A 71,097-nucleotide genomic window follows, 5' to 3' on the forward strand; every position below is an offset into this window, starting at 1 on the left:
GAAGAAGGCAGCCTACCGTCAACCAAATCTTCGATCTGGCCATAGCCGTTGATCAGCGATTGCCTTGCCTCAGCCCAGCCCGCCGCCTCGGTCTCGTATTCGGCTTGGAGGGCGGCCTCGCTGTCCTGCGCCGCCTTCAGGGCCGCCTTATGGCTCTCCTCCTGGTCGTCCAGCCTCTTGGCCAAGCGGTCACGCTCCTGGGCCAAGGTGTTTCACTCGGCTTCCTTGGCGCGAAGGGCGGTCTGGGCCCCACCCAACTGCTCCCTCAGGTCGGCATTGGCCTCTGCGGATATGGCAAAGAAGAAAAAAGCAATAAGAAAGAAGTCGCCAGGAAAGATCCGGCCCGACTACTCAGCAGTCGGCCCGAATCTCGGGGACTACACCCAGTGGATGCGCTGACGCGCCCCCATGTGAGATAAAAGATGAAGCACTTACTCTGGCTCTCAGTTAGATCAGCGGTCTTCTGGGTCAGCTCCCGAGCCTGGGAGTTGAAGGCAGCCGCGCGAAGGTTGTGATAGTCCTGCAAATAGGACAGAGGAGCGAATAAGAACAAGATAGCAACCGAAGTCTACTAAGAAGTTCCAAGCCGCCTGCTCAGCAGCCGACTCGGAACTCGGGGACTACACCCAGTGGGTGCGCTGACGCGCCCCCACGGAAGAAATCAAGATCAAGAAACAGAAAAGCGGGAAGACTCACCCGAATGGCCGTCCGTGTCGCGAGGAACTCTTGATTGTACTGCCTTAGCACGGCGGCCTGGGACTGAAGCCGGTTCCGGACTTCTTGCGCCGCCACGTTCACCACGGCCATCCCACCACCTGGCGCTGGCCGTCTCCAAATCCTGGGCCGACGAGCTAGAGCCCGCGGCCTTCTGCGGGTCCGGCGCCGAAGTCGCCTTCCCCGCGCGCTGGCGCGATGGCGACCGGACCACCAGGTCCGTCCTCGCAGCCGGCTCGCCTCCAGCCGGTTGCACGGGCGGCGCGTTAGGCCGGCTGCCTTGGTCCGCCCCAGTCGGCGATGGCGGTGCCGCTTCCCTCTCCCGGACGACGACGTCATCCTCCTCCCTCTCCATCCCCGGCAGGTCGCCACCCGCTTCCTCCGGCGGGGGCTCCGGGATCTCGGGCGCCACGGCGCGCAGGGGGACGACAAGCAGGGCCTCCGCCGCCCTCTCTATGGCTGCGGCCTCCGCCTGGGTCTTGGCCGCCGCGTCGGCTTGTGCCGCCGCCGACTCCTCCGCCAGATCCTGCGCCGCCTTGGCAGCGGCCACCCTCAGTTCCTCCGTCTCCCGCTCCTCCCGCGCCTCCCGCGCATTCCGCTCCGTCGCCGCTTGAAGCTCGGCACGGGGGTCCACGCGGCGGGTGCTTGCGGATCCTCCTGCCGATCCAACCACGGGGGCGGCAGCGGTCCGCTCAAGAGAGAGCGGAGCCCTGTTTGATAAGTCAAGACAAGGATTCAGAAGATATCAATGAAAAAGAAGAAGGAATATGTGAGAGAGTCGACACTTACGCCGAAACCATTTGTGGCTGCTTCACCACCTTGCGGAAGCGGGCAGCCTTCGCGGCTGCCTTGTCCCGCTTGGTCGCCGCTGCCGTGCTCTTGGGCTTCTTCGGCCGACTGCCGAATAGGCCCGACGCGGCCCGGCGCTTCTGCGGGCCGCCTCGGGCAGCCGGCGCGGTAGACGAGCCCGCGCCATGATCGGCCGCCGGCTGGCGGCGCGGGCGACTTCCGCCTCGTTATCATCCGGCCAGTCGTCGAAGCTAGCTCCAAGCCCGGAGCTGCCTGCCTTGCCGCCTCCCCCCTCGGTGTTGTCGTCCATAGCGGCCGCCCCCAAGTCGGGGTCGTCCAAGTCATGCGTCGCCCGGTCGGGGAGAAATTGGCGCTCCGCCCCCGCTGCTCCGGCTGCCGGTCGAAGGAGGGGGCTCTGTCAAGACAAACCGACTGATCAGAGTCGGCCAAGAGAAACTTGGTGACAAAAGCAAAGAAGAGAAGATAAAGAAAGCTTACCATAGGCGGGGGATGGGCACGGGAGTACGGCTCCTTGCCAAACTGCCACTCGTCGGTGAGCTTGCAGTTCGCGAGGTAGTTCACCATGAGAGCTACCTCGGCGTGAGGCATCTCCTTGGTGCACATCCGACTCGGATCGAGTTGGCCGCTCCTCTGACAGATCATATGAGGGCGGCCTTGGAGCAGGAGCACCCGGCGCACCACGAAGGCGGCCAGCAGGTCAGACCCGGTCAGGCCCTCTGACTGGACCATTACCCGGAGTCGCGCGACGGCGGCGGCTCCAGCCGGCGACAGCGTTCTGGCCCGATAGGACCACTGGGGCCGCCTCCCAGCCGGCGGGTCGGCTACATAAGCTGGCAAGTTGACGAAGTCGCCTTGTGGGGCGACGTTCTTCACGTAGAAGTAGGATTTCTGCCAGCGCTTCACCGACTGGATCAGCGTGATGGGAGGAAAAGGTTTGTCGGCTACCGGCCTCCGCACCGCGATGAAGGCGCCGCTCTGAGCCGGCACGTCCTGTGTGGCGGTGCCGAGCTTGGACTGGAAGAATTCCCCCCAGAGCTCGAGGGTGGGAAGGACGCCAAGGAAGCCCTCGCACAAAGTGACGAAGGCAGACAGCAGCACCACCGTGTTTGGAGTGAGGTGGTGCGGCTGGAGCTGGTAGAATTCAAGGAAGGAACGGAAGAAGGCGCTCGCAGGCAGGCCAAGGCCACGCAGGAAGTGCGAGCGGAAGATTACCCACTCGCCTTCCTCTGGCACCGGCGAGATCTCCCTCTTCGGCGCAAGACGGACCCGCACGAGGTCCTCGCCGGGCAACCGCCGCGTCTTGCGGAGGAAGTCGATGTGGTCCGCGTGGACGTTGGAGCCGTCCCAATCTCCGCCACGCAACATGACGGCAAGAAGCTGATGAGAAAGGGCATGGCGACGGCGAAACCATGGCCCCGCGGCGGCGAAGCTGCGGGGTGGTGCGAAGACTAGAGGGACAGCGCGGCGGCGAGGGGCTGCGGCGACGGAGAGGAAGAAGAAGATGGCGGAGCGAGGGTGAGCGTGCGAGCGTCTACCGCTCCCCCTCCTCCACCTTTTTATAGCCTCGTGCGGCGAAGCCGAGGAGGCGAGGCGTGGGGGGGACGTGGGATTAACTGCGCCCACTCCCCCACCTCCCGCGATTATTGCGCCCTAACGGCGTGCGGAAACTGCCGTTGGAAGGCGAGCGGCCCGGTTTGGGCCACAGAAGATCCACACCTAGGCCTAGGCGTGGAAGTGGCGGACCCGGGCCTGCAGCGGCGTCCCGTCACACGCGTGGGCTGGCAGGCCTTTCCAGCCGGAGGGTGCCACGTGGCGCGCGGGCAGCAAGCGGCCGGCCCGCGACCCGGCGTGCGCGCCGGCTGGCTCCCGCCTTCAGACTTCAAAACCTCACCAAGACGGCGCACCTGACCAAAGCCGGCTCCTAGCTGCTGGCTCTTCAAGATAGGAAGCTGATTGAGCTTCTCGTCCTCCTTTCAGCCTCGAAGCCCGACCAGCTTCGGGGACTACTGTCGGAGTAAATGGCCACGGGTAGCCTAACAGACTCCCCCTGGTTCTTCAAAAATTATCGGGCCGATCGAGCCTTCAAGCACCCAAAGCACAGGGCCGCCTGCCCCTGGCCGGCCATCTCACAGGCCGACTACTGGAAGGCGACCCGGCCCTAAAAACCCTCCCGAAGATAGCCACAAGATGGCCGGCTCCTAGAAGCCGGCCACAAGAGGACCGACTCCCAGAAGCCGGCCACTAGAGGATCGGATCCCGGCAAGCGGCCAAGATAGCACCCTCAAGGGCTGCACCCACATAACGGTGACAAGACGGGGTGTGGCTACAGTACAGCCTGCCACCCCCGAATCCCGGAGCACGCGTGGCCACAGTGCGCCGTACAGGCCGACCATCCCTCGTCCGGCGCGGCACTGTTGCCATGTTGACCATGACGCCACCCACGACAGGCTGTCAGTACGGCCCGCAGGCGGCGGGCCCCTTTAGCCGGAGAGACGCTCAAAGGCGGCCAAGCCTCCCCCAGTCGGTCTGGGGCATAGCCGGCTCCCAATAGCCCGCTACCCCACTCCCTCGAAGTATGTGCATCATTAAGGAGACAAGACGAGGTAAGGCTACAGTGAGAGCCCGCCAGGCGGCGGCACTGTAGCCATGCTTACCTCGACAAAGCCCTCGTCATCAGGGGCGAGGCTATAGTAACCAGCCACCGACAAGACCCCCAGGCGGTAGGGCCGGCCTGCCGGCCAAGAGGCCGGCAGCCGTTGGGACCCACCGGTCGGCGGGCCCCAGCAGTCGGCGGAGAAGCTGGCGAATACAGACATTAACGGCTAGGACCCGCGTCCAGCCGGATTACCATTATACCCCTGGGGGGGTAGGCCTATATAAACCCCCCTGGGCATCCACACAAAGGGTTGAGCTCTGAGAGTTTTAGACACCAAATAGAGAGAAAAGGAGAGCTAGCCCTGCCCTTCTTCCTCCTCTAGCCGAACAGCTCAAGGAGCCTCTTGTAGCCACTTGTGTTGATCTAGTGATCATGCGGAGACCCCGCAGAGCAGGACTAGGGGTGTTATCTCCACGGAGAGCCCCGAACCTGGGTAAGATTCGCCGGCGTGCATGTCTTCGCCTTATCCCGTTTCCAGGCACCAATGATGTCTTACTGGCTCCCACAATGATAAGCCACCCGTTGGCATATGTCGCACCTACCACCCGACAGCCATCTGGCTGTTTCATATAGATTTCCTCATTTAGCTCTCCATTCCGAAAAGTCGTCTTAACATCCATCTGGTGGCCGAGAAGACCATGCGAGGCCGCCAACGAGAGTAATACTATAATGGTGGTCAGTCTAGCCACAGGTGAATAAGTATCGAAGAAATCTTCCTCTTCTTTCTCGCCATAACCCTTGGCCACAAGCCTAGCCTTGTACTTTTCAATCGTACCATCGGGCCTAAGCTTCTTTTTAAATACCCACTTACATCCCAATGGTTTGCAACCATAGGGACGCTCAGTGATCTCCCATGTCCCGTTAGCCATGATGGAATCCATCTCTCTACGGACCGCATCCTTCCAGTAGTCAGCTTATGGAGAGGCATACGCTTCTGAAATAGAAGTAGGAGTATCATCCACGAGGTACACGAAGAAATCATCACCAAAGGTCTTTGCAGTCCTTTGTCTCTTGCCCCTACCAAGGGTTTCCTCATCATCCTCCTCAGGATTTTCATCATGTGTTTGTTCATAATATTCCATAGAGATGGCAGGTCCAGGAGTCTCCTCAGATTCCTGTCTAGAAGTGCTTTGCATATCTCTCATAGGAAAAATATCCTCCAAGAATGTAGCATCTTTAGACTCCATAATTGTACCGACCTTCTGGTCAGGTACCTCAGATTTCACTACTAGAAATCTATAGCCAACGCTGTTCTTAGCGTAGCCCAAATTAACGCAGTCCACAGTCTTTGGTCCAAGCTTACGCTTTTTGGGGATCGGCACATTGACTTTCGCCAAACAGCCCCAAGTATGCAAGTACGAGAGTGTTGTCCTTCTCTTTGCCCATTTCTCATAGGGAGTGATCTCATTATCCTTTGTCGGAACTTTATTCAGGACATTACATGCCGTCAATATAGCCTCCCCCCACCATGCCTTGGATAAACCCGATGTATCTAACATGGCGTTAACCAAATCAGTTAGAGTATGATTTTTCCGCTCGGCAACCGCGTTTGACTAGGGTGAATAGGGAGGCGTCCTCTCATGAATAATGCCGTGTTCCGCACAGAAGGAATCAAACTCACTCGAGAAGTACTCTCCACCACGATCTGACCGGACTCGTTTAATTTTCTTTTCAAGTTGATTCTCAACTTCTGCCTTATAGATTCTAAAGTAGTGTAGAGCCTCATCTTTAGTATTTAACAGATACACATAGCAATATCTAGTGGAATCATCTATCAATGTCATGAAGTATTTCTTTCCACCTTTAGTCAACACACCATTCATCTCACAAAGATCAGAATGTATGAGTTCTAATGGTGCCAAGTGTCTCTCCTCCGCGGCCTTGTGAGGCTTGCGAGGTTGCTTAGCTTGCACACATGAAAGGCACTTAGAACCTTTGGCTAAAGTAAAACTCAGGATTAAATCCAACTTGGTTAGCCGCGTCATAACACCAAAACTAATGTGACAAAGACGTGAATGCCAAACTTCAGATTCATTAACATTCGAATGAACATGGTTCACGACTTTATTACAAAAGTCTGCGAGGGAAAGGTGGAACATCCCTCCGCTCTCATATCCTTTTCCAACAAAGAGTCGATATTTCATAACAACTAATGAATTAGACTCGAAAACCAACTTAAACCCTTCTCTACATAGAAGGGAGCCACTAACGAGGTTCTTCTTGATGGCGGGGACATGTTGCACGTTCTTCAGCTGCACGATCCTTCCCGAAGTAAACTTCAGATCGACCATGCCAACACCATGAACAGAAGCACTTGCGCCATTCCCCATCAATACAGACCCGTGGCCTGTGACCTGGTAAGAAGTGAACAATGAAATGTCAGCACACACATGTACACCTGCACTTGTGTCCACCCACCAATCGGTGGGCTGAAACACTGAAAAAACAGTAAATAAATTACCGTACCCAGGTGCACCATTCTCATTGTTGTCCACAATCATGTTGACGGACTTGGAGTCTTGTCCTGACTTCTTGTACTTGTTTGGGCACTTGTTGGCCCAATGTTCAGCTGAACCACAAGTAAAGCAGCCCTCATCCTTCTTGTTCTTCTTGAAGGTCTTCTTACCCTTCTTCTTAAAGTCGGTATTGTGTTGGACACCATTCTTTCCCTTGGGCTTGTGGGAGTTGAAGTTCTTCTGGTTCACCATGTTGGCGACAGAAGTCCCTTCGGCCCCTTTTCCGTGCGAGTCCTTTGCCCTTGAATTCTACTCAACACTCAGATGGCCAATGACATCCTCCACAGAGAATTCACGCCTCTACTGTTTCAGAGTGGTGGCAAAGTTCCTCTAGGAATTAGGGAGCTTAGCGATTATGCAGCCCGCGACAAACTTGCCCGGTAACTCGCACTTAAGAAGTTCAAGCTCCTTAACAATGCATATTATCTCATGAGCCTGCTCCAATACAGGACGGTTTTCAACCATCTTGTAATCGTGGAACTGCTCTATAATATACATCTCGCTCCCGGCATCGGCTGCCCCGAACTTAGATTCGAGCGCCTCCCACAAGTCCTTGGCGACATGCACATGTAAATATGCGTCGACTAGTTTATCTCCGATCACGCTAAGAACTGCTTCGAGAAACACAACGGTAGCCTCCTTGAACGCCTTCTCCTGTTCAGGAGCAATCGTTCCCGTGGAGACACCGGTGACCGAGAACACGTTCATAGCCGTGAGCCATAAAGTGGTCTTAGTCTGCCAACGCTTAAAATACGAACCGATAAACTTATCCGGTTTCAGTGCAGCGGCAAAGCCACTTGCCGAGAAATTCCTACACATAATAGGTTTTTGGATTGTTGAGTAAATAGGCAATTTCTCAATTAAATTAATCCACGAGTAAAACACTAGCATGGCATTGACACAAATAAACGCATACTGATATTCAGTCAAGCTAGCACATACTACGCTAATTCCAGAAAGATCTATGTATAACGCTAGCATGGCTAAAACAGAAAACAGTAGGAGCGGGATAAACGAGTTTTACCCTCCAGTAGGACATGCAGAGGCCGTGGCTTTGGTGGCAGCAGCGGCGTCCTCGGCGGCCTTCTTGTCGGCTTCAGCTTTCTCGGCGGCGGCACGTTCGGCGTCGGTGGACATGGTGATGATGAAGGCGACGCGGATGTAGAGGAAGTAGACGATCGGAAGCGAGCAGCTGCGTAATCGCTGCCCAAAAACCTATTCGCCCCTCACCCCATACAGGAACCAGAAGGGCGTGGTTTTGGAGACCTGCTCTCCCGTCGACCGTGTACGCGGCAGACGGGATGGAGTCACCGGCAGCAGCAGCAGCAAGGGAACGCGTGAAGCAGATGTGATCTGTTCGTGGCGGCTAGGGTTAGGAGACACCGCACACTTATATAGGCGCAGCCGCGTGGAGAGACGTGGGCTCGACCCACGTCCGAGTCCGTGACAGCCCACGATCCGACGTCTCAGATCGTGGCCCAGCTGTCAGAGAACTCTCTGTTGGTGACTGGCAAAAATAAGCGCGTAGGTGTGAGCTCGGCTCGGCTCAATCCCGCAACCCGCGGCGCGTCGTGACGAGGCGTGGCGTGGCGAGGCGGGCGGCGGAGGAGGAGTGCATAAGGGCCTCTTCTCTTCTCAAGCTCCAATAGCATGAGAAGAGAAACCCTTATAAGGAGGTCCAACTCCTCTTCCACTCCGGGGTGGGACTAAACTTCCCACTGCACCTAGTACCATATAACCCACATGGGCCCTTAGAGATTTTTCAGAAATTGCTATATGGGCCTAGAGCCCATCTCAAATTTCAGCAATCCCCCACCAGATCTCGAGGGCCCATTGTGTCCTCTGTTCCAATTACTGTTTCGAGATACCAGTGTTTCAGTGAAGACCTGTTAAGGTTGAGCTTCACCTAGAGCAAGTAGCTACACTCCTTCACAACTGAACAATGGACTATGCCTTGAATTGTCAGTTTGGCGTAAAGAAGTTTCACCACATGTCTTACTAGTACTAGGCTGCCAAAGGCTGACCCCTCGGGTGGAGCATATAAGTCACACTCCTGGCCTATTCATGAGCTGACTAGAGATCACCCCAATCTCATAGACTGTGACCAGCAGTCGGGCTCATATAGGTGTGTTCCTCCAAAGATCGCTCTGTAGGATAGCATCTTGCTTATATAAGCTTCGGAACACATTAAGACAGTAGTCATCCTACCATACAATATTGAGAGTATTGCATCTCCAACGGAGTGGGTTAGTATAGTTACTCTCCTCAGTTCACCACTGGCTTGTTTTCCCAGGTTCTAATTCACGGGATCTCTGATCACATAGGTTGGGTTACTACCATGGCAACTCATGTGGGTCTCATACCCATCTCCCTCGATGCATTATCTCTCACAACACGTGATAGCCCTTCCGTAAAGGGATCTGCCAGATTCTTAGCCGTATGGACATACTCCAACGCTATCACTCCAGAGTTTCTTAATTTTCTGACAGCCTTTAATCTCATTCTTATGTGTTTGTTGGACTTCATGTTGTCCTCTGAAATTTTCACATTGGTGATGACAGTCTGATTATCGCAGTTCATAAGGATAGCCGGAACCGGTTTATCAACCAATGGCAAGTCCATCAAAAGATCTCGAAGCCATCCTGCTTCGACACCAGATGTGTCTAATGCTGTTAATTCTGCTTCCATTGTCGATCTCGTTAAGATTGTTTGCTTGCAAGACTTCCAGGAAACAGCGCCACCTCCAAGAGTAAACATATACCTAGTTGTGGCCTTCATCTCATCAGCATCAGAGATCCAATTTGCATCACTATACCCTTCAAGTACCGACGGGTATCCGGTATAGTGAAGTCCATAGTTCATAGTACCTTTCAGTTAGCGCATAACTCTTTCAACAGCATGCCAATGTACATCACCCGGTTTGGAAACAAACCGGCTTAGTTTGCTCACAGCAAGCGCGATGTCAGGCCTCGTTGCGCTCGCTAGGTACATCAGTGAACCAATGATTTGAGAGTATCTCAATTGATCTATAGCCGTGCCTTTGGACTTTCGAATCAACACGCTAGGATCATATGGTGTTTGAGATGGTGTGCAGTCCGAATATCCAAAATGACTCAACACCTTGTCAACATAGTGGGATTGCAGAAGTGTAATCCCACCCTCATTATCTCTCAGTAGCTTGATGTTCAAGATAACATCAGCCACACCAAGGTCTTTCATCTCAAAGTTCTGAGACAGAAACGACTTGACCTCCTCAATGACTTTGAGGTTCGTTCCGAATATCAGTATGTCATCAACATACAAGCACGGTATAACTCCTTCGCCCCCACCATGGCGATAGTATACACATTTGTCAGCCTCATTAACAACGAAACCAACAGATGTCAGAGTTGTATTGAACTTATCATGCCATTGCTTAGGTGCTTGCTTCAGGCCATATAAAGATTTCAGCAACCTACACACCTTTCTTTCCTGACCATCTATCACAAAGCCATCTGGCTGTTTCATATAGATTTCCTCATTTAGCTCTCCATTCAGAAAAGCCGTCTTAACATCCATCTGGTGGACGAGAAGACCATGCAAGGCCGCCAACGAGAGTAATACTCTAATGGTGGTCAGTCTAGCCATAGGTGAATAAGTATCGAAGAAATCTTCCTCTTCTTTCTCGCCATAACCCTTGGCCACAAGCCTAGCCTTGTACTTTTCAATCGTACCATCGGGCCTAAGCTTCTTTTTAAACACCCACTTACATCCCAATGGTTTGCAACCATAGGGACGCTCAGTGATCTCCCATGTCCCGTTAGCCATGATGGAATCCATCTCGCTACGGACCGCATCCTTCCAGTAGTCAGCTTCTGGAGAGGCATACGCTTCTGAAATAGAAGTAGGAGTATCATCCACGAGGTACACGAAGAAATCATCACCAAAGGTCTTTGCAGTCCTTTGTCTCTTGCCCCTACCAAGGGTTTCCTCGTCATCCTCCTCAGGATTTTCATCATGTGTTTGTTCATAATATTCCATAGGGATGGCAGGTCCAGGAGTCTCCTCAGATTCCTGTCTAGAAGTGCTTTGCATATCTCTCATAGGAAAAATATCCTCAAAGAATGTAGCATCCTTAGACTCCATAATTGTACCGACCTTCTGGTCAGGTACCTCAGATTTCACTACTAGAAATCTATAGCCAACGCTGTTCTTAGCGTAGCCCAAATTAACGCAGTCCACAGTCTTTGGTCCAAGCTTACGCTTTTTGGGGATCGGCACATTAACTTTCGCCAAACAGCCCCAAGTATGCAAGTACGAGAGTGTTGTCCTTCTCTTTGCCCATTTCTCATAGGGAGTGATCTCATTATCCTTTGTCGGAACTTTATTCAGGACATGACGCCGTCAATATAGCCTCCCCCCACCATGCCTTGGATAAACCCGATGTATCTAACATGGCGTTAACCAAATCAGTTAGAGTACGGTTTTTCCGCTCGGCAACCCCGTTTGACTAGGGTGAATAGGGAGGCGTCCTCTCATGAATAATGCCATGTTCCGCAAAGAAGGAATCAAACTCACTCGAGAAGTACTCTCCACCACGATCTGACCGGACTCGTTTAATTTTCTTTTCAAGTTGATTCTCAACTTCTGCCTTATAGATTTTAAAGTAGTGTAGAGCCTCATCTTTAGTATTTAACAGATACACATAGCAATATCTAGTGGAATCATCTATCAATGTCATGAAGTATTTCTTTCCACCTTTAGTCAACACACCATTCATCTCACAAAGATCAGAATGTATGAGTTCTAATGGTGCCAAGTGTCTCTCCTCCGCGGCCTTGTGAGGCTTGCGAGGTTGCTTAGCTTGCACACATGAAAGGCACATAGAACCTTTGGCTAAAGTAAAACTCATTATTAAATCCAACTTGGCTAGCCGCGTCATAACACCGAAACTAATGTGACAAAGACGTGAATGCCAAACTTCAGATTCATTAACATTTGAATGAACATGGTTCACGACTTTATTACAAAAGTCTGCGAGGGAAAGGCGGAACATCCCTCCGCTCTCATAACCTTTTCCAACAAAGAGTCCATATTTCGTAACAACTAATTAATTAGACTCGAAAACCAACATAAACCCTTCTCTACATAGAAGGGAGCCACTAACGAGGTTCTTCTTGATGGCGGGGACATGTTGCACGTTCTTCAGCTGCATGATCCTTCCCAAAGTAAACTTCAGATCGACCGTGCCAACACCATGAACAGAAGCACTCGCGCCATTCCCCATCAATACAGACCCGTGGCCTGTGACCTGGTAAGAAGTGAACAATGAAATGTCAGCACACACATGTACACCTGCACCTGTGTCCACCCACCAATCGTAGGGCTGAAACACTGAAAAAACAGTAAATAAATTACCGTACCCAGGTGCACCATTCTCATTGTTGTCCACAATCATGTTGACGGACTTGGAGTCTTGTCCTGACTTCTTGTACTTGTTTGGGCACTTGTTGGCCCAATGTTCAGCCGAACCACAAGTAAAGCAGCCCTCATCCTTCTTGTTCTTCTTGAAGGTCTTCTTACCCTTCTTCTTAAAGTCGGTATTGTGTTGGACACCGTTCTTTCCCTTGGGCTTGTGGGAGTTGAAGTTCTTCTGGTTCACCATGTTGGTGACAGAAGTCCCTTCGGCCCCTTTTCCGTGCGAGTCCTTTGCCCTTGAATTCTGCTCAACACTTAGATGGCCAATGACATCCTCCACAGAGAATTCATGCCTCTGATGTTTCAGAGTGGTGGCAAAGTTCCTCTAGGAATTAGGGAGCTTAGCGATTATGCAGCCCGCGACAAACTTGCCCAGTAACTCGCACTTAAGAAGTTCAAGCTCCTTAACAATGCATATTATCTCATGAGCCTGCTCCAATATAGGACGGTTTTCAACCATCTTGTAATCGTGGAACTGCTCTATAATATACATCTCGCTCCCGGCATCGGCTGCCCCGAACTTAGATTCGAGCGCCTCCCACAAGTCCTTGGCGACATGCACATGTAAATATGCGTCGACCAGTTTATCTCCGATCACGCTAAGAACTGCTTCGAGAAACACAACGGTAGCCTCCTTGAACGCCTTCTCCTGTTTAGGAGCAATCGTTCCCGTGGAGACACCGGTGACCGAGAACACGTTCATAGCCGTGAGCCATAAAGTGGTCTTAGTCTGCCAACGCTTAAAATACGAACCGATAAACTTATCCGGTTTCAGTGCAGCGGCAAAGCCACTTGCCGAGAAATTCCTACACATAATAGGTTTTTGGATTGTTGAGTAAATAGGCAATTTCTCAATTAAATTAATCCACGAGTAAAACACTAGCATGGCATTGACACAAATAAACGCATACTGATATTCAGTCAAACTAGCACATACTACGCTAATTGCCGAAAGATCTACGTATAACGCTAGCATGGCTAAAACAGAAAACAGTAGGAGCGGGATAAACGAGTTATACCCTCCAGTAGGCCATGCAGAGGCCGCGGCTTTGGTGGCAGCAGCGGCGTCCTCGGCGGCCTTCTTGTCGGCTTCAGCTTTCTCGGCGGCGGTACGTTCGGCGTCGGTGGACATGGTGATGATGAAGGCGACACGGATGTAGAGGAAGTAGACGATCGGAAGCGAGCAGTCACGTAATCGCTGCCCAAAATCCTATTCGCCCCTCACCCCGTACAGGAACCAGAAGGGCGTGGTTTCGGAGACCTGCTCTCCCGTCGACCGTGTACGCGGCGGACGGGATGGAGTCACCGGCGGCAGTAGCAGCAAGGGAACGCGTGGAGCAGATGTGATCTGCTCGTGGCGGCTAGGGTGAGGAGACACCGCACACTTATATAGGCACAGCCGCGTGGAGAGACGTGGGCTCGACCCACGTCCGAGTCCGTGACAGCCCACGATCCGACGTCTCAGATCGTGGCCCAGCTGTCAGAGAACTCTCCGTTAGTGACTGGCAAAAATAAGCGCGTAGATGTGAGCTTGGCTCGGCTCAATCCCGCAACCCCCGTCGCGTCGCGTCGTGACGAGGCGTGGCGTGGCGAGGCGGGCGGCGGAGGAGGAGTGCGTAAGGGCCTCTTCTCTTCTCAAGCTCCAATAGCATGTAGAAGAGAAACCCTTATAAGGAGGTCCAACTCCTCTTCCACTTCCGGGGTGGGACTAAACTTCCCACTGCACCTAGTGCCATATAACCCACATGGGCCCTTAGAGATTTTTCAGAAATTGCTATATGGGCCTAGAGCCCATCTCAAATTTCAGCAACCTACACGTATAAAGGGCAGTTCCGCGAGACATACCCACACACCCTCGACACTACGACAGCCGACGCACGAACACGGCGACTCGCCGATCTTCGCCGAAAGAGCCATAGCAGTACCACACCATACCAAACTCGTTGAGCTTGCGCCAGATCGTGGGGATCACCTAGCAAACTGAGAGATTAAGATCGGAAGACATCTCTTCCATCCCATGGAGACCGTCCAGCAAACGGAGAGATTAAGCGAGGTAGAAGGAGGCCAAGTACTCCCCCATGCTCGCCAGGGCCGTCAAGGCGAAGGCGGCACGCCTCTCCGCCTCGGATGTTGGCACGACCATCAACCGCGCTATCCAGGAAGCCCGTCTCCATCAGTCCGACGCCCCTCCCGCATCCGCCGAAGACCTTGCTGCCATTGCGCTGCTCTGCGGCGCCGACGACGACCAGGTGGACGCCATCCTTGGATCCGAGGCCTCTACCTCTGGTGACGATGAGGCTCCATGATCTGCACCTTCTGCGACCTTGGCCCAGTGGCGCGTTCTTGCCCGTCTCCGCCACCGTTAGCTTCCCCGATCGTTGCTGCCGTTTACATGTACTTTTGGTTGTTGAAAACGCTGTTGCCTGTACCACTGCCACTCCGGACCCCACGCGTCACTTTTGTAACTGTACGCCTGTTGTACCCCGCCTTTGCTATCTGGTGCATTAACAAACCTTATGAGTAATGACACCTTTTTAATTTGCTCCTGGAATGTACGTGGCCTTGGCGATGATGATAAATGCGCTGACGTTCTCTCCGAACTAATGACGACTAAACCACACGTAACCCTCTTGCAAGAATCAAAACTCGAAAACCTCCCTGCACCTAAACTAAAATCTTTCTGCCACGCACGTTGGATCAAGCTTTCTCGCTGCCAGCCGTCGGATCCGCTGGTGGCACTATCTCTGCCCTCAACTCCACCCTCTTCCAAGTCGTCTCTTACTCACACCTAACCTTCTCTTCTACCCTACTCCTACGCACAGCTGTCTGCGCCCAACCCATTGCTATCACAAACATCTACGCTCCATCATCATGATCACTCAAGCAAGCTTTCTTAAGCGAGCTCTCGTCCATCTCGCAATCCAACGACACCCCCGAATTATTGCTGGGGACTTTAACCTCATCCGCTTCCCGTCTGAGAAAAACAACCCTGCGTTCCACCACGCTGAAGCCACTGCCTTTAACCAAACCTTGGATGATCTAGCCCTCATCGAACTGCCCCTACTCGATCGCAGGTTCACCTGGTCGAACAATCGTGCTACTCCCACATTAGAACGACTAGATCGGGTTTTCTTTAACCTAGCGTGGGCAGATGCCTTCCCTAACACCTCCCTGTCCTCTCGCACACGCTTCATGTCCGATCACGTCCCACTCCTCATCCATGTCACCACCACCATCCCACGTTCCAATTTTTTCAAATTTGAACCGGGCTGGGCCACTTCACGGCCTTGCGGTGACATCATCAACCAAATTTGGGCCTCTCTGCCCTCACCACCTTCCAACGCTGCCGCTTCCCTCGTCGTCGCGCTTAAAAAATCACGTACCCGCCTCAAAAAATGGGCGCGCTCGCGCATTCCCACCCCCCTCTGCGAAGCCCGCTACCACGCTGCCATCTCTGCCCTAGATCTCATGGAGGAAAACAGACCTCTATCTTCCTCAGAGTCTCTCACGCGCAAAATCATCGTCTCCATACTCAAATGCACCATCCAGGAAAAAATGTCATATTGGCATTGGCGTGCAAAGGTTTCACGTGCCATAAACGGTAGTGAGAACACTAAGTTCTTCCACATGTCTGCCTCTCAACGCCTATGCAAAAACAAAATCTTCACCCTCTCTCGAGATGGCTCTGATTACTCTGCTCACCAGCAAAAAGCTGAAATCTTACGTGACTTCTTCGTGTCACTAATTGACACCGCCTTTCAGACATCCTGGGCCTTTGATCTAAATTCTATTTACCCACAGCCGGTGGCCGGGTTACACACCTTGATGAGCCCTTCTCCGAAGAGGAAATCAAGCTCGCCTTCTTCACAATGAATCCCCAAGCTAGCCCTGGACCGGACGGGTTCGGACCCTCTTTCTACAGATCCTTCTGGCCTTTAGTCAAAAATCCAATCCTGTCCTTCTTCTCCTTATTCCATCAAGGCTTAGCAGACACTGAACGCCTAAATCGTGCCCACATCGTCCTCCTCCCCAAAAAAGAGGCGCCAACCACGCCGGACGGCTTTAGGCCCATCTCACTACAAGACTGCCCGATCAAAGCTGTCGCCAAAGTGATCACTTCTCATCTAAAGCCGCTCATCCCTCTGCTGGTTCATGGCAACCAGACTGGCTTCATCTCTGGAAGAAACATTGCCGAAAACTTTGTGTTTGCAACTGATCTTATTAGCTCTTGCCACACACGAAAAAAACCAATGATGATCTTTAAGTTAGACTTCAAAAAAGCTTTCGATTTAGTAGCATGGCCTGCCCTCGACAAAATCCTGGAAGTTCGTGAGCTCTCACTTCTCTTCCGCAGTTGGATAGAGAATCTTCTCCACACAGGCAAAACGGCAGTACTTTTGAACGGGATCCCAGGCAATTGGATTCAATGCAAAAATGGGTTGAGGCAGGGAGACCCTGTCTCACCCTACCTCTTCCTCATCGTAGCCGACCTTCTCCAACAACTCATCGTCCAGAACTCTGACCCGTTCCTCCACCACCCCATCTTCTCCCACCTACCCCCACTGTCCTCCAATACGCCGATGACACACTCATCGTCGCAGCCGCCTCTCCCTCAGCCGCCTCAACCCTTAAAATTCTCCTAAACAATTTCGCACACGCCACGGGCCTCGCCATCAACTTCTCCAAAACTACCCTAGCCACGCTACACACAGACGATGACACCACTGCTTCCATCGCCCTTTCCATGGGGTGTTCATGCGCCTCCTTCCCGCAAATATACCTCGGTCTCCCTCTCGCTCCGACCAAACCTCTCACCAATGTTTTCAACCCCCTAGTAGAGCGTGCTAGGAAACTTCTTACCGGCTGGCGGGCCAAACTTCTCGATAAAGGCGATCGACTTATACTCATCTCCGCGGTTCTGGATTCAATCCTCACCTACTTCATGTCTGTCTTTCGCATCCCAAAGAAAACAATCAAAACTTTGGACTCGCTGAGAAGGGGTTTTTTTTGGGCAGGAGAGGATGCCTGCTCAGGTGCTCAATGTCTTATTGCTTGGAAAAATGTCTGTTTACCAAAAAAATTCTGTGGTCTAGGGCTTAAAAACTTACATGTTCAAAACAACCGCCTTCTTATGAAATTTGCAGATAAAGCTCTCTCCACCGCCCAAACACCTTGGCTTGAGTGGCTTGATCTTCAACATCCGAACGCCTTAGTATCCCCTCCACCACATACCTCCTTCCTGTGCGGCACCATTTCACAGCAAATCACCACTCTCCAAAATATTTCCTTCGTGCTCACAAATAGCGGCTCACATACTTATTTTTGGTTAGACACGTGGCTGGCCCCTCAACCACTTGCCATCACCTTCCCCCACCTATTCTCACACTCCACCTTACAGCTGGTTAAAGTGGCTAACATTTTGCGTTTCAGCATTGAAGCTAACCTCCGTAATCGCCTCTCCCTCACGGCAGAACAAGAGCTTGTGTCGCTTCTAGCTATTTTGCAGGACTTCGTGCCATCGGCAGGGGAAGATCAACGGTTCCTACGACATGGCATTTGCTTCTCCACCAAGCATGCATACTGTGTCCTCATGGCTCGGCCTGAGACCGATCTCATGGTCCCTCTCATATGGAGTGCCAAGGTTCCTCGGAAACTAAAAGTATTCGCATGGTTACTCTTCAAAGACCGGCTCAACACTAGAGTTAACCTTGCACGCAAGCATATCATCGACTCAGACATATGCCCTCGATGTGCTACGACAACCGAAGACTCCAACCACCTCTTCATCACATGCCCTCTTGCCAATAGGATTTGGCAACGCATGGGGCTCCTACCAACTTCCAGCGACATCACAGATCTGTGGGACGTCCCTATCCCTCCTCACCTCCCAACCACAGCATGGCCTTCGGTCCTACTGGCCTTGCTTTGGATGACTTGGACAACACGTAATGACATGGTTTTTAGATCGATAGACCAAAGCTTTGTAATAACCTTGAGGAACCTTATTTCTGCTTTGGACCTCTGGTCACATCGTCTTGTGAGTTCACAAGACAAGGAGGACGTCTTCTCGTGGCGTTCCTACCTCTCTGCACGTTGCACCATGCCTATGTAATTCTGTACTCACTGCCACGGCAGTCCTTTGAGTAATATATTCAGGTGGGGGAGCTCCCCCCCGGTGATTCTAAAAAAAAAGAAGACGACACTTCTATGCCGGACGTGTTGCAGCATGCGACGCACTTACCCGCTGGTGAGCAATCGATTCAAATCTTTAATATTTCTTTCTAATGTGGATAATTTTTTTACGGATGTGGATAAATTATTTTGCACTGTATAGATCATTATTATAGAATCCTTTTCTCAAGCACGCGCCGAAAAACATAGTAGGAGAAGCAATTGACTGGCAAACCTGTCAAGCAAAACCAAAGCTAAAACACCGAAAAGAAACACAGACAAAGCCTAAACACATATTCACCGTATATCAATGGAACTTGATTCGAGCTTGGAGGTATTTCGTAGGGTTTACCTAGTTGATTTAATTAATTACACCCACAAAAAATATTTAATTAATTGGATATTTGCAAATGCACCGGGAATCAACCTATACACATTCACTCTAGTTGTATGCTTGGTAAGCACAGCGTAAAAGGCAAAAAGGATAAACTCCTAGAAGATGCATTAATTATGTATTTTGTAACATATTAATAAGATAAAAAAGTTTCCATATATCCATGTTTGTGCATTGTTATCATATTATTCGTTTTATCAGACAACTGCTTGAGACATTCTTGTTAGAAAGCATGCTTATAAAAATAAAAGATAACTATAGGTTGGATGTTGTTTTTTCTGAATCCCTGCATTGACAAAAACATATGACTCTGCATACTTGTTTTTTCATGCTTCATAATTTTTGTGCAAACATTTTGAAGAAAAAGAGAAGACTTGATTGAAATTTATAAGATGTTTAATCTCTTGCTAAGCATTTCCGGGTTTATTAGACCCCATTGTATTTTGGGTAAAACATTGACTAAAGGTTTGACCAACAAAATATATTGTATACGTAGTAAAAATAGAATCACTGAAAACTTCATTCAAATATGAATCGGACAATAAAATTTTTGTGGCATCTTCTAACTTATGTTTTGCTATTTTGAACTATGTCAAACTTTGACACTAAATACGAAGGGACCCAATAAACCCGGACAGAGGGAGTATCATATTAAGATTGACGTGTAGAAAAGCAATTCATAGATTTTTAGTGGTCTCGTTTTATTGAATAAAAGACATTTGTAAAAGAAATATGAACCGAAAATTCTACTGTATTTCTACGAAAATCTTTTTTTTTAGGATTCTACGAAAATCTTTCTGTCCAAATGTATTTCTCTATAAAATTCCACTGCAAAGTTGGGCCGTGCTGCGATTGGACCTCGTAACGAAATTCGAGTCCAACATCTGACAAAGCACGGCCACCCGACACAGAGGGACCGAAGTGCAAAAAGGGCGCGTAACAAACCACTGACCAGAGAGAGCGTGAGCCTCGTCCCAGGAGTCCCGATCGGCCGATCCCCACCACCCCACCCCACCGTCCCGCGCCCACCACCAGTCCACCGCCGCACGGCCGAGCTTGCGTAGGATCCGGGCGAGAAAAGCTCCGTCCGGTCGAAGCCCCAAGGACACAAAGCCCACCCGCCACCCCGCTCCACCACCAAAGCGTCGCATGCCTCGCTCCCTCGCCGGCGACCTCACCGACCCGGAGATGGCGCAGCCCTACATGAAGAAGGATGACGACGACTCCGACAGTTAGTCTCCTTCTCCCTCGCTAAACCCCACCAGCGCCTCCTCCTCGCGCTCCCCTGCCTACCCTGGCCTGCTGCCTCGGCTCGGCTGTGAAGCCCGTGATGCGATCCGGAGGGGACGCCACGGCCCATGGGAATGCCGGATCTGGCGCGATCTCGCGGCGGATCTCGTGTAGTGTGTCGCGCGCGCGATGTTGCTGTTGGTGGCGTTGGCCGTGCGGCCTTGTTTGACGACGCCCCGCTGGTGGGAGATGTGGCCTCGGGGCGGTGGTTTGCGGGATTTTAGTTCAGAATTGGGGCTGTAGAGCTCGGATTTAGGTGGATCTGCACCAATTGCACCTCATAGGGCAGTTGGTTACGGCGTACCTTGCCTTTTGGTTCGTGCTCCTACTAGCAGCAGCGACCATTTCTGGCGATTGACTGAGATTCCGGTGGCGCTTGCTGCCGGAACCAGTTCGGCCACGTACCATTGTGTTTGCGCAAACGTTGTTTGTGGATGCGCTCCTTAGCTTACAATATTTTTGTTTGGCCAATTAGATTGACAGGATATGCATGCTTTTGGTGATATGATCTCACGAGCTGGTTAGATGTGTCTTCATTCGCTTCAGAGCATACCATCTTCTATACAACTGGTTTCTATGTTTCCTGCATGAATCAGTTGGTTGATGTTGCAACTAGGGCTTATATCTGATTAGTGATTTATAAGGACATCGGTTATCTGTGCTGTAGACAATTTTTATAGCTGGCAGGACGTGAAAACAGTGAATTGCTTGTGTTTCTGGTCATATATCGTCAGGTAGTTCTGTGTTAAATGGACCTTTAGTGCATGTTTGCTGTCCCTTTTTCCTCCTCAGAGCATCATGTGACTCCACTCAAACATTTGTCCAGCACAAAGCCCGTGCTAGTCAATCAATAAATACGAATTTAAATTTTGCATCATAAGTTTTTATGCATTTTGGCTGTAGCAATTCAGTTTATCGCTTGAAAATCTTGAGAACACAATGTGGTTTTACTTGTTGCAGAAAAACAAACAAATTCCTTTGTTCAAGATATCTCTGTTTCTAGCCCATGAAATTTTCTACTCATGATCATGTTTCGATCAAATTGTGTTCAGTTTTTTTTATCCATTCCAGCCTAGACCTTTTAAACACAGGCACTTCTGATTGTTCCGGATGTTGGGCTTAGGGACTGTAGCTTTAGATGGTTTTGCATTAGATCCTGTGATATTTGTCAAAGGTGTCTGGATGTGTGAAGTTACGATTCTCTTAGAACTCTTTAGTTTTTGGGGCTTTGAAATGAACAGTGGTTTTGACCCTGAGTTTCTGTTTGATCTTCTGTTGGAAGGGTTCTATCTCTTATGCTCCTAGATCACGCTCAGTGTAACAAACTGCTTTCAGCTTATGACATGTTTATTAACCGTGTGTAAGCTTTTGCAGTCGAGTACTCACCATTTTTCGGGATTGAGAAGGGGGCTGTTCTGCAGGAGGCACGTGCTTTCCATGACCCCCAGCTTGATGCCAGACGATGCTCGCAAGTAAGTGTTGCTTACAGTCACTCAAATTTCACACCCTTTTGGTAGTACATTGAGCTGTATATATTTGCCCGTCTTCTCTTGGGTGCTTTGACCGTTTGCTTGATATTTGTCTTGGATTTTGCAGGTTATCACCAAGCTATTATATTTAATTAATCAAGGAGAGTCATTTACAAAGGTATGGAAGTGAACATATGCATGAGCTAGTTACTAATATATTGATTTAAAAATTTAACATCCGCTGATGCAAGCCATGGTATCAATCTGGGAGATCAAAAGAGCGATTCCGTCGCAATATACCTTTTTAAAAAGAGCCATTGTGATTTTGATCTTGTTGTGATTTCTGATGGATAATTGGATATGTTATGTTGCAGGTTGAGGCCACAGAAGTTTTCTTTGCAGTTACGAAGCTATTCCAGTCCAATGATGCTGGTCTCAGGAGGCTGGTGTATTTGATGATCAAAGAGCTTTCTCCATCATCAGACGAGGTGAATGCTGTTTCTGATGCACAAATTTGGTTTTGTTTATTTCATGTTTTACCATTCTTAGTTGTTTGAATTTTGTATCTGCAACAGGTTTTCATAGTCACAAGCTCATTGATGAAAGATATGAACAGTAAGACAGATATGTACCGTGCCAATGCAATTAGAGTTCTCTGTAGAATAATAGACGGCAACCTCCTTACTCAAATCGAGAGATACTTGAAGCAAGCTATTGTAGACAAAAATCCTGTGGTTGCTAGTGCTGCTCTTGTTAGTGGTATCCACCTGCTTCAGGTACTGATATACTAGTTCTATACAATTTTCTTGTTCCTTGTTTGAAGGCACTTCAAAAAACATTTTTATGTACAGGCAAATCCAGAAATTGTGAAAAGATGGAGCAACGAAGTGCAGGAAGCTGTGCAATCAAGAGCTGCACTTGTGCAATTTCATGGCCTTGCTCTTCTTCATCAGGTATAAATTGTGTTCGGGAATAGGAGGACAAGCTATAGAACTATAACAGTGCAATAGGTAGAATGCTTATTTGTACATGGTTTCATATGTTTAATATTTGTCCTTCTACGTTTTTGATGGAACTGAAGAGTGACCTACCTTACTGTATATGAGCTAAGTATTGGGTTGACATGTAACTGTTGACTTGAACCTGTGTATCAGGGAAGCTGGCTGTAGTTGCTGTGCTTAGAAATGTAGGTTACCAGTCCCTGCATCCAGGTTTACTTGATAGCTTATAGTTTCAGTACAGGACACTGTCAGGTCAGGTCATATACTGGGCAGTACACTTTTTACTAAGTTCAAATAGGCCATATCTGGCTTACCAGCTTGTCATGGGTCACTAACTTGTGCACCAGCTGATGCCAGCAGCATGCATATCAGTTGTCTGATAATGGTCCATTCATAACAGAAAGTTATAGATAAACAAAAGCTTGAGGGACTAGCAGCTTTAACTATGTCCAGTTCTGTAGTATTTTTGACTTTTGTGGAACCGAATATTTTGTAGCAATGTTCTGCTCATGTGACGACTTTATACTGTGCTAATATTGCAATCATCATTCTATTCCATTTTAACATCTCCAAAAATGTATAGTGGTGTAGAAATTAGATACTGTATGTCTTAGTAAGCCGCATTGTCAGTGAGTAAAAAAAATAGTAGGATGATAGTTTCTGCTGAGACATTTGGTATTCAGTTAATTTTCTCCCCAACTTGCAGACCAGACAGAATGATCGTTTGGCTGTTAGCAAGCTCGTCTCTAGTTTGACTAGGGGGTCAGTGCGCTCACCCCTTGCACAATGTCTTCTGATTCGTTACACGAGCCAGGTAACCTATATTTACTTGTACTGGACTCTTGCAGAATAAGTAAATAAATGCTAAAAAAGAAGTTGCAATTTGGTAGGTAATACGTGAGTCAAGCAACACCCAAAGTGGTGATCGCCCATTTTTTGATTATCTGGAATCATGTCTCAGACATAAAGCAGAAATGGTGATTTTAGAGGCTGCGAGGAAAATAACAGAGATGGATGTGACAAGTCGTGAATTAGCACCAGCGATTACCGTGTTACAGTTATTTTTGAGCTCATCCAAACCCGTGCTTCGATTTGCAGCTGTCCGAACACTCAATAAGGTAATTAATGCATGTTTATCAAGCTCTTATATGCAGACATGTTGTCATGTGTCCTTGTACATTTTTAATATTATCTTCTGTCCATATCTTGATTTGCCTATTGTCAGGTTGCTATAACACGCCCTTTGGCAGTGACAAACTGCAATGTTGACTTGGAGAGTCTGATGTCAGACCAGAACAGGAGTATAGCGACCCTGGCAATCACTACACTTCTTAAAACTGGCAATGAATCAAGTGTGGATCGCCTCATGAAACAAATTACCAGTTTCATGTCTGACATATCAGATGAATTCAAGATAGTTGTCATTGAAGCTATACGATCTCTTTGCCTGAAGTTCCCACTGAAGTATCGTTCAATGTATGTAAGAGATTAATTGGTGTTGATTCATTGATATAACATTTATGTCTGTCTTTTCTTTTGACTATTTTTAGTTGCATTCATAGTCCAATATTTTAACTATTTTTTCTTCTCTAGGATGATTTTCTTAAGTAACAGTTTGAGAGAAGAAGGGGGCTTTGAGTATAAAAAGGCCATAGTTGATTCTATAGTTACCCTGATCGGCGCGATACCAGACGCGAAAGAAATTGGTCTTCTGCATCTTTGCGAATTCATTGAAGACTGTGAATTCACATATCTTTCTAGTCAGGTACTTACATTTGTTATTCTACTAGTACTTATGATTACGCAATGGTTCAGTAACTTCCAAGCTCACCGTATCACCAACTGGTACTTCTTTTTACTGCCCCACTCAAGCTATGCCTTATAATTTGAATAGAGTTTGTGGATCAGAAGCTCGTGTCTCATGATAGACTTGTTAGTCCCATGTTATTAGGGTGCTTCCTGTGAACTGATTGTTTGATCCTCCCCAAAAATACTGCATCCAGCACATTTTCAACATCTATAGCTAGAACTTTTAAAGTTGCACCGTCATGAAATTAAGCAGGCGCCATTTAGAACATCATTTCTCCAGCAAATCCAGCTAAAGAGTAAAAAATGATGATGTCACTTTGTACCACAACACACTACCTGTTATTCTCTAGAGCACATTAAGTGAAAGTAAATAACAATCGAGCAATATGTTTGATTACCGACGCTTACCTAGGATAGGTTCTATTGTTCAGAGTAGGGACTTTTACTCACTGAGGTCAACTGTTCTTCGTCACACCAGTTAAACAATGTTGTACTGTACCTGGATAGTCCTGTTTACTGCATGTTGCACTTGATGAAATTGTATGCACATGTTTAACATTTTTGTATTTATGGCAATTAGCCATACGACCATACGGGCCTGAATGTCATTAAGTACAGGTTCGATCGCTTAATCATATCCATGATATTTCCCCATTCACCATCACGTTAACAACTGTTCAAATTTTCTGGATAAACTTTAGAATTTGGAATTTCTTTTAAAAAGGGATTTCCTGTTAGTTCAACACCCAAACTAGAGAATTAATCCTTTTATTCTCTTGTTACCAGATATTGCACTTTTTGGGAAATGAAGGGCCAAGAACATCAGATCCAAGCAGATACATACGGTACATCTACAACCGTGTGATATTGGAAAATCCCACTGTTCGTGCTAGTGCTGTCAGTACATTGGCAAAGTTTGGTGCCTTAGTTGATGAATTGAAGGTATGATAAAATCATTCAACCTTTCTTTACATTCTTTCACCACTTTCCATTCTTAACTCATTTATGGCTTTTTTTAGCCTCGGATATTTGTTCTCCTGCGCCGGTGCCTGTTTGACACTGATGATGAGGTAAATTTTGTTTTTTCACTTGATTTTAGTTATCTCCTTTGTGTGTGACATGCAAACCACAAAACAACATTTTTCATTAGGTTTACAATTCTTATCTAGCAGATTGCCTCTTCTTGGCCTCCACCTCTAGCATTAAGAATGGCGTGTTGCATTCTGGGCAATAATAAGCTAATAAGCACTAATTGGTCTTTCCTATTGTAGGTCCGCGACCGTGCTACACTTTACCTCCAAACTCTGAATGGTGAAGTTGCTGTAGGTAACTCTGAGAAGGACGTGAAGGAATTTCTATTTGGATCCTTTGATGTGCCTCTTGCCAACTTGGAAGCAAGTCTAAGAACCTATGTATGTTTACAGTGGGCATTCCATGTAGCATGTTTCAAGTGAATCATATCCTATGCTATGCTCACATCTTCAAGAATAACAGGAACCATCCGAGGAGCCCTTTGATATTTCCTTGGTGTCAAGAGAAGCCAGATCGCAGCCACTTCATGATAAAAAGGCCCCTGGAAAGAAGCCACCTGCTGGTGCTCCCGCCCCTGCGCCTGTTTCGGCTGTTGATGCTTATCAGAAGATGCTTTCATCTATCGCTGAGTTCTCTGGGTTTGGAAGGCTCTTCAAGGTTTGTACAGTAAATACTTTAGTGATATTTGACAAGTTCGCATGCTAAATCTCTCTCATTCCCTCAGTCCTCAGAACCTGTGGAGCTGACAGAGGCAGAGACTGAATATGCAGTTAATGTGGTTAAGCACATCTACGAAAACCATGTTGTATTGCAGTACAACTGTACAAACACCATACCTGAACAACTGCTAGAAGATGTAAGCACTGGTGCTTTAAGCATTTTATTGGAGGCGTAATTGTCAACTCATGCTGAAATTCTGATAAATGGCTGTTGCTTCTTTCAGGTTACAGTATACGTTGATGCCACGGATGCTGAAGAGTTTTCAGAAGTTTGTTCAAAGCCTCTTAAAAGCTTGCCTTATGATTCACCTGGGCAAATTTTTGTTGCTTTTGAAAAGCTAGAACATGTTCCTGCAATCGGGAAATTTTCAAATGTATTGAAGTTCACTGTTAAAGAGGTAAGTGTAATAATGTTTCTCGTATTATTGGATTCAAGTATGAGTAATGGTTTATCTAGGTTCCACTAAATTAAGCATTCTATATCAATATTCCTTTGGTACCTACTGCCTCGGTCATGTGGAAAATCTTATGCAAAAACTCTGTTCTCTTTGAAGTACTACGTAGCATGGTGGTTTCACCTTCTAGGAATTTTGGAATCTTCATGCGAAACCTGCTTCATCTGTTCATACATCTGGAATCTTTTTAGGGTTAATTGGATAAATGACACTCGAATTCTGGCGATTCCGAGAAACGCCACTGCAATTTCCAAACTTTGAAAAATGCCACTGCAATTTTTGCAAACTTTTAAAAATGTCACTGCAGACTTTGAAAAATGCCAATGGAAATGACATTTTTCAAAGTTTTTAAAATAAATTCGGAATTATTATATTATAAAGTGTTGTGGACTTGCAACCTACAAGTGTTATAAGTCATTGTCCATAAATGAAGTATTAACATAATGAAATTTAACCTCAACCAAGGTAGGCACTATTTTGTTGTTCTTTGAGTTAATGTTGTTTATTGTTGTCAGGTTGACACATCTTCAGGGGAAGCTGATGAAGATGGTGTGGAGGATGAATACCAACTAGAAGACCTTGAAATTGTTTCAGCTGATTATATGCTGAGGGTCGCAGTTTCTAACTTTAGGAATGCCTGGGAGAATATGGACCCAGAAAGTGAGCGTGTGGATGAGTATGGACTCGGGGCTAGAGAGAGCTTGGCTGAGGCCGTGAGTGCTGTCACTAGTATCCTTGGCATGCAACCGTGTGAGGTGAGCTTCCAGTTCTTTAAAGTTTAAACTAATATTGGTCAAATAACTTGCCTGTTTTCCTATTCATCCTTAGCTGTTTCTTCAAGCATCATCACAACTGAACCCAAGAATTTACATACATTGTGTGGTGCCTTATGCATTCTATATTTATGTTGCTGTTCCTGTTCTTCCACCATTATGGGATGGGACGGGACAGAATAATTGACTAATCGACATACTTGGCAGTGGCATGCAACATTCAATTAAACTAAATATGCTACATTGGAATCTATATGCTACATTTATGTTTTGTTCACGACCAAAATCTGCCGTACTAATCTTTTTGGTTATGGAAAAAATGATCTTTTAGTATGGTTGCCAATGTTTTGGCATGCCCTCACCCCTTTGCCCACTCTAGTTTATTCCCTAACCAACATTGGCGAAATCATGGGCAAGCACGATTATTCAGATTGGCCAAACTTCTTTGTAGGGTCATCTTGGGTTTGTGAACTAAACGCCCGAAAACTTCTGAAAAACTGAAAGTTGACTACAATGGTTACTCGTGTTTGCAGGGCACTGAGGTTGTACCAAGCAATGCAAGATCGCATGTTTGCCTGCTTTCTGGAGTGTATATAGGGGGCGTCAAGGTTCTTGTCAGGTTATCATTGGGACTAAGCGGGCCCAAGGAAGTGGCAATGAAGCTGGCGGTAAGGTCAGATGACCCCGAAGTCAGCGACAAGATCCATGAGATTGTTGCCAGTGGGTAAAACGGATGGCGGCCTCTGCCCCTGCCGAAACTTGTGTAGAGCCGGTAAATAGTCTTCAGTATCATGTCAGAAAGAAAATAGTTTTCAGTTTTGTGAGAAAATTGTACTGTACCTGTTGATGCGTCGGTGTTTACAGAATGCTCTTGGCTTCCTGCGTACTGCTGCTCAGAAGTCAGAAGTGTATCTTGTACCCATTGCGTTCAGCCGTTCACTGCACAGTTAATTTCTGAGCATGCTTTCGTCTCAAATAAAATATGTTATGGTGTATTGATATGCATGCTTGCTTCTGTAAAATGTGTGGGCTAATCTGCTAGTCGAATCTCTCACCACTATACACAAATGCTATGCATGCTTGCGCGGAAATTGCTAATGGAGCACGAGCTCATGGAGCCTTTACTTTGGAAACTTAAAAAAACAAGTTAAAAAAAATTCTGAGAGAAAACACACAAATACATATGGATGTACACTACTCTGTAAAGTTTCATGGTGAAAAATACTTTTTTATGCTAGCACATGTACTTTTCACTATGAAAGTGTACATGATTTTCTCTTTTTGTACAGCTCACATCAAAATGTACTTTGTCATGAAATTTCACACACATCTAGTATGCATCTATAAATGCTTGTGTATTTATGTTAGTTTTTTTAGGAACTTAAAAAGTTGATTTTTGGAAAATTCAGGCTTTATGGAGCCCGAGAGCAAAAAATCTACAGGCAAAAAAGTTTCCATTGCCGGGATTTGAACCCGGGTCGCCTGGGCGAAAGCCAGATATCCTAACCGGGCTGGACGACAATGGATTTGTGAAAGCAAATATTTCAGTGATATCTGGTAAATTTAGGAGCAACACAGCCAAGCCTATTCCCACGGTCTTGGCGGCCGCCACGCCATTTGCTCCTCTTCCAACTTCCGTGGTTGTGCAGCCCAAGGGGAACCGCCTCCAAAACTCCTTGCCCACGGCCCGCCGGCTGGCACAGTCCTCCCCCGCCGCCCGCGACAGGAGCGCTGCGGGCACCCGGTCCGTCGATGGCGTGCTGCTGCTTCCGTGCTGCCGCGGTGCCGCGCCTCCTCTTCCGCGCCGCCGCGCGGCCCCTCCAGTTGCCGCTCGCCGTCTCCCGAAAGGTACGTGTTCTGCGCCCCCTTCTCTGGTACCCGACGCCCTCCTCCTCGCACGGTTCGACAGATTGGAGCTGGAGAGGGCCCGTAGAGAGAGAAAAAAAATAGGGGAATGCCGCATTAACTAGCCCTAGTAAAATCGGCGAAGCTTCGGCGACCATTTCATTGCTACCTGTACCACATTGCCTCTGGATAAAGTTTCTTCTTGTTCAGCGGAGCACCTTCGTGTAGTTGCATTGCAAGTTGGATCGCTCAACCCTTTTTCGACTCAAAATGAGAGTGATTCATGTGGTTCATGACCTTAATGTTTTCTAATGCGAATACCAATCAATTACTGCTCCTATTTTGTCTCTGACACATTAGGGTTTCTCGGGGCAGTCAGTCTTGCCAGTCACTGATTCAGTCGAGAGTTTTCAAGGACCGTCAGTGGATCACGCCCCCCGGATTCCGTTGTATGATGACAGCTTGCCCTCAGGTGTATCGACCATATTAACGAATCCTGGTGAGAATGTCGCTCCTGCTGATCCTTCAAAGAGCAGAATCATGCTTGTTGATGGAACCTCAGTGATGTACAGATCCTACTACAAGATATTAGGTCAGTGTTTTCCTCTTGCACTCATTATTGGTACATCTTGTCATTTTGCTTTGCCTTTTTTCTAGTTGTTACGGTAAGTTTATGTCTAGAAACGGAATGTCGTGACAGTCACCTCTTTGTGATCCTCAAGACATTTCGTTTCATACGCTTGGTAAGTTGTCTTGTAACATGTATTTAATTCAGCACTTGTTCTGGCAAAGCAAATGTTGGAACTCAACTTAGACATGGAATTGTTGGACTTAGGTCTACTTTAATATGATAATTGAAGTATAGCAGAATTCTGTCGTTATCATAGACACTGGCAAAAGAAATATTACATGCTTCCACACATGCAATCTCGAGTCCATAACAACATGACATGGGACCTTTTTTCTATTTCATTACCCACCCTATGTGCATCGTTTTCAGAGACTGACGGTTTAGCTGTCCAGCTGCTGTATTGTTTATCCTGTAATGTGCAACCTTCTAATCCGTCTATCTGGTTGAACTGTGTGCTATGCTTGGATAGAAACTCCTAACCAATGTCCATAGTACAGATTTAGAGACCAATTGTAATACAAAACTACAGAGTAGTCTGATCAATCTGTCAAATTTGTTCTTAAATATCTTAGTTTGTCATACATTAAACCTGTTTGAGAAATTTACTCTTTCCTATTGCTCGTTTTCAGTGTTGTAATCTACACCTCATCTATTCTTTTTCCATGGATGTAGCACAGCTGCAACATGGTCAGTTGGAACATGCTGATGGCAATGGGGATTGGGTTTTAACTATATTCAAAGCTCTGTCACTGGTGAGTAGTACTTATTTGTAGCTTTGAAATGAGATCCTCAATGTTAATAAACTTAAATTTGTATATAACGGGTGTTGCAGTTATGGGTTGTGTCATGTAGAGTTTGTGTGAAACACAATCTTCTAGGGCAGTTCTGTTTCTTTATTTGTACTTTTATTCATGTAGTGAATACGGTCCATGATTGTATTTTTCTCTCTTTATAAACAATTTTCTCACCATCCACTGGGCACTACTAATCCAACAAGTAGGAACCAGGGAGAAGTGAAAAAAATATGGAAGGTGAGGAAAGTTGAGAAACTTTTTGGAGTTTAAGATATGTTTTTGGTCAATGGCACATTGTACTGGATGGTCAGTGCAATATTTATTCCACCATGCTTGTCTTCATATGACGTTTAGTTAATGAACTATAGTGACAGATAATAGGATGTTTTTCTTATCAAGTTTTTTCCAGTAGGCATTTTTTACCATTATAGGGACGAGTTTTGGGAAAAGACAATATTCTGTACATATCTGCCTATTTCAGAGTTGTGATGTTTATTAACTACAAAAGTTTATCCTCAGTTGATATTAGTCCCTTCTGGGTCCATAGAGAATGTGTCAATATGTTGTTTACTATGGCTTTGAAGAAAATATTCAATACTCTCTCTGTACAATCATTAATGATGGATTAACCTTTTGCCCCCATGCTTTTTCATGTACCAAACTTTACATTGACATTGTAGAACTGTTTCCTTTGTAATAGTTGCCTAACTAATAAAGTTCATGATCCTTTGTTGTGATTTGTAATTTGTCAAGTTTTCTCTGCAGCTTCTTGACATGTTGGAGTTCCTTCCGTCTCATGTTGCGGTATGTCATTTTGTTCTTGCATGGATTCTACTGGCAGTGCTTATTTATTTTTGCATTTTCATTGAAAAACTACATCTTGGTGATCTATATGCATGAGCTTTGTTCATTGGTAACTGCTTATCAATTTAAGTGCGCATGTTTAGTCTAACATACTTAGTCTAATCCTCAATGGAATAAAAAATTTAGGGGCCAACTGTAGATAACCTGCACATTTGTAATATACTTATTATTTCAACATTTGGCCTTTAATAATCATTTGGCACTTTCCAAACTAAGCTGTAAATACTGAGCTGTGATACATCATTACAGAATTTACAATGTTTTTTTATGTGTTTTCTTTACTTTTATTTGTTTTCCTCTTAGCCTTCTGACCACTTATGTTGCTTTAAACTTATTTGCAGATGGTGTTTGACCATGATGGTGAGCTCTGTGCCTGTCTCCTTCGGAGAATTGCCCTAGCTCATTCTTTTTAATCTTTACTCTTGGAAAAATTCCTTTAATCAAATCATTGCTATCATTCTTGAATGCACATCCACTTCATATAATGTCAATTTGCATAGTTTTCAACACAAAATATTAACTCCAAATTTTGTTTCCTTTAAGCATTTGTCTTAAATTACTATTTGTATTTGAACATCTTTCTATTTATATTTGGACATGTAATGTCCTCTCCAAGTTCACCTTTCCTGACATGTAGCGTTCTCCCATAGATGATTGTTCGTGCTCATGATTTAATACTCTTATCTGGTTTATTCTTTTAGTTCTCGAACCAAACAAAGTGTTATTTTCCTCACTTTCTTTTGACATCGGCGATCCATGAATGATTTGTATCTCTGCACCCGGGGGGGGGGGGGGGGGGGGGGGGTGTGCAATGGTGCAAATTCAAACAAATATTACCGACTTACTGTTACCATATTAGTCTATGTAACTCAACTTAACATGTTTGGTGCAATTTCAAATTAATATCTATATTATGCGGCTTTGCAGGGTTAGTCTTTCTGTTTGGATTTCTTCATCCCCCCTTGTTTACTATAGTTTGTGAAAAGAACCCCAATACCCTTGCTATGCGAATTCAGACACATCTCGTTATAGTTCTTAGTTATAAATAAGTGGCCAAACTTTTCTTTTCAGGAGTCCCATATGGTCATTATACAGCCATGCCATCCAAAGAATGTCACATGGCAAAAGGTAAGAGTAAGATAAACTCAAGAACTTAATGGGGATCATGGGAGATGGTAATCTGAGGCTTCCTCATCTTGGTGCATCTCACTTTCTAGGCAGATCCAATTTTTTCTTTTTTTTGCAAAAGATGGCCTGGATCAAAACAAGCGTAAAACAATAAGAGTGATAAAATATGATTTGTAGAATACAATGTTTAAGGCTTCATCTCATGAATGCCAGTTTTTTCATTCTATAAGGGAGTGTTCTTGTTCTCTGTCTAATCCTCCTTTCTTTGCCCCGTTGGATTGAAAGAATCTTGTGGGACATCCATAGAAAGCACCATTTTGTTTGAAGGAATGAGCCCTCAAAAATTACTATGGATTTGCTTTTCTACACTCCAATTCTATATGATAGCTAACAAGCAGTGACCCTCTTGGAAATTTTTCTTTGTGTCTATGACATGCACTCAGTGTCTTCAGAACTCTAGTGCTTTTCTTGTGGTGCCACCAAACAACTTCTATTATTAATTGCTGTGTTCACAATCTTTGTAGGATCCATCATGTCATGAAATTTTATTCCTGTATTTTTCCTATTTATGCACTTTACAAATCCTGCACATTTGTCCGAAGAGTCCAGTACACATGACAGAACCTCATTTCTATACTTCATGTGGTGTGTACATTTGGAAACTCTGGCTCATTTGTATTTGCTGCGGGTCCTTCTGAAATCTGGACATGTGTTGTTTATTCTAGTCTTCTGGGCTGAAACAATTCAACTCTAGTCCATTTTTTCCCATTTTGCTCTCTTCTCTACTGATATATAGGTCTGCATTTATTAAAATAACACTAACTGAATTTTGGTTTGCAATGTTTTTTTTTTGGTTCTTAACAGTTATCTCCAATATTTCCCACTGATTTAGATCTATAGAAACATGATACGGTCTTTCTTGTGTTCTCCTAGGAATGACTTTTCGACATATGTTATATCCTGCTTATAAGAGCAATCGCACCTCAACACCAGACACCATTGTTCAGGGCATGCAATACTTGAAGGCATCTATCAAAGCAATGTCAATTAAAGTAATCGAGGTAAAAAGTAGCAGTTGTATATTTGGTTTGAAGATGTTTTTGTTTTCTTTTGATATATGGGATCGTCAAAATTATCAATGTAGGTTCCAGGTGTCGAAGCTGATGATGCTATTGGTACACTAGCTGTCAACAGTGTGTCTGCAGGCTACAAGGTAAAAAATACTTCGTCATGAATCATTCCTCTAATACTTTGTTTTGTCATATTTCTCTTCATGAATCTTACATGCACTGGATTCTTTTTTGGAATGTTGACTGGATTTCCGGTAACAATGGAATAATAAACAATTGTTCCTACCACTTTTACTTGATACAACTAGACAATGGCTGGAGTTAAGGGCTATCTCAGCATTTCTTGGTTTTGTACCGACAGTGCAAGAAGTGAAATTAGCTGATATAAATTTGATATTGCTAAAGTCTGATGGATTCGATATCTTGTGTACTCTGGTTGTTATCTATTGCTAACGTCTTTCTTTTTCAATATGCCTGGCCTCTTTTGAAGGTCCGTGTTGTCTCCCCTGATAAAGATTTCTTCCAAATTTTATCACCTTCTCTACGTTTGCTGAGGATTTCTCCACGTGGTTCTGGGTCAGTGTGATTGTTTTTTACCTTCTGAAAGTGTCGCCGGAAATGTCTAAATAGTTCATTTTCATGATTTTAACATACTGGAGGTTGCATTTTTTCTGAACAAACAGGATGGTTTCATTTGGAGTCGAAGATTTCGTGAAGAGATATGGAGCATTAAAGCCATCACAGTTTGTTGATGTTGTTGCACTTTCAGGCGACAAAGCTGATAATATACCAGGTATTGCTTCTGTTGCTGTTGTATCTTGTACCACTTTAGTTAGGCGTCAACAAAACTTGTTCCTGGTGGGTTGGCATGACAAGCCGGCCCAACTGTATATGAAAGCATGGTAGATCTCTTTCTACCCTACAAATGCATAAAAAACTTGAGTACGGAGAGAAAAAACAGGCAGAAACTTCCTAATTTGGGCAGTTGGTTAAGTGTGTTGCATGGGTTAGAAGGTTTCTGGACTGTTTGGCCTGTGGGTGAGGTGGCTGCTTTTGGTAGCCAAGTTAGCCTGAGACACGTTGTTGTGTTGTTGTCACCCTTCTCCTTGCAACCAAAGAAAGCAAGAAGTGCCCCCTACATTGGAGTCCATGGCTGCGACGATGCTCCATGCTCTGCCTCTACCTTGCAGCTGCACCATTTGTGATCCAAAATTGACGGGTTAATGTGAGCTTATCCATGCGGTTAGGCACTCTTCAAATAGGAATCCATTTTCTAACTGGCTTTCGTGCTTTGGTGAGTCGTCCGAGACCCCCCCCCCCCCCCCCCCCCAACACACACACACACACAGAAGACCATGCATTCATGCAATTTAAATTCATGACCTATCTTTCATTACGGGGCCTGCTGACTGTGACATTGTATGACTGGTCATTTTGTTTTTTCAGGAGTTGAAGGAATTGGAGATGTTAATGCAGTAAAACTAATAACTAAGTTTGGTATGTTCATTTTTTATCAAACTATTTTTTTTCCTGAGTGCTTATTAGATACTCCCTCTGTATCAAAATACAAGACGTTTTTTGACAACATGACTGTAAAAAAACGTCTTATATTTTGATACGGAGGGAGTATGTATCAAACTATCGATCACTGGAGGACGATTGTTGCTTTAATGTTTGTTTTAGTTTATTGACTGATTGAGCTAGGTACACAATTTGAAAGGAGGTTTTGTACACAGAGTTAAAGATGACTGATGTTCCATTACTAATTCACGAGTGATGTTGTTACAATATATTTGATGTTTTGAGTTTTTGAAAGTATGGAACGGCATTATCCGAAACCTTGACTGAAAATTGTCCTTTCGTTGGAATTTGAATAGGTTCGTTGGAGAACTTGTTGAGATCAGTGGATGAAGTCGAGGACCAGCGAATCAAACAGGTAAGAACAGACCATTCTAATCTTGCAGACTGCAACAATGCAAAAATGGCATCTGAACTTTTTAATATGTTACCATCTTCTTGATTATTGATTGCATTTTCTCCGGAAAGTATGTCAACTTATGGTCTCCCAAATGCTCGAGTAATTTATTCCAGTAGAGTTCTTCCCTACTTTTCTCGTAAGGAAAAGGTTGAGAAGCTGTGCTGACTGTGGTCCTTTACAGGCTTTGATCTCTCAATCGGAACAGGCATTACTCTGCAAAAGCCTGGTAATTTTTCTTCCTAACCATCTTTCATGAATACCGAATTCCACCATCTTTTGTATATTAGCCTGCTAAGAGATGAGATCATCCCTCAACTGAACTCTTTTGATCGAGGTTACTCTTGTTGTAGGCCATATTACGTTGTGACCTTCCATCGTACATGGTTCCTTTTAAGACCCCCGACCTCGTATTCCAGAAGCCAAAGGCGAGTCAAGCCATAGGCATCATATATCGTTAATACAACTAGATTCTGTTGATTTTGTGCTTCCTGCTTACGCTGCTATCCTGCTTTCCAGGATGATGGAGCCAAATTCATAAATCTGTTGCGAGCTTTGGAGGCGTATGCAGAAGGATCGTCGGCAGACCAAATCATCAGAAGAGCTTTGTATCTCTGGAACAAACTTGAATCATGATGATGCCAGAATTTTTCAGTAGTGACCCAGAAGAATGTTCGCATAATTGCACGATAAGATAGGTTACAAAAACAGCACGATCGTCTAGCTCCTGCATAGGGAGCACTCAGCCATACCCAAGGAGAAAACGTCTTGTTGCTGGCTGCGACATTTTGCGTTTTGCTGAAGCACGCAAGGAAAATTCGACGGTGGTTGCTTAGACAAATTGTTCATACACTAATCATAGGTAGTAGCTTGAGCTTTGTAGATGAAGCACAACATGGGTATTTTTTGTACTTCTAACTAAGGGTAGAGAGATGCAAGGTGGCTGATTAGTTCGTCGATCGTTCATGTGCAAGTTTGGCCATTTTTCTTTGTCCTCGACCGGTGAATTCTTATGCACAAAGACAACGGTCGCGTTCCAAAAGTCATGCGAGTTCCATTCAGAAAACGATCATCTACTTTCGGCCACCATTGCCAGGCCCAGCAAAACACCAAACAAGACAAGAAGCGGCACGCCGGCGTCAGCTCTCGGCGATGCTGCTGTTCCCGGGACGTAGCACGAGCTGCTCTGCTGCTGCACCTGCTGCGTGCCCCCCGGCACGCTGCCCGTCGTCACACAGTACCCCGCCGGCGTCGCCCCCCTCGTTGCCTGCGGCGCACCCTGCAAAATAGTCGAAGAGCGTCAGCGCCGTCCATTCCATTGAACAAAAGCCGCAGGCTAGGCCGAAGCGAGCACCTGCGCCGGAGCTGCGGTGATGCCGATCTGGCCGGACGTGCTGGGGCTGGCGCTGCCTTTGGCGAGCCCGATGTCGTAGTTGGCCGTGAGGTCGGCCTGGTACAGCCCGAACGACCGCTCCGACACGGGCCCGGGCTTGAGGTCCTCGTCGTAGAGCGCGAAGAGGTACGTGTCCACCGACCTGCCGGGCGTCCGCGGCGTGCCCACCTGCGACCTGAGGTGCGCCACGAGGTTGCCGTTGTACGCCCTGGCGTTGTCTGGCGTGGCGCCGGCCTCGTCGGCGTCCCCCCTGTACGGCCACCCGGTCTCGGCGATGACGATGTCCACGCCCGCGTACCCCTTGCCGTCCAGCGCCGCCCGGACGGCGTCGAGCTGCGCGTCGAACATGTTCATGTAGGTCAGCCCCGACGCGGCGTCCACGCGGCCCGGGTTGGGCTGGAACAGGCAGAAGGCCAGCGTCTCGTCCCGCGTGTCGGACGCGTACGCGAAGTACGGGTACGGGTTGATCATGAACGGCGAGCCGTTCTGCCGCAGGAAGTCCAGCACCGGGTCCAGGCTCCCGGCGAGGTCCGGGTGGAACGCGCCGGAGGACGGCGGGTCCGACGCCGCCAGCACCGCCATCGAGTGCACCGTGGAAACCTTGGTGGTCGAGCCGGCGGGGAGCGCGGCCAGGAGGTTCTGCATGGCGGGGAGGAGCTGGGGCGCGAGCGTGGGGTCGCCGGAGTTGAGCAGCTCGTTGCCGACGGAGATGGCGGAGACGGACACCGTGGTCGGGATGTTCGCGGCCGCCCACGACGCCGCGGCGGCCGGGGAGGCGGCGAGGCTCGGGACGTCGGAGTTGGGGACGCCGAGGAGGATGGAGATGTTGGACCCCGCGAGCGCGGCGACGAGGTCCGGTTGGGGCTCGTAGAGGCGGAGCTTGCCGATGGACGTCGACGTGAGCAGGCTGGCCGTAGACGCCGCGGGCGGCAGGTTGTCCGCGATCGTCCCGTAGTTTACTCCGATGAACGACTGCGACGCTGTGTACATCGAACAAGTGCAAGTGGCGAATTAGAGTGCATAAAATGAAGTTAATTCCGTGCATATTTGCATAACATGTGCCTGTTTGATGTCAAGCAGATGCAAAAATGCTGTCACAACTATAAAAAAACTGCACGTGTATGCATCAAATTCTTGGCATGCAAACGAGCCAGAGCATGTCTGTAATTCTATACATACTATATCAGAATTTTGTATTGTTGGGCCACATGCATGCAAATATTCGTATGCTAGCTAGCAACGGTACACACCGTTGACAGTCTTGGACTGTTTGGGCACCATGATCTGTCAAATACTCAGGCATGCAGTTGTTAGGTGCCTTGTTGATACGCAAGTATTCATAATTTGATACCTGTACCACTAGATTCCATGATGACCAACCGGTTCGGACAGCGGTCAAAGTCACGTCGTGCCAATCTAGCCAACGCAACGTGCATGTGAGGTTGCTTAGGAGCTACTCACATTATCACTTACTTTCAGCACATCAGCTTCCCCTGATGCATACAGCAGTACTACTAATGTAGTGCAGTTAAGGTGCCGTGCTCCGTTCTGCACCACGGTCGGTCGGGATCATGATTTTTATCGGGCATCGTCTTTGACAGCGTACCCAAAAGTGACTCCTTTCTCTATCTGGGCGTCGGGAAATATGATGAAGGAGGAACTCTAATTATCCCCCCTTCTTGTATTTCTCTACCGTTGGGGAAAGTTCATTTGATCTGATGAGTAAAAAGGCAAGATGTTATGAGATCCGAGATCCGAGCCACTTTAGGTTAGCATAGCTGTGCCATCACCATTTCCTTAACCTGAAGAAGGTTCAGTGACTTGCCACGTGTAGTGTGTAAATAGCACTACTTGTTTTGGCAAAATTTGTTCTAAAATGCGAAAATTGTTCTCAAGAAGAGCAAGCATATGCTGAACATATGCGCATACAGCTTAAGTAACTACTGAGCGAATTACTGAACGGCGCTGGGAGCGGGAGCTTACTTGCCAACTGGAAGAGGAAGGCGCCGTGTAGAAGTAGGAGCCTGAAGATCACAGCGGCAGCATCCAGCTGCCACCTTCTGCCCCCCATGCTATGCCCTGCCTTCTGCAACCACTTGATGCCGTCTCCGGTGGCTGCTTGCCTGCTTTGAGGACTATGGGAATGCGAGGCAGACGACGAAGGCGAGGCGTTACTTGGGCCGCCGTTTCCCCTCCTCGGCCCTCCTGCACAAAAACAAGGCAAAAAGAAGGCGACTGCACGTTGCCGTGCCCGCGACCGCCTGTGTTTTCGGGGCGCCAGCTTTGCCGCCGGGACAGACAGATATATAGCCACCCAAAACGATCAGCGTGGGCGGCTTCTCTCGCAATGCTCTCTGGAGGACGAACGATGGGGATGGTGGCGCCGCGCGGCGCTTTCGTCTCGCAGAATTTAGCTGCTGGAACCGTCTGATTTGCCGCGGCCGTCACGTGGTAGGCTGACTCCGGCCACGGGATTTTGCACGGGATTTCACCTTGGTTCCTAGCAATTGTGTGTGTCTTAAGCAGCATCGGCGCCGGATTTGCGCAACGGCGGTGTGGCGCGCGACCAGCCACACGGGTGGTTATCGCCATAGTTAATTGCGAGACGATTGTTACTATCTCAATCATCATCCCCTTCGACAAGGTCAAGATGAAAAGGGAGGCGATCGATTTTTCAATATGCCAGGGAAAGCATGATGGCAACTGAAAAGCGCCTGCCACCTACATGCTCCTTCAGCCGGGGTGATTGATTGCCGTTGCATGGCATGTATGGATATATCAATATATAATAGTAATATTTGGGCCGTCCCAAATTTTGGTCGATGAGCGTCTGAGCGCTGACGTCAAATTCCTTGCGATGCGTGTTGTGTGTGATAGTGGCAATATTGATTTGGCATTGTGAATATTAATACTTTTTTCTATATGTTTGGTCAAAGTAGAGATATTTTTTTGAAAGGAAAATATAGATACTTTGACTTTGGACAAAACTTATATGCAGACTACAAAGGACCACAGGGAGTACCAACATACTACTAATATTTGACCGTCCCAAAGACGTCAAATTCCTCACGATGCGTGCTATGCGTGATAACATTGTCTCCATCTCCGGGGGTGGATTACGGTTTGTCAGCGAGTGGTTGTGGTTAGGAATGGTGGGAGGCAGCCAGGCACGGAGGCAAGCGGTAATAGAGGCATGGGGTTCAAAAGTCGTAAAGCAAACAATAATAAAATTTGAATACGACGGTAATGGAAATGTCTTGAGGAAAACTGAACTATGTTTGTCTTGCAATGTAACGGTATGCTAGGTCCGTACAAATACAATACAGTGTGGTGGGGTCATCATCAAGGTTGTGCCTCCAGTATTGCAGATTATGCTTGAGCTGCAGGAGCTATATTGGGAGCTCACTTAGCCTCTATAGATGGTGCTCCTGAGAGAGATGAGCTCCTTGGGGCCTTGGCAGTGCCCACGACCCCCTCATCACCGTTGTGGGATCCCAGCCAACCTCTCGACTTTGTAGACCGTGGTGGTTTGGATGCCGTTGTCGCCCACTCATCTATGACCATTCGACGTCTGGTGTATGTGGGCGACGAGGTTATTGTAGTAGGTGTGTTTGCATCGCATTCCGAGGCTCTCTCCCCGAAAGAGATTTGTGACATGCTCGCCAGTTTGAAGGTGGCTAGCCCTGAATCTGGCAACTTGATTGCTTGCCTACCGATGGAGAAGGCTACTAGCAAGGGACAAAATCAAGAAGGCAGGGAAGTTTCTCACGAGCAAGGGCAAGAAGTGTGGTGCCATGTGAAATGCGTATGTGTTTTTCTAATGGTACTCGGTTTCTTGGACTGTCCTCATGGTTTGGCTTGTCATACCATGTGTTTGGTGGTGCCCGTTGTTTTCAGCGGGGATGTTCTTGTTGGGGTTTTCTTTGAGATGTAGATGTGTTTGGTGGTGCCCGTTGTCTTCATGGTTTTGCTTGTCTTCAGCGGGGATGTTCTAGTTTCGTCTGCTGTAGACACTCCAAGTTCACCTTCACCATGCTAACAAAATCACGAACGGCCTTACACTTAGCTGGATTGTTAAGACCCCTAACATTCCAGCAAATTACTTGTGGGTGCATATCCATGGAGGATAGAGCACACCAACACCGGGGGCAAGCGCCTAGTTGGTGCAGACCACCACCGCATTGCTCGCGTGCAATGCCTCAGCCGCTGGAATGGTCTTGCCAAAAAGGCTAGCAATAATCCGGACGTGTTGTTCTTTTAGCGGTGAATCAACCAGCGCCTTGAGCTCTTGTACCACTCCATCATCCACAGTTAGGTCGTCTGGGACCAGTCCTAGTGCATGCAACAACACGTTCTCCGCAAGATTCTCCTTAGTATGGCTGGACGCGATGCTCTTCTTTGCGGCCCTGGTGGTGCGCTTTGGCGTGAAAGGCGTGACATCCAACCTTAACTTGGAGGCTTCCACCTCTTTGAGAAGCGGGGGCGCAAGATTCTTGATGATATTTGAGCAGAAGGTCTTCAATTTGACAAAGCATCCGTCTCCTGGGCAGTCATGCCCTCCACCGCGTCCTCATCACGGCCATGGGTAGTTACCAAGCCCACCTCCAGGGATGTAACCGCGCCATCAGGTTCTACATGCCCCGTCTCCGTGCCGCTTCCCACATGATCCACTTCCAGAGCAGCATCCAAACTATCAGTACCGGGCAGCGCCAAGCCTGCTATACTCGCGCGCTCAGCAGGTGCAGCACCGGAATGGAGTACCGGGCCCAAAAGCAGGAGTGTGCTCACGTCCCTGCATGGTACATGGGCATGATTCCCATCAGGTGCCCCGGCAGGACCCACCACCTCCTACACACTCTTGGCTGGTGCTGTCACACTCTGGGGTGGGGCCGTCTCTCCACTGTCCCGCTCCGTGGCTGGCTGTCCGCCCAGGGGCACGCTCTGGCCCACCAGATCATTTGGGATGCACACGGTGGTGGGGGTATTCTGATCCTCCTGCATGATTGGCTGTGGAGCCGACCTTGTCTCACATGTGTTCTGTGGGATCCGATGTGGGGAGAGCTGTCGCATCCTAGCTCCCGATGGGCACATGGTAGGCATCTGCCTGATCTCAGCCTCCGTCGCGCCGTTGGTGGGGTGATGGTCGTCCAGTCCCCTCTGGCCATCTGTCTCAACGGGGTTGGTGAATACCAGAGCCCCATGCCCCTCTGTCACCTCGTCCCTCGCGCGCGGCGCGTTGTTCCCGTGCACAGCTCTGTCGTTGCCGCCTTGTGCGTTCAAAATCCTCTCGGTCCTCCTCCCAGAATCTTCTACCGGACCCACATCTCTCACTAACCGGTCATAAGCAGAGCTTCTGACGGATAGCCTGTGTCAAACTGTCATTGGAGACCCCACCAGCGTTACCACCTATCGGGTAGTCATTGGCGGCAGCCGCCACTCCCGGCCTGCCCCACCCCCATCCACCGGCGAGGCGTTGCCAGTAGTTGACAAGCTTGGGTGTTTGAGGAAATTAACAAGTGGATGAGATCGTTCTTTTGGGATGGAAAGGATAAGGTGAATGGTGGTCAATGTCTAGTTGCTTGGGACACAATCTGCCGACCCAAATGCTATGGAGGCTTAGGCATCAAGAACTTGAACTGGCAAGCATTGGCACTGAGAGTCCGGTGGGAGTGGCTAAAGCGCACCGAGCCAAACAGTCCTTGGCAGGGATTGCATATGATCGAGGATCGAGACACGCGGGAGCTCTTTGACAGCCTTGTACATATCGATGTTGGTGTGGGAGACGGGCTCCTTTTTTGGCGAGATCGGTGGATACATGGATTTATAGTCACGGATATCGCCCCTCTGCTGCAAGACACGATCCATGCGCAGGTGGCCAACAGATGGACGGTGCAACAAGCACTGATCAATGATAGATTGAGGGAGGACTGCCAGGTCGCCTCTTTCATGGCCCAAATGCAGCTTGTTCACCTTTGCCATGCGATCACCATAGTGGACATAAACCAGGAGCAACATGACGAGTTTACTTGGACGTGCACCCCGTCTGGACAGTACTCTGCTAGCGGGATATATGCCAGTTTGTGCTCTGGACTACCGAGGTCGCCTATGGGCGCGCGTGTGTGGAGAAGCTGGGGCGCCGCTCAAGTGCAAGATCTTCGCTTGGCTGGCGATGCAGTATAGGCTATGGACCTCTGATCGGCGTGCCCGGCATGGCTTGCAGGACGAGCCATCCGCCTGTTACATGTGTTTGCAAGATGAGGACAACGTTGATCACATCTTGTCGAGATGCGGCTATGCTCATGAGGTATGGTTCCTCATTTGGGACACGATCCACATCAACGTGCATGACCGACTTCAATCGGATACGACACTTGAATGGTGGTTGAGAGAGAGAAGACACTTCCACAAGGCTGACAAGCGAGGGTTTGACACTTTGTTCATTGCGGTCATGTGGGCTCTTTGGAATCAATGTAATGCTTGGGCCTTCAATAGAGTTGACCAACAAAAGGAGGCTAGGGATCTTGCCACTATGATTCTAGGAGAAGTAGCCGAGTGGAGGCAAGCAGATGGCGGTGTTGGTGGTCTACAACGTTTTGTGAGGAATTAGCTTAGGTGTGTTTCCTAGTTGTTGGAATGGTGTTCTATGTGCCCCGTTTGTGCGCATTCGTATTACACTTCTTGTAAATATGCTTTCTACCTTCTATAAAAATATGCTACGCCATTGGCGTACTCTCGAAAAAAATCCCACGTTCTCTATTCGTCGAGCCCGTTCCGTTGGTACCATTTTCAAGATGTTGTCACACTCTGAAAATGACCATTTTCCCTTGCCCTTATTCAGCCCCTTTCGAGAGAGAAACATTTTCGGCAAAAATTTCCGCGAGATTCTTGCACTTCTTCCCGGTGATTCCATCAACCCCATGCAAGCCACATCAGCCACTTGCATGATGGCCTTGCAATAGCCATGGTTTTCACTTGAATGTTTAAATAATTGTTTGCTCATTTAATTTTTTTGTAAATGCTATGTGAATGCTTGCAAATACATGCTCATTCTTATGCCTTCTTCATTCACATATAGTTAGTTAAATGATTATTTGCTAATGTTATTATTATCATGTTCAATTCTTGTAATCATTTCATATGCTAGTGATAATGATATGCTCATATGAATTGTTATGGTTCGTTATGAAAATACTTGTGAGATTCAGATCATCATTATGCCATGCTTTTTTGCATTCAGTAAACTAATGATTTATTATTGTTGACATTAAGAGGCATATGTTAAATGATTATGTTGCCCATCCATGTTTATGTTGATATCATACTCATACGCATTGTTCATGTTATTCTGTTATGACTCAGCTCATCACCATTCAAGTTAAACCTGACATTAATTGAACCTGAACAATCTATTGGCCGAGTCATGGTGCCGCCGAATTGAGCTCACCAGTGTAGCCACACTTGCCTGGATGGGGAGGCCCTAATTCGATCTATTACCATGCCTCTTGTCGGTGCCTCCAACTAGGCAAGGTTATGTGTGCGTGCTACCCTAATCAGGTAGGCGGCCATAGCCTTGTGTGCCCGAGTTGAATGGTATACCGATGTCCCCATTTGGGACGGTTATGTTTAGTTTTGCCACTACGGTGGCAACCACAAAGGTGGCGGATGTCACGGGTTCGGGAGAGTGACATGCAATAGGTTGGTTTTGTTTGATCGTCGTTGGTCCACCCGAATGGGAGCACGAGGCCATGAGTTCCATAGTGTGGGTACAATTTACTAACCTCTGCAGAGTGTATAATCTATCGATAGTCGCGTCCTCAGTCATGGACACAGTTTGTAGTAGGTCACACTATGGGTTAATGGTAATAATAACCTGAATAATAAACAACCCCGGTCCCATGAGGAAAGAAGTTGGTTTCTTTATGTGGTCATGTGATGATCACGGATAAAGGTCGAGCTCTTGGTGGATATCTAATGATCATGATCGTGTCATTGATACCGATGTTGGTTGACCATGAGGTGATCGTGTGATGATCACGATGGTAAGATTGATACCTATGGTGGTTATGATATAACCTCCAAGATGTGTAAGTTGGTCCATGAGACCTAAAATGTCGACTCCCCTGCATGCTAGTTCTAGTATCATCATGTTCATATCATGATTAACATGAACATGCCATGTTCACTCTCATGTTGTTCTAGTAGTATCATGTTCATCATCAATAATTAACCTGTAATTGCCATGCTATGGTTTCTCTTGATTGCTTTTGGTTGCTGTGAGCTTGCGAGTAAATTCAAAGTACTCACCTGGCGTGTCATGCCAGATTGCAGATAATGCTTTGATTGATTGTTTGTCGAGGATCCCAAGTCTGCGAGCTAGGACGTGTCCTAGCTAGAGTCCCTGTGGAGTGGAGTCCATCACCGTCGTCGCTGTTCCGCTGCTAGTTGTTATTCCTCTGCTACGAGTTGTTTCACTGCTAGCATAGAGCTACCTTAGCAGGCATAGCACAGTCGTGCTGATGTAAACCTTTGTAATATCTGAACCCTTGTACCCATATTATTTGCAATAAGAGTTGTTCTGTTCTATGCCAAGCAGTGCCATATTCTAGAAGACTTGATCTCTGGGATGGAATACAGGGTGTTCCGGTTCCTCTGAGCTGGGGTGCCACAGGCTTTGGTATCAGAGCAGGTCTGGCTGTAGGATGCCCTAGTCAGCGCAAGCGTTAGAAACTGATAGTGCAGAGTCTAGTCGGTTCACTGCATTTGGTTGTTGCATTTGTTTGTTACATAGCACGCATATATACTTATTATCTTGTCACTAACTATTGATCTTGGGAGTGTAGATGGCATCGGTTTCAATCCACTACATGCACCCTCCAGCTTTGCATACCTGCTCTTCGGTGTTTGGCATCATCTCTGTCCCAGCGGAGTGATACCGAGGTACCAAGTGGTGTCAAACACTTGCCAGGTTTTGCGCCCAGGTATCACGCCAATATATTTTCTTCCACCCCACCTATCGCTTCGGTGGTAGACATACTTCTGCCCCGAATCTTGCCACTCGATGTTTTGGCAACTCTTACTGGTCTTTGTTACTAGGAAAGGGCAATGCCAGTAGACCCTATTTTCCACCTCTATCCTACTCTATCATCCCTTCCCTGGACGAGTACGGTTTCCTTCTGTCCGCTTGATGATGATGTGGTCGTGACATCTGTGTCCTGCTACATGATCACCGAGTACGTCCTCATCGCCGAGCCAGTCAAGGTGCAACCGGTTTTAAGCCAGCACTTGGTGTAGCTCTGTTTGCACCAACCTCTCCACACGTGGATCCACCTTCGTGCACACCACCACAACATGTTAGATCGTCGTACCGGAGTTTCCGCGAGATTTATGTGCTTAAGTAGGCATGCATGTTGCTATGAATAGTAGTAAAATGTGATGTTGCTTGTGTGTAATCTTGATGCCTTGTGTGCTTTTGTTTGAGTCGTTTCTTTTGCTTCTTTCTTTGGGCCTTCAGTGTTACCTTATTTCCCCTTCTGAAAGTTGCTCATCAACCGCCACCGGACTTGAAGAATCAATGAGGATTTCAAATATTTGGGAGCTCAGCTAAACATTATGGAATTCTCAGCCGACTGCATTGTATTGGGAATGTCTGGTCTGAATGCAAATGATATCCTGGGTTGATTATCGATCTCAAGTCTACATTAGTGGGCAATCTTCACATCAGTAATGATTAAACCAACATGAAGACAAGTTGTGTGCAAGACCAACATTATATTCTCAGTCAAAGGTGACCCACAACAGGAATATCAAGGGTATATATATGGCATTCAGTCCGCATATCACAAAGAGAAGCTTCTGGTGTAAAGTAATCAAGTCTTCCTCCGCACGCTACCAGAGAAGCTTACGCTACAAGGCTCCTCAGTCTTCCTCAGTATGACATATGGATAGCTTCCAGTGTAAGATACTCGGTCTTCTTCAGTAAGCAACCGAAGAGAAGCTTCCGGCATAAGCCACCAAACCTTCCTTAGTAAGCAACCAGAGGAAAAGCTTCTGAGGTACGCTACCCATCACACTATCCCGGCAAAAGCTTCGATCATAAGCTATCCAGTCTTCTTTTGCATGGTACTCGCGATAGCTTCCAACATAAGCTATCCAATCTTCGTCAGTACGACACTACAAACAGTTGGCAACATTGGTACAAGTAATTACATAGTGAGTTGGTAGTGCATCTCAAGAGTCAATCCCACAACCTTTTGGTCAGAAACACGAGCTCGCCAGGACACAAGTGTCTGCCTCGGGAATCAAATGCTTAGCTACACATACTTCCATAGATATTGTGAGCATGCTACCAAGGTCATGCAAGTCACTCGTACGATGATGCAAGCATGGTGAGAATCCAACAACCACATGAGTTATGTAAGAGGACGAAAGCCAGTTATACACCTCAGTGTGATGTAAGGACTAATAAACTATGAAGTAAGATAACATTGGGACAACAATCTTGGCAGTGGTTGTCAAGGCCAACCTCCTCATGCCTGACAAAGTGATATCATTAACCCTTTGCACTATCTTGCATGGTTGAAAACAACCATGAGCTTCATAGAAGAACATGTGGACCTGGTATATATCCTATAACACGGGACATGAACAAGGATAAGGTATGATTACCAGAATGTTGCAGCTGACAACACGTGTGGTCACACGAAGAATTTATATGGCCTAGCTCTTTCAGAAAAAGATTCAGAAAAAGAGAACAACAATGAAGGAGCAAGACTGTCAATAGAGGTATGATAATTGTTGCATGAACAACATGGTATGGATACCCAAGACAGTCTGATTCCATACCGATCACCATGAATATACACCGAAGAGGTCTACTCTATTCTGTAAGGACCTCATGTCAACCCAACCTGCTTGTCCAAATGTATATGCTCATAACTGTCGGTATGCGATATCCAAGTCTGTCATGTCAAATCAAAGATTCCTTAGCCAGCTCAACAGTTTGACTTTAGTGACCGTGTTAAAGAATCACACGACCTATGTGTCGTGGTTTTGTCATGATAGATGTCCTAGTGAAAGGACTTAGGTGCGAGGCCATTGCGACGGTGATTAACTTTTCAGGGTTGAGCGGGACGAGAGACACGAGTTTAGCCAGGTTCGGCCCCTCACGGTGGAGGTAAAAGCGTACTCCTGCTCTTGTTTCTTATTGCTTGAGTATCGATTACAAGGGAGCGGATTCGCTTGACCTAGCCATCGATTGATTATAACCTGTCATATTCAACGCCAGGGGCTCACCTTTATATACATGTTGAGACCTCCAGCTTACAAGAGTCCGGGCCGGGTTATGACCCGTGATTGAGTCCTACTCTAAGTCGCCTTGCCTTATAAGACAAGTCATCATACGATGACTTACACCTCTGGGCCGCCTTCTGGCTTCGGGCCCTAATCCGACCCATTCTGTGATCCGCCCTTCTGGCCTTGTGTCTTGATCATCTTGGCCTATCTAAGGCCCAAATTCATAAGCAGCCAATGATCTGACCCAACCCTATGAGGGCGGGTTATACCGCGGGGTCATATCCCCAACATTAGGCCCCAGATTGATTTGAACTTGTTCATGTCAATCTTCAATCCTTCAACTTGGCGAGTCTTCTCCTCAGCTCTCTGCCATCTCAGTTCTAAAGAACACTCATAACCTGCCATACAAAAGGATGATGTCATCTCCATAATTTCAGGAAAATCTTCATGACATCTTAATGAATCTTGTAAAAATCCACTTATCCTGAAAATCGAGGCGTCTGTTTGTTCCAGAAATTACTATGCCTCCTCGATTCTTGCATCCGCCATTTACTGTTACCTTTTCTTTATAAATAAGTACACGGGTCCCTCTTTTAATTTTTACCTTGTTTCCTCCACTTCTTCTTCCTCCTCGCGAAGCTCTTTGCGACTGGAGCTCCGCCGCGCCCGTCGACCTTCTCCAGCTGCTGCACTCGAGAGTCGGGGCTGCAAGGCCACTCTGCCCTCACCGGAGTTCAGCGGCACCTCTCCGCTTTCGGCCGCCGCCGCCAGGTACTAAGACTTCTCCTTCTCAGATCCACATTATCTCGTCGGAGTTCATCGTGTTCTTCGGCGTTCATCCATTTTTTATTATAATATCTTGAGTAGATTTCATACTGGATCTGAGATGACCATAAAAGTATTGCGGAATAGCTTTAGCACCAATCTTACATCTGAATAGACCTTGCTTCATTCAGAATTTGCAAACAGTTCCTTAGTAGCTTCCGCGACCGCTATTAGGTTTAGCCATTATTTTCCTTTTTTGAACTGCCCGCAGATCCATGAATATAACTGTTTTAGTCTAAATTTTTTTGTTCCACACTTAGCAAAATTTCAACAATCCCGAACTTAACTAACCCGCCTTTGTGTCTTGGGTGGCTTACCAACATATCTGCAACTCGCCAACACTTCGGAAAACTGCCACTTTTTAAATAACTCGCCACCATTAGGGCGACTCGCCTTTATTCTACTTATTCATATCTATTGATAGCGAGTCATTGCCTTTTAACTAACTCGCCTCTTTATATTTTCGCAGTCTTTCCTTATACTTAGACGACTCAGTTATGTCAAAAACCACCATCTGCAATTGGGGGCCTTCCCTTGCTACCGAAACCATCCTCAAGGACTTTCAAGACCAAGGTCTCTTGGCAACTCAGGAGCAAATTGGCTGGCGAGCCAGTCAAGGGGAAAATGTCCCTAGACCCGGTGAAGGAGAAGTAATAGTTTTTACTGATCATATTCTCAGAGGCTTGACGTCGCCCGGGTCAAAGTTTTTCTGGGATGTCTTGCATTATTTCAATCTTCATCCTCAAGACATAGGCCCAAATTCAGTATCAAATATCTGCCACCTTCAAATTTTGTGAAGTTTATTTGCAAATGGAGCCCATTGTCACTCTCTTTAAAGAATTCTTCTATGTGAATCGCCATACTGAACGTGCGGATGGCCCAAGTCAAGAATTGGGTGGAGTCTCAATCCAGAGACGTAGGGATGGCGGTTTTCCTCCAGCCACCCTACCAAGTCACCCTAAAGGATGGGTTAAGACTTGGTTTTATTGTAAAAATACCTCCCCAGCTAATGAGAACCCTCTGCCGAGTTATAGGGTTGATCGCCTCCCCATCGACTTTGACCTGCCAAGCAAGCCTCTTCTAGATGAACATGCTGAGGTGCTCCCACTTTATCCAAGTTTAAAGGCCTTGCTAGCCAATGGGTTAACTGGAGTTGACCTAACCCGGTGCTGGGTTTCATGGAAAATTCTCCCCCTAAGCCAGCGACCCGGCTTAATGTGCGAGTATTCAGGCGAGTCAAATGACCCTCAACGGTACAACTCTGATGATTTTACCGCTGATGATGTCAATAAAGCTGTGAAGAGTTTGCTTGGGGAGCCTCAAGAAAATTGTAACAAGACAGGGCTGTTACCTTTTTCAAGCTCAACTCGGCCCCACCTGTAAGTATTTATATCCGGCTGAAATATCTTTTGACTTATTCGGTGTCTAACCTGCAAATCCCTTCTATATTATATAGCTCGACTCTCCATTTTGGAATAATAAGAAGAAAACCGTTGTGGCTAAAACCAGGACTGGCCCAAGGCAGAGAAAGAACAAGCTAGCTGCTACGACTAAACACACTGATGTGGGCGAGTTAGCACATGCTGACGATCAATCAGAGATAGAACTTGACTCTCTTGGCCGCCTCTTTATTGAATTAGCTGACGCCTCTTGTTCTCAGGAGGAAGCGGCGAGTAACCGTGCTGACAATCCCGAGGTAATTTCTATCTCTTCCGGCTCAGACTCATTGTCTCCAAAGAGAATCAGACGGGTCATCCAAAAAGTACCCTTTTCTCATCCAGATGCTCATCTAGACCCAAACTTTGTTTTGAAAAAGCCTCAATACGAAGTGAGGCGCCAAACTCGGAGTGGCGACGCTGAAGACCTGGTGGCCGGGTTAACTCACAATCCTTCTCGCAAGCGACATAACGAGGTACCACATAGCCCAACTTTGTCTTTACACAAAGCAGGCCTCATCAGACATCCTCTTAACCCATCTGACTCGAATTATCAGGAGTCTCCACCGTCTTCAGGCGGCTCATCTTCAACTCAACTACCAGCTTTCGTCATTAACTCGGGGTGAGTAACTGTACTTGATAGCTGATAGTTTAAATTTTTTGTTATGTGTTTTGAATCTTTTACCCTGACCACAGGGCCCAAACAAAAAGCAAGAAAAGGAAAGTGGGCGACTCTTCAAAGACGCCCCAAATCCCTGAGCCAGAAGACCAAGTATTGGTGACCCCTGAGGCCAATACTAAAAACTCTGAAGGCCATCATGATGCACAGGATGACCCGCCCCCACAGACAGAAGCCAATACCTCTGAGGCCATGGATGCAGAAGCTAACCCGGCAGACAACCTTAACCCGCCAAGCCTTATTCTCACCTCAAGCCCCGTGAAGGCGACTGTAGAGATTCCTTCTGAAAAGGATAACGATGACATCGCCATTATTGGGGCGGGTTATAAAGCACCAGAAACTTCCAACGTGCCGAATAAGCACTCCGCCAAAGAAGAAATGCCCTTGCTTGAAAAGGGCAAAACAAAGCTTGAAATGCTGAATTACGAAGAACTCAGCGCAGAGGAGGTGCATGCGAGCTACCTAAGCCGCATGGCTACAAGCCGGGATATGGAGGCCGACTTAGTAAATATAGTGAAGAAGAAATACGAGGTACACTCTATGTTCTCCTGTTATATATCCTTATGTAGCCCCCAAGTCTTGATCATAGGAATATCCTTGAGTATGGTTAAGACTTGAAAAATGTGATAATTCCAAAGTGTAACCCCCAAGGGCCGGCTTATCTTCATGAGATGAGCCGGGTCTTCAACAGTATATATTGAAAGAAGTGATGTACACTAGCCCCCAAGTGTCAAGGATATTGCTTGCAATGTGCTTGGGATTTGAATAAATTTTCAATAACATCTTCGTTAAATGCCAATGTAACCAGTGTAGTAGACTAATATTATCCTCTTTGAATGACAAAATTCTTTTTAACGTTGCAGGAAGCGTTAAGCCTGGGCAAGTCAAACCTGACCAGCTTAAAGAAGAACTTGGAGTCTGAACAAGCTAAACGCGCCAAGGCTGAATCAAACTTGAAATCTTCTTTGGAAGATGTTGAAAAAATCAAGGCGAATTTTGATGCTGAGAGATCCGCCTTTGAAACTGAAAGGTCCACTTTATTGAAACATGCAAAAGACACCGAGAACCAGCTTAAGCCGGTGATTGAAGAATTGGCCGTCTTAAAACAAAATATTTCTCAAATGACAGCTGCCATCTTTGGTAAATAAAATCCTTGAATTAATTGAAATAACTCACTTGGCGACTTGAAATACTTAAATTCGTAACTCGCCTGATGACTCCAAATCTTTGACTGCTAACTCGCCTGGCTATTATTGCTTTGAATGTATGACAGGTGCCAGGAGCTCTAACCTTGGTTAGAAATGCTAATGAAGCTGAAAGCCGTTTACTCCTTAACGGAAAAACTCTATGCTGGAAGCCTTCACACACTGGTAGCTGCATCCGCCGGCAAGAAACCACCACAGCTGATCAAAGATTTATTGGATTAGCTATCGACGATGCCTAAGCAAATCGAAGAGCTAAATCTGTCAGCTGCCCGTGCAGGAGCGATAACTTCGCTAGGATGGGCAAAGGCTTATCAGTCTGAGTTGGATCCTGAAGAATCGCTGGCGGGTTTCCAGAATATAATGAGGACGGGTCGGTCTTCAGTGAAACAAATTTTGCCAAATTTGTTAAGGAAATGTGGCCATTGGCATGTAAACTTGCACAAGAACTGGGTCTGAGGAAATACCAGCCGGCTTACGACAGTGCCAATATTTGTATCAAGGCGCCTTCCTTTGACGTTATAGACCTGACTCCGCAAAGGTATAAGCATATTTTTGCTCCTGATATCGACCCTTCTTCTATCATGAATGATGAATTAATCTTTGAGGCTTTAACTGGTGTCGACTGGACCTCGATAATCTTCATTTCGCCAGCAAAGAAGAGTTGGCACGGGATGACCTGGGGACCTCTACTACCAGACGCCAGGATGATGTTAACCCGGCGGGAAATAACCCGGACCTCTCAGGAACTGGCTTACAGGAGTAGTTTTACTTCTTGAAAGACTTGGCTGAATTTTTTGGGCTCAACTGAAGCCTTGTAATAGGCTTAGTTAAAACATTTGGCTTCCTTGCCGTGCCTTCGTTCACCTTGTACTTATTTGGTCCAACACTATCATATCAATCCTTATTGGATGTTTGAGCGAGCTTGCTATATATATTTGCTTTGCACCGTCCTTTGAATTCGGTTACTCATCTGATATGTTAACATATAGGCTGTAAGAAGTTATAATGTAACTCATCTTTGCCCAAAATGGCGACTTAGAATCACAACATTCAATTGCTAAAAGCAATGGCAATTAATGATCCAATGACTCCTTGTCATAAAATTCTTTAAGTTGATAACTTGGCAACTCATGAGCTCAATACTGATGAATGCTAACCCGGGCATCTTCTGACCCGGGAATTTCTGAGTTTTTGTGCATAAATATGATCAAGATCATTAAAATTCCTGCAAAGATAGAAAATAAACAATACAAACATGTATATCACAATATTTGCAAGTCGGCCTTTTAGGCTCAATAAAAAGACCAAATTTTGTAGCTCGAGTCTTGCTTTGAAGAAGCTTGGCGTAATAGCCTGGGTTTATCCTGTAAGCTGGCTCTCTCGTGACATAATCCGCTGTTTTAACCTTGACTAGTTCAGGGTCATGAAAGATTGACTGTCAAGAGTACGATGGGTCACATATTCAGAGAAGCAACAAACAAAACAGGTATGTTTGTCCTCGCTCTTTGTAAGCTGGCTCTCTTGTGACATAAGTCGTCGTTTTAACCTTGACGAGTTCAGGTTCATAAAAGATTGACTGTCAAGAGTACCGCGGGTCACCTGTTGGAGTAGCATCAAGCATACATGTAGGTTTAACCTATATAATGGTGTTTATTTGCCGGTCAAGAGGGTAAGATAGCTAAACTCGGTGAGTTGGAAGCCCCCAAGTGACCTTATGATCAATTAATAAAGACTCATGCATAGTAAATATGAGATGAAACGACAGAGGCCCCGAGTTTCGGGGATGCTGACTTTATTACGTTGATCATAAAAGATATATACAATGATATGTATGTATAAAGAGGGGAGCCAGTGACTCAAGTATAATAAGGCCAAAGATGAGAAATATTCCAGGGCCTGTTGGTCTCCTCCTCAGAGGTACGTGACTTATTGCGCTCACGTATGTCAATGAGATAATAAGACCCATTGTTGAGGTTCTTGATGACCACAAAAGGCCCTTCCCAAGGGGGTGATATCTTATGCATGTCTATCTGATCTTGAATCAGACGGAGCACTAAGTCGCCCTCCTGGAAAGTCCGGCTTTGAACTCCGCGGCTATGATAGTGATGCAGGTCTTGCTGGTAAATCGCCGATCGAGCTGCTGCGAGCTCACGTTCTTCATCCAAGGCATCGAGAGTGTTTTGACGCACCGTCTCATTATTTGCTTCAACATAAGCCACCACCCTGGGCGAGTCATGACGAATATCACTTGGGAGAACTGCCTCCGCACCATAAACCATGAAGAAGGGTGTGTAGCATGTTGATCTGTTGTGGGTGGTCCTGATACTCCAAAGAATTGCAGGAAGCTCTTCAACCCAACAACCCGGTGTTCATTCCAGAGGAACCATAAGCCGGGGTTTGACCCCTTGTAAAATCTCTTGGTTAGCACGCTCTACCTGGCCATTGGACTGTGGATGAGCCACCGATGACACATCAAGACGGATGTGTCCCCTTTGACAGAACTCCTTCATAGCACCTTTAGACAAATTTGTCCCATTATCAGTGATGATACTATGAGGATAACCAAAGTGGAAGATCAGCTTTTTAACAAACTGAACTGCAGTCGCTGCCTCACAATTGCTAACTGGCTCTGCTTCAATCCACTTGGTAAACTTGTAAACTGCCACCAAAAGGTGGGTCTTCTTGTCTTTAGACCTCTTGAATGGCCCAACCATAACAGTCCCCCAGACCGCAAACGGCCAAGTGATTGATATCATCCGCAATTCCTGAGCCGACACATGCGCTTGCCCTGCAAATTTCTGACAACCATCACACTTGCTAACAATGTCCTCTGCATCAACATGAGCCATCAACCAGAAAAACCCATGACGAAAAGCTTTAGCCACCAAAGATCGTGACCTGGCATGATGACCACAACACCTGCATGAATTTCCTATAGCATCTCACGGCCTTCTTCAGGGGAAACACATCATTGGAACACGCCAGTCACACTACATCTGTGTAACTCGCCATTGACAATAGTCATGGACTTAGACCGTCTTGTAATCTGTCGAGCCAGATTTTCAATTTGAGGTAACTCGCCTCGAGTCAGATAAGCCAAATAAGGCGTCGTCCAGTCAGGGATGGCATGAAGAGCCGCCACCAATTGTCCCTCCGGGTCAAGAATAGCAAGATCTTCCTCTGAAGGCAATTTAATAGAAGGATTGTGTAGCACATCAAGGAACACATTGGGGGGGGGGGACCGGCTTATGCTGTGACCCAAGCCGAGACAGTGCATCAACCACCTCATTTTTCCGCCGGTCTATGTGATCTACTTGGTAACCCTTAAAGTGACCATTTTTTATTGTTCCATGCTATTATATTGTCTGTTTTGGATGTTTTATATGCATTTTGGTACTATTTTATATCTTTTTTGGGACTAACCTATTAACCTAGTGCCCCGTGCCAGTTGCTGTTTTTCCTTGTTTTTGACTTTTTCAGAAAGGAATATCAAACGGAGTCCAAACGGAATAAAACTTTCGCGATGATTTTTCTTGGACCAAAAGACACCCAGAGGACTTGGAGAAGGGGCCAGAGGAGTCCCGAGGAGCCCACAAGCCCTCAGGGCGCGCCCCTGGCTTGTGGCCCCCTCGGGAGTCCCCCAACCCTAATATTTGCTCTATAAATTCCAAAATATTCCCAAACCACCAGAAGCGTCCACAAAAAATACTTTTCTGCTGCCACAAGCTTCTGTTCTCGTGAGATCCCAGCTTGGGGCCTTTTTCGGTGATCTGCCGGAGGGGGATTCGATCACGGAGGGCTTCTACATCAACCTTACTGCCCTACCGATGATGTGTGAGTAGTTTACCATAGACCTACGGGTCCATAGCTAGTAGCTAGATGGCTTCTTCTCTCTCTTTGATCTTCAATACAATGTTCTCCTCGATGTTCTTGGAGTTCTCACTGGTACATCGAGGTGCTATACAAACGGTTTTTAACCCCTTTCTGCGACGGCATTTGGAACCGTCGCCAAGTGAGTGTGGGTGATAGGGGGGTCCTTCCCACACGACTCAGAAACCGTCGGGGATATGGAGCCATAATCCAGAGGCCTTGCAAAATGTAATCGTGTGTGATGCAACACACACTAAATTCTTTCGCATGTGCAGGATCAGTGATTAAACATTTCTAAAGATGCAGTAAACCAAATGGTGTGTCGTAATGAAACGTTTGGGAAACAGTACGTAAGGGACACGGGCCAACATATGAATTGTGTGCGATATGTGCCCCATCACACACGAGTTTTCTGCGGAACCCGTCTGCCATGCAAGACTCCATCACACACGTTTCCCAACAATTACCGTGTGCGATAATGTTATATCACAAACGGTTCAGGAGCCCCTTCACACACATACAAGTGATGCAGACCGTTTGTGATTTGTTGTGTATAACCGACGGTTGCGGCAAGAGCGATGTGTGCTTTTCGTTTGGGATCCCACACGTTTCCTGAAAAATTTACGACTCGTATTGTACTTTACATTGGGCACGGTTTACTCTGAGCTCTCGTGTGCGATAACATGATATCACAAATGGTTCCGGAGACCCTACGCACACGTAGTAGCGCTGCAAATCGTTTGCGATCTGATGTGTATCTCCAACGGTTCCGCTACGATTGACGTATGCTTTCCGATGTGGATCGCACACACTCATTTACTTGAACCGTGTGCGGAGCAATTGCCAGGTTAAAACAAAAATATCCCATTTTGATTCGGCATGCAAAAAGCAAATTCGCCACAATATTCAATTGAGCAAATAGTGTCCACAGGAAGAACATTCATCAGATTTTGCAACAATTGCAATTGAACATATGGTAGCTAAATTCCAATGATTTGTCGACACATATATGCATTACACAATTAATCATAGTGTACGAAATACGAAGACCTCATCAGATGGAAAACAATGGATCCATGCATATATGTTTAGCGGCCAACTCTTACTCAATGTCTCAGGAGAACACATGCAGAAATCTTCATTATCACCAGTGGGATTGATGTAGTGATTTAGGAAGAAGTCGCTGATAAATCTCTGAACCATCAGCAATTCACTAGCGGGGAGCGATTCAGGGGTCCTCGGTTCTAAGATGAGCTGCAGTATTTTTAAGATTAGAATGTGCCATATGAGTGGAGCAGAAGGTATTAATTAAGATAGACTTACTGGTACTAATTCGTGAGGATCTTCACAACTATCGACAGATTTGCAGATGGAGATCATGTGTCTACAAACATAATACCCACAAAGGTTTGTCGCTGCTTGTTGCTGAGGACACTGAATTTTTTTGTACAGAATTAGTCATGTATTTGTCCTGTTAGGAACAACCTAGCCGGTGTTAGATGTTTTTTTATTTTGACAGAAATAGAAAGAGGTTTATTTAGAAGCTTGAACATTTGACTAGCATAAGAAAAGGTATTTGCAGACTATTGGATAAATTTTCCGAAAATAACGGATTTTGGTGTGTTACCGGAGAAACGATCTCGTGCTGCAGAGGTAGTTCCCTCTTGAACAGGTTCCCTGGTTTAGTTTTCCACAATGCGAGCACACTTCAAATGATGATGAATTTTGACAACATCAATTATTGAACTAGATATGAATGCAAATTAATTCAACATCATAGAATTCAATACCTATCCATGAATTGATGAAGATGCGTCAGATCCTGAGCGTTTGTTGACTCTCTGAGAGAATCCATGTAGTAAACTGTGTTCTTGTTTGGAACAATGAAGACCAATATCCAGTGATTGCTACATACTCCCTCCGTTTCTTTATATAAGGTGTATTTGTTTTTTGAAAAGTCAAACGAGTGCACGTTTGACCGAGTTTTTAGAAAAATATATCAACATTCACAATACGAAATTTATATCATTTGATCCATCATGAAAAGTAGTTTCATATTTTATCTACTAGGTATTGTAGATGTTGTTATTTTATTCTATAATCTTGGTCAAACATTCAAATGGTTGACTTTCATGGAAACCAATACACCTTATATTTTGGAACGGAGGGAGTATTAAGAAAGCCATGAACTTACGAATTATGTCGAAATCTGAAAGACAATTAGTGTATGCGTGGTTGTTTACTTGACTTACCGTTCATGATATGGCCAGAGAAATGATTCTGCATGGGACTTGTTTCCGAAGATACAAACGGCCGTGTTAATGGCCCAGTCCCGTAGGTCCTTACCATCTAATGTTGTGCCATTTGCTAATGCAGGATCTATGAAATACACACTCTCCCTTTTTCTTCTCTGCGCGTTCAATCCCCTGAGAGGAATAAAATGAAGTTAGCTATTTATCATTTATAGCCTTGTATGGAGAAGTTGATCAGAGTTTGTTAAGTACTTACAAAATCAGGCATCTAACAAGAGCGGCATCGAGCTCGTTGAAGTTGAAGAAGAGATGTAAGTCCTCGAAACTCACATTGATGAAACCAGCATCATGTTGGAAATGATCTCTGTTGTAGTGGCCTAGCAGACCATGATGACCTGCTGACATTTGGTCCATGCAATATTCATGTAACTCGCGGCAACTGGAGCTGCACTCATCAAAGTATTCGCCAACAAGAAATGGCAAGCCATGGACGTAATTGCGTTCTTCAAGTACGTTTGCTTTATTTTTAGCAAGCACCAAATCTATTTCTGCATCATTCATGCCGTCAGAAATAATATTAATCTCTGATTCGAACAACTTGTTGTTAATTTGGTTCTGGGCGATGAGTGCTTTAAGTAAGAGGCAATCGTTCTCTTTCCTCTTCCCTCTCCCAGCGCGCTTCCTCGGGGGTGCAACCTTTGGCCGCTTCCTTCTTGGTGAAGCATTTCTGGTAGAACATCTGGTTGGCTGAAAGGTAGACTGCTGAGCAGATGGTGAAGCTTCGATGGACTGCTTAGCAGATGGTTTAGCTATGCCGGACCGCTGAGCTGGCGATGCTGCTGTGATGGACTGCTGGGCTTTAGGAGGAGAGGCATCGGGCTGCTGACCATGCATTGAAGCTATGTCGGGTTTCTGCGTAGGTGGTGCCAACTTGTCGGTGTGCTGAGGAGGCCGTGCCAACGCGTTGGTTTGCTGAGCAGGAAGTGCTGATGCATTGGTATGCTGATCACGCGGCTGCGGACCGACGGACTGATGAGAAGTCGGTTCTGGACCTACAGACTGCTTAGCAGGCAGTTTCGAAGCATCAGACTGCTTAGCAGTCCGTTCCACCAGGTTGGTCTGCTAAGCATGTGCCGCAGCTGGGTCTCCCCCCGCTGCTTGAGTGGCCGACATCTGAACCGGTGGTGCGTCTTCAGCAGTTGTAGGCCTTGCCACTGGCTGCTCTAGGGTGGATGATGACATGGCCTGTACGGCACAAAGTCGGGTCGGCTGATCACAGGTTGACGCATCAGCCATCAGATTACGAGTATTAGGTTCTTTGGGGGAAGCACGCGAGAGCTGCTGTGGCAAGGAGAGCGTCACCAGTTGAGAGGCGACATTGGTTGCTCTTGGCGGGGCTTCAGGGATCTCATCGATGAACCCTATTTCCTTTTGGTGGCCACTGGATGTGATGTAACAGTGTTTCTCCCAAGGTCCTTTGCTCATCAAAGTCTCCTAGGACATTCTTCAGGGCAAATTAATTGAATCCAGGCTTTACTTCAGTCATGTAGCACTTCACACAACACGGCTTCAATGGCACATTGTCCAACAAGAGGCCCTCTTCCAAGAAGGGTGGGCAAACCCAGGTTGTTGCACATTTTAATGTACCTTCATAATGTGTAAGCACACCCTTCAGTCTGTCTTTCATTCCATATAGATCAGATATAGCATCATCATGAGCAGCTCCAGTCTCAGTGTCGCTGGGGTCAGCTGATGCACAACTACTCTTGTGCGGTGTTGTTGTGCAATAAGCAGCATCCTCCATGCCCGCCTCCCCTCCCATCTGCTGGCTATCTGTCAGTGTTAGAGTCTTCTACATCATCATTGACTCCTTTTGAATAGCCGGATACATGTCCTTCCTCAACCTTTCATACAATTCATTCTGCTTCATTTCACTCCTCGCTTTTTTCATGCTGAGCCTCTCTTCTTTGCTGAGTGTGAAAGACCTCTTGTGCGAGACATTAACACCTATACCCCTTGCACGGCTAGGGGGCTCTCTTATTTCCAGAGCATCGGACAGAATGTCACATGGCCCCGAGTTCCCGCAGAACCTTCCAACGATCATGGAAGCCTTTAACATCACGCGATACAGTTCTTCGTCACATGAGTTTTCAAAGTAATAAGTTCCGTCATTGTGCCTCCTTGCACGTGCCCGCAAGTAGTCTCTAGCGTGTTCGCCCCTGATTTTACTAAAGGCCGGTTTCCCACCGCCGCTACTGCTTCTTTGTCCTCCTGGTCCCATATCGGTTTCATGCCGTAGTATCCTGCCACACCCATACGGTGGGTGTGTGTTCCTCTTCTGACGTTCCGATTGCGTGGCACTCTTCTCAGCAAACTCTGTAGTTGCCCTGACCCTTTTGAATTCTGCCCAGTCTGCCTTTGTAATTTGGGGGTATGCGGGGATTGGGTCCTTGCCTTCACTCAAGTACTTCTTGTACAACACATGCTTCCAGTTCCTCCAAGCATCCCTAGCCTTCTTCAGTGCAGCGTGTTCCACCTGCATTCTCCACTGCTCTGGAACATTGAAGTGATCCATGATCTCCCAGATTATCCTTTGCCGTGTTTCTATGTCAGCCTTCCGAAACCCCGACAGATTAATGTTGAGCCTTGCTCTGCCAACAAATCCACACACACTCCTGAACCTCGTGCGTGCTTTATCTGGTTTAGTTGGAGCCCAAGACTTTAAATCGATCTCGGTTACTTCATATACACCTTTAGGCTGGTGTGTGGGCTTCCTTGGAGCGTTTCTCTGTGTCCTGACAGGAAGGGTAATTGCTACAGCTCTATCCCGTTCAAGATTACTTGATCCCTCACCATCTGCTGAAGACCTAGGGTTGTCAGAATTAGATGAAGATACATCGCCTGAAGCATGAGTGTTGTCGCGGCTACTCGACATCTACAGAGAACACATGCGAAACTCGGGAAAGGAGGATAATCATAAAACTAACAACTTGGTATCAAGCTGTCTAAACATGTCATGCAATAATTTAGAAAATGTATGGCTTATTTGTTAAGTTTGTGTGACTCGGGCGCCCGTGATCTGTAAATCGGCAGTAACTTCTTGGAACAAATACAGCTTATATGTACTAGTTAGGAAGGTAGATAATGAACATATATACGCCCTCCGTTATTTTATAGCCAATTTGGGAACATACGGAACAAAATAGGAAGAGGGATTGCGAGGAAATATGCCTCACCCTGATGGAGAGCAGTAACTAACAGGTTTCTTAATGCAAACCCGGCCGGACCACAGGAGAGGCGAGGGTTACATGATCGATATGCTCGAGGGTGGCTGGTGAGCAAACGAAAACGGCGAGGCGCGGGCAGCCGTGTGTTGGGAACGGCAGTGGAGGTAGGCTTCACGCCAAAGAGCGGGCACACGGCCGGGGTGAGCACGCCGGTGCCGGAGAGGGTTCTGCTGTGGATCTGGGGGGGGGGAGCTGGCGATGGTATCCCAGGTCGCCGCGCGGAAAGGCCTATGCAAACGGTTGCCTCTAAGCGCTCATGTGCACAAAGAGAATAATTTCGTTTGAAATGAAGACATACTAATTTTCAAATGAAGACGTGAGTTCATCGTTTTGCCTCTAATTTTTTCCCACGTTAAGCAATCACCATTATACCATGGGTTTGATTTGCTGGAGCATTTCAGGTCTCTTGTGCTATATTTAAGACATTTTTTGGCATTTACCATCCATTTTGGCATATAAATCAAATCCTAGCTAGACTGCATTTGCTGTCGAAAGGGATGAGGATTGCCGTTTGATCTGGGAGCATCCAATGGTGTAGACGTACGATCCGTGGGGTTTGGGTTCTGGCCAATCAAAACGCACGACTCAGATCGCGTGCGCAGCAAGGGTGGGGGGGGCATCGGCCATGGTTTGGTAGGCACACGGCTTTCATGAGTGAACCGTGTGCTATTTGAAAACATTTACATGAACTAACAACATATTTTCATTTGAATGAAAACAAGAGTTCATCGTTTCGCCTCCAAATTGTTTTCCACGGTAAGAAATCACCATTGTACCCTATGGTTCGATTTTCTCGTCCATTTGAGGTATCATTTGCTATATTTGAGTCGTTTGCTAGAGTCGCAACTACACATGGGTGCTAGCTAGCAAGATCATTTGTGTGTCGCTTTGGGTGTTTTCATTCATTGTTCAAGAAACGGGAAAAAAATTCAAACAGTTCAGCCACAGGGTGCGGCCAGAGGAGTAGCCTTGTTGGTATTTTAATTACAAGAAATGCATATAGAGTCCGGAAATACCGAAAATTGGTGTGTCACTGTGGCATGCTCTCAGGATCCCATGGAATTTTTTTGGTAAAGTTGGCACAAGTTTTGATACTCACACCTTCCAAATCAGAGCATCTCACAAGAAGGATCATAGTTTCCAAAAGGAGACGTGGCACTTCGGACTCCAATCGTTAGTGACTACATCATTCCGCCTCGAATTTTTTGCACGATAAACAATCATGTCTATACCCTAGGTGTGATTTTCTGGCCCATTTCAGGTATCGTCTGCTATATTTAAGTCATTTTTTGCACTTACCTTGCATTTAGTGCATAAATTCAAAACCGTTCTACAACTTCACCTGGGTTTAGTTAGCAAAGAAGGTGTACAAATCATTTGTGTGTCGCTTTGTGGGTTTTCATCCATTATCCGAGAAACGGGGAGAAGTTTCAAACATTTTGGCCGCCAGGTGCGGCCACTAGCGTAGGCCTAGTTGGTATTTTAATTACAGGAAATTCAGATGGAGTCCGGACATCATCAAAATTGATGTGTGCCCGTGGCGTGCTCTCACAACCCCGTGGAAATTTTTTGGTAAAGTTTGGCACAAGTTTTGATGACCGCTCCTTCCAAACCGGAGCATCTCACATGAAGGACCATGGTTTCCAAAAGGAGACATGTCAATTCAAACTCCAGTGGCCGGTGACTTCATCGTTTGGCCTTATAAAAATTTACACAGTACACAATCACCATTATACGACGGGTTTGATTTTCTAACGCATTTCAGGTATCATTTGCTATATTTAAGACATTTTTTGAATTTAACATGCAATTTGTGGATACAAAAAAAATCACAACTGGAACTACATGTGCTGTCGAAAGGGATGATGATCTGTCCGTGGGGTTTGGGTTCTGGCCAATCAGAACGCACGACTCAGATCGCACACGTGGCAGGGGGCATCGGCGACGGTTTAGTAGGCACACGACTTCCGTGAGTGAACCATGTGCTATTTGAAAACATTTACGTTAACTAACATCATATTTTCGTTTGAATGAAAACATGAGTTCATCGTTTCGCCTCCAATTTTTTTTCAATGGTAAGAAATCACGATTGTACCCTAAGGTTTGATTTTCTGGTGCATTTTACGAGGCGGCAGGCCTGGCTAGCAATCTCATACTTTGAATATGCAAAAAAGCCCTCGTTTGCTATATTTGAGTCATTTTTTGCATACACACACATATATATAGTCGCAACTACACGTGGGTGTTAGCAAGATCATTTGTGTGTCGCTTTGCGAGTTTTCATTCATTGTCCGAGAAAAGGGAAAAAACTTCAAACAGTTCGGCCGCAGGGTGCGGCCAGAGGCATAGGCCTTGTTGGTATTTTAATTTCAGGAAATGCATATAGAGTCCGGAAAAAACGAAAATCGTTGTGTCACTGTGGCATGCTCTCATGATCGCAAGGAAAAAATTTGGTAAAGTGTGCCACAAGTTTTGGTGCTCGCACCTTCCATACCGGAGCATCTCACAAGAAGGATTATAGTTTCCAAAAGGAGATGCGGCACTTCGGACTCCAAATCGTCAGTTACTACATCATTCCGCCTCGAAAAAAATCATGGTAAACAATCACGGATATTCCCTTGGTTTGAATTTCGGGCCCATTTCAGGTCTCGTCTGCTATGTTTAAGTCATTTTTGCACTTATCTTGCATTTAGTGGATGTAAAGTCAAAACCCTACTACAACTACATGTGGGTGTTTTAGTTAGGCTATACTTAGGCTACTCATAGTGGAGAGTATCATATACTAGTATCATGCATATATATGATACTAGTGTATGATACGGCCTTTAATTATAGTGCATAGTATAATAGAGTAGTATCATAGATGATTATATTTATTGCCATGCATGACACAAATTAGCATCGCATTTAACATGATACGGTATCTACCTATATGTTACTCTAACCCTCTCTATCTTTTTTAATTCTTTGCCACATCATCATACTTGCTATTTCCGAGTGCATGATACCGGCTATGATACCACCACTATGGCCAGCCTTATAGTGGGGAGTATCATATACTAGTATCATGCATATGATACTAGTGTATGATACTATGTACCTTCATAGTGCATAGTATCATAGATATGATGACCGTATTTATGGCCATGCATGACACAAAGTAGTATAGCATTTATTATGTTACGGTATCTACCTCTGTTACTCTAACCCACTCCCCCTTCTTTAATTCCTTGCCACATCATCATATTTGCTATTCCCGAGTGCATGATACCGGCGATGATACCCCCACTATGGCCACCCTTAGCAAAGAAGGTGTACAAATCATTTGTGTGTCCTTTGTGAGTTTTCACCCGTTTGTCTGAGAAGCGGGGATAAGTTTCAAACATTTCGGCCGCAAGGTGCGGCCACTAGCGTAGGACTAGTTGGTATTTTAATTACAGGAAATTCAGATGGAGTCTGGACATCATCAAAATCGATGTGTGCCCGTGGCGTGCTCTCACGACCCCATGGAAAAGATTGGTAAAGTTTGGCACAAGTTTTGATGATCGCTCCTTCCAAACCGGAGCATCTCACATGAAGGATCATTCTTTCCAAAAGGAGACGTGTCAATTCAAACTCCAGTGGCCGGTGACTTCATCGTTTGGCCTCATAAAAATTTCCATGGTACGCAATCACCATTATACCACGGTTTGATTTTCTGGCGCATTTCAGGTATCGTTAGCTATATTTAAGACATTTTCTGAGTTTAATGTGCATTTTGTGCATAAAAAGAAAATTACAACCGGAACTGCATTTGCTGTCGAAAGGGATGAGGATGCCATTCGGTCTGGTAGCATCCAATGGTGTAGACGTACGATCCGCGGGGTTTGGGTTCTGGCCAATCAGAAAGCACGACACAGATCGCGCGCGGGGTTTGGTCGGCACACGACTTTCATGAACGAACCGTGTGCTATTCGCAAACCAGATTGCATATCTTTTGTTCGCACATGCTGGAGTGAGATCAATTGAGTGTGCTACCTCTATGATATAATAATAATAATAAGAAGAAGTTCATATTCATTGCCTGAGCTGACAACATATCAAGGTCAACATATTAACGGTTCTTGCATCAACAGAAAACCGGGCATAACTCAAAAATTCAGTACACACAACAGTTCTAAATTGAACGAATTAAGTTGCAGGGTAGGCATAAAGACTAGTCTTACGGCTTAATTCCCATGTACATGGGGGAACTGGGATCATTACATTGACCCCAAATGAACTTGGGTTTTCTGATGATTTTATGCTTCTCTGTTACATGGGTGCGTGATCCCTTGGCTGGCAACTCGGCAAATTCATCGTACTCATCCTCATTGGCAACATCCTCGACACCCAGTACCCTCCTCTTCCCATGCATCACTACATGGCAGTTCTTATGCAAGGGGTCTTCCGCATAGAATATCTGGGTAGCATCGCTGGCAAGAATGAACGAGTCCGCGTGATATGCCATCGTTGTCCTGTTAACATAGGTCTTCCTGTAATCATCAACCTTTACATGACCAAGAGGGATCCATGCGCACCTGAATAATGCCACCTTAACTTTCACATAGTTAAGCTCCCAAATCTCTTTGATGGTTCCATAGTATACCCTTTTATCAGCTTAATATACAATCATGCATTCTATTCGAACCGAGCTGTTCTGATATGAGGTCTTCTCATCACGTTCCTAAGTGTAGAATGTGTATCCATTTATGTCATATGCTTGGTATGTCAACACCGTAGGTGATGGCTTTTGTGCCAACCATGTAGCAATGTCATCGATGGATCCTTGTGCCAAATGATTCTTCAGCCATTCGGCGTAGTTCTTAGTGTGCTCCTTCATCTCCACATCTGATGAAGGCACCATTGGTAAGAAGCTTTGGCGTATCTCCGGCAAGTGTTCTTCGGCATAAGCGCTGAGAACTGGGCTGTTAAGCAGTACCGTCAAATGGGCTTTCTCTGCCAATTCTCCGGGTGCAGCCAATTGCGCGCCAGCAAGGACCGACTTACCTTTCAGCCTTCCCTCGTGGCGAGAGAGGGGCAAACCTATAGGTCTTTGTTTCATGTATTCGGTGCAAAACTCAACCACCTCCTCCATGGTATAACCTTGTAGGATGCTTGCCTCTGGATGGTTTCGGTTCCGACAATAGCGCTTCAGTATTCCCATGAACCGCTCGAAGGGATACATGTTGCAAAGAAACACAGGACCACAATACTTTATCTCGTCGACAAGGTGCACAGTGAGATGGACCATGACATCAAAGAATGACGGTGGGAAAAACATCTCTAGGTTGGACAATATTCTTGCAATATCATCTTGCATATGATCCAACTCTTCAGGATCTACAACTTTCTGCCATAGTTGGTTGAAGAAATCACAGAGCTCAATGAGTGTGTTTCTTATATCTTCATCCATCAGATTCCTGATGGCCGCCGGGAGGATTTGTGTCAACATTATGTGGCAATCATGTGACTTCATGTGTCCCAACTTCATTTTACCTGAGCTCACATCCACGAGAGTTCTGATGTTTGCAGAGTAGGAAGAGGGTGTCTTAACTGACAACAAATAGGTGAAGAACTGTGTTGCTTCTTTTGTACTGAAATTGTAACTCTGGCGAGCTTTGATGAATTTGTCATCATCTTATGCTTCACTCTTGCGTTTTGATTGATCAGCAAGCATATCGAGCCATGCGCCGTCACCATCCTTTGTTTTACCTTTAATCTTGAGCAGAGTACCAAGGATGCTTTCACATACGTTCTTCTCTACGTGCATGACATCTATGCAGTGACGTACACATAGAATCTCCCACTAAGGTAATTTCCAGAACACCGATTTCTTCTTAAACACTTGACCCTTGGGTATTTGTTTCACCCTCAACTTGTGCTTCTTGCCAAGCACAACATTAATTTGTTTAGCCATGTTGTGGACCACCTCCCCATCATAGGGTCTTGGGCCCACATCTACCTCTGCCGTACCATCAAATTCAGCTTTCATCTTTAGGTATGGGTGATTTCTCCGTAAGAACCTACGATGATGCAAATACACGGTTTTGCGTGAGTTGGGAAGAAATCCGCTAGCTATCCTATCCATGCATGTGACACACCCTGCATCTCCCTTTGTTTTCTGCCCCGATGTGTTGCCTAATGCCGACATATCTTGAATGGTGTGCACCAGCATCGCATGTAGATTGAAAATCTCCTTTTTGTAAGCATCATAACATTTTACAGCAGGTGCATCTATCCACACTGTCAGCAGTTCTTCTACCAGTACCTGAAAGTAAATGTCGATGTCATTTCCAAGTTGCTTCGGGCCTTGGATAATCATTGACATCATAATGTATTTTTTCATACACAACCAAGGAGCTATGTTATATATGCACAGAAGCACTGGCCATGTGCTATGATTGGTGCTCATATCGCCAAAAGGATTCATCCCGTCAGTACACTCCCCGAGCCTTATAATTCTAGGATCCTTGGCAAAGTCTTCAAACTTGTTGTTGATTAATTCCCACTGAGCACCATCTTTCGGGTGCCTCATATATTTATCTGCAGTTCGCTCATCATGATGCCACCGCAACCTCTTTGCCTCTGTAGGGTTGGCAAACAAACGCCTCAACCTTGGAATTAAAGGCAAGTACCAAACAACCTTGAACGGGATTCCTGTCTTGATCTCGTCGTCCAATTTGTACTTGTCCTTTGCTCTCCTGCGCTTGTATCGTGCATGCTTGCATGTGGGACATGCACGCAAATCTTTGTACTCACCATGGTACAATAAACAATCATTCACACAAGCGTGTATCTTCTGTACTTCAAGTTCCAATGGGCAAACAATTTTCTTCGCTTCGTTCGTGCTTCTGGGGAGCACATTATCTTCTAGAAGAATTTCTTTGAAAATACCTAACATCTCTGTGAAGCCCTTGTTTGATAGACCGTTTGCTGCTTTAAATCTTAGAAGCGCCAGGGTGGCACTCAACTTGGAATATTTCCTTTTGCAACCTGGATACAATTCTTTCTTGGAGTCCGCATCAATGGTTGGCAGATCCTTGTAGCCAATCATATCCTTTTTGGGCCCTTGAAATCTGCAATCATAGCAGCAAAATCTGGCATATCAAGATTGTCGTCATCTGCGTCGACATCTTGGTTTTCCAGTGGGCGTTTCGGCTTTCCGGTGTTCCATTGGTAGCTTGACGCCTCTGCCCCGATGTTAGATTCAACATCCATGTGACACTGATCGGGGTTTGGCATCTCGCAGCCCTGGGTATATTCATCAATGACCTGCTCTTCACCGTGTCTGGTCCAAGGTGTATATCCATCCATGAATCCCCGAGAGACTACGTGCCACTGGACATCTGCAACTTCACGTGACTCTGTATTAGCACAATCAGTACATGGACACATGATGTAATCCGCATCACCAATTCTCCTCTTTGTAATTTCAGCCGAATTCATGAACTCTATCACGCCATTGATAAAATCTGCGGTTCCCCGATTCTTATCCATTGAGATCGTTCCATCTGCACCACACAAATGGTAATTAAAAACAAAACAACAACATTAATACACGGATTAACTGCTGCCCAAAGATGCGTGTATAAATCACAAGGTTTTATTTTCATAATTACTGAGGGCACTCCATATTGTTATCCAGACGTGCAATGACAAAAATTAATGGCTAGTCAATTTACACGCAGAGTAATAGTACAACACTACCCTTAGGAATTGAATACCTTAATTAAGCCACTCACGAAAAGAATACCTTAATTAATTAGCCGCGCGGCGACCTCCACTCAGCAGACAAAGAAGCGCGATGCGGTGGCACGCCGAGACAGCAGGGTCGAGGAGCAAAGCTTAGTGCGGCTGCCGCCTGAAGTTCAACCTCCACTATCCCGCCATCGACCGCGATGGATGTGCTCGAATCACTCCGCCGCCGACCTCGATGGTTGAGCTCCTCCTATCTCCTGCCACAGACCGAGGATTGACCTCCTGTGACGCCGCCACCACCCACCGACCGAGGATTGACCTCTTCTACGGTAGCCCGCTGCCTAGGCCGCCGCCGCCATCTCTATATGCAGAGTGGCTGTTTTATTTTTTGATGGATATCCGCAGAGCGGCTGTTTACACAGTATCACTGTAACTCAATTATATGTACAAGGTAGTACATCACATACGGTTATGTAACGACAACCGTGTCTTACCTACGTTGTCTTCTCACACGGTTTGGTGCGGAAATCATGTGTGAAGTTGTAATACCTAACACAAACGACATGTATAAACAGTGTGCCGTATACAACATATAGTGCCATAAGTAGTTCCCGACCGTTAGCTTATCCCCACAGTTTTCCCATTTCCCCCAAATCCCTAGATAGCCACCAAATTCGCTCGCGTGGTGCTGACATTGGGGGAATGCGGACAAGTGGTGCTGATGGTTTTGGTGCGGCTGCTGATACGTCTCCAACGTATCTATAATTTTTGATTGTTCCATGCTATTATATTATCTGTTTTGGATGTTTATATGCATTAATATGCTATTTTATATTATTTTTGGGATTGAGCCCAGTGCCAGTTTCTATTTTTTCCTTGTTTTCGAGCTTCACAGAGAAGGAATACCAAACGGAATAAAACCTTTGCGATGATTTTTCTTGGACCAGAAGACACCCAGGAGACTTGGAGATCAAGTCGGAGGAGCCACGAGGCGGCCACAAGGGTGGAGGGCACGCCTAGGGGGGTAGGGCATGCCCCCGTGTCTTGTGGGTCCCCCGTGACTACCCTGACCTAATTCTTCGTCCTATATATTCACATATATCCCCAAACCACCAGAAGCATCCACGAAAACACTTCTCCATCGCCGCAACCTTCTGTACCCGTGAGATCCCATCTAGGGGCCTTTTCCGGCATCCCGTCGGAGGGGGATTCGATCACGGAGGGCTTCTACATCAACTCTATTGCCCTTCCGATGAAGCGTGAGTAGTTTACCTCAGACCTATGGGTCCATAGCTAGTAGCTAGATGGCTTCTTGTCTCTCTTTGATTCTCAATACCATGTTCTCCTCGATGTTCTTGGAGATCTATCCGATGTAATCTTCTTTTGCGGTGTGTTTGTCGAGATCCGATGAATTGTGGATTTATGATCAGATTATATATGAATATTATTTGAATCTTCTCTGTATTCTTATATGCATGATTTGGTACCTTTGTAATTCTCTTTGAACTATCGGTTTAGTTTGGCCAACTAGATTGGTTTTTCTTGCAATGGGAGAAGTGCTTAGCT

General features: G+C 46.4%; 3 protein-coding genes and 1 non-coding gene across 7 annotated transcripts; 2 read left to right on the forward strand and 2 right to left on the reverse strand.

Moving 5' to 3' along the window:
* Positions 1 to 19,630: 19,630 nt before the first annotated feature.
* On the forward strand, positions 19,631 to 28,265 carry LOC109732944 (coatomer subunit gamma-1). Its single transcript, XM_020292160.4, has 18 exons — positions 19,631 to 19,949; positions 21,383 to 21,480; positions 21,605 to 21,655; positions 21,852 to 21,965; positions 22,053 to 22,253; positions 22,329 to 22,430; positions 23,185 to 23,292; positions 23,369 to 23,596; positions 23,704 to 23,954; positions 24,072 to 24,243; positions 25,074 to 25,229; positions 25,307 to 25,357; positions 25,559 to 25,699; positions 25,782 to 25,976; positions 26,044 to 26,175; positions 26,263 to 26,436; positions 27,009 to 27,248; positions 27,800 to 28,265. The coding sequence occupies exons 1-18, from the start codon at positions 19,868 to 19,870 to the stop codon at positions 27,992 to 27,994; spliced, it is 2,691 nt and encodes an 896-aa protein (XP_020147749.1). The 5' UTR covers positions 19,631 to 19,867; the 3' UTR covers positions 27,995 to 28,265.
* Positions 28,266 to 28,675: 410 nt separating this feature from the next.
* Positions 28,676 to 36,530, forward strand: LOC109732965 (uncharacterized). 4 transcript variants are annotated; one of them, XM_020292176.4, is made up of 15 exons: positions 28,676 to 29,114; positions 29,472 to 29,703; positions 30,415 to 30,494; positions 31,302 to 31,340; positions 31,742 to 31,760; positions 32,472 to 32,528; positions 33,462 to 33,589; positions 33,673 to 33,741; positions 34,089 to 34,174; positions 34,282 to 34,391; positions 35,045 to 35,095; positions 35,476 to 35,534; positions 35,758 to 35,802; positions 35,927 to 36,001; positions 36,093 to 36,530. In XM_020292176.4, exons 1-15 carry the CDS (start codon positions 29,019 to 29,021, stop codon positions 36,207 to 36,209), a joined length of 1,263 nt encoding a protein of 420 aa, XP_020147765.1. In that variant the 5' UTR covers positions 28,676 to 29,018; the 3' UTR covers positions 36,210 to 36,530. The 4 variants fall into 4 exon arrangements, with proteins under 4 accessions (XP_020147765.1, XP_020147775.1, XP_020147770.1 ...); XM_020292181.4 differs by having other exon boundaries at positions 28,867 to 29,114; positions 29,487 to 29,703; XM_020292186.4 differs by lacking the exon at positions 32,472 to 32,528 and having other exon boundaries at positions 28,865 to 29,114.
* Positions 28,719 to 28,792, reverse strand: TRNAE-UUC (transfer RNA glutamic acid (anticodon UUC)). Its single transcript has one exon. It is a non-coding gene; the product is annotated as a tRNA-Glu (tRNA).
* Positions 36,221 to 39,461, reverse strand: LOC109732955 (glucan endo-1,3-beta-glucosidase 7). Its single transcript, XM_020292168.4, has 3 exons — positions 38,950 to 39,461; positions 36,928 to 37,946; positions 36,221 to 36,852 (listed from the first exon to the last, which is right to left on the reverse strand). Exons 1-3 carry the CDS (start codon positions 39,035 to 39,037, stop codon positions 36,643 to 36,645), a joined length of 1,317 nt encoding a protein of 438 aa, XP_020147757.1. The 5' UTR covers positions 39,038 to 39,461; the 3' UTR covers positions 36,221 to 36,642.
* Between the last annotated feature and the right edge of the window lie 31,636 nt (positions 39,462 to 71,097).

This window comes from Aegilops tauschii, chromosome 4 (genome assembly GCF_002575655.3).
Source record: "Aegilops tauschii subsp. strangulata cultivar AL8/78 chromosome 4, Aet v6.0, whole genome shotgun sequence".
Classification (NCBI taxonomy): Eukaryota; Viridiplantae; Streptophyta; class Magnoliopsida; order Poales; family Poaceae; genus Aegilops; species Aegilops tauschii.

Bases quoted from the DNA above. Each gene is read 5' to 3' on its own strand.
- LOC109732944 (XM_020292160.4), top strand. From the start codon at position 19,868: ATGCCTCGCTCCCTCGCCGGCGACCTCACCGACCCGGAGATGGCGCAG. The intron at 25,230-25,306 runs GTATGATAAAAT...GGCTTTTTTTAG, and splicing joins CCTTAGTTGATGAATTGAAG to CCTCGGATATTTGTTCTCCT. The intron at 26,437-27,008 runs GTAAGTGTAATA...TATTGTTGTCAG, and splicing joins TGAAGTTCACTGTTAAAGAG to GTTGACACATCTTCAGGGGA.
- LOC109732965 (XM_020292176.4), top strand. From the start codon at position 29,019: ATGGCGTGCTGCTGCTTCCGTGCTGCCGCGGTGCCGCGCCTCCTCTTC. The intron at 33,742-34,088 runs GTAAAAAATACT...CCTCTTTTGAAG, and splicing joins GTGTGTCTGCAGGCTACAAG to GTCCGTGTTGTCTCCCCTGA. The intron at 35,535-35,757 runs GTAAGAACAGAC...GGTCCTTTACAG, and splicing joins AGGACCAGCGAATCAAACAG to GCTTTGATCTCTCAATCGGA.
- LOC109732955 (XM_020292168.4), bottom strand. From the start codon at position 39,037: ATGGGGGGCAGAAGGTGGCAGCTGGATGCTGCCGCTGTGATCTTCAGG. The intron at 37,947-38,949 runs GTAAGCTCCCGC...CGATGTACACAG, and splicing joins CTTCCTCTTCCAGTTGGCAA to CGTCGCAGTCGTTCATCGGA. The intron at 36,853-36,927 runs GTGCTCGCTTCG...ACTATTTTGCAG, and splicing joins TCACCGCAGCTCCGGCGCAG to GGTGCGCCGCAGGCAACGAG.